The sequence below is a fragment of the Cannabis sativa genome, chromosome X (assembly GCF_029168945.1).
Source record: "Cannabis sativa cultivar Pink pepper isolate KNU-18-1 chromosome X, ASM2916894v1, whole genome shotgun sequence".
Lineage (NCBI taxonomy): Eukaryota > Viridiplantae > Streptophyta > Magnoliopsida > Rosales > Cannabaceae > Cannabis > Cannabis sativa.
The window spans coordinates 41682405-41749858 of NC_083610.1; the positions used below are offsets into that span (position 1 = coordinate 41682405).

The 67454-nt window shown below is 33.9% G+C and overlaps 1 protein-coding gene and 1 long non-coding RNA gene across 3 annotated transcripts; one reads left to right on the top strand and one right to left on the bottom strand.

Annotated features, from left to right (window-relative positions):
* Positions 1-44563: 44563 nt before the first annotated feature.
* LOC133032441 (uncharacterized) lies at positions 44564-47820 on the bottom strand. 2 transcript variants are annotated; one of them, XR_009685077.1, is made up of 6 exons: positions 47484-47820; positions 45636-45780; positions 45338-45511; positions 45080-45239; positions 44894-44992; positions 44564-44772 (listed from the first exon to the last, which is right to left on the bottom strand). It is a non-coding gene; the product is annotated as an uncharacterized LOC133032441 (long non-coding RNA). The 2 variants fall into 2 exon arrangements; XR_009685076.1 differs by having other exon boundaries at positions 44894-45239.
* A 4925-nt stretch (positions 47821-52745) lies between these two features.
* On the top strand, positions 52746-60546 carry LOC115709716 (PH, RCC1 and FYVE domains-containing protein 1). The gene is made up of 9 exons (XM_030637893.2): positions 52746-53540; positions 54760-54846; positions 55070-55159; positions 55283-55369; positions 55460-55579; positions 55973-58063; positions 58190-58336; positions 59143-59672; positions 60056-60546. Exons 1-9 carry the CDS (start codon positions 53493-53495, stop codon positions 60216-60218), a joined length of 3363 nt encoding a protein of 1120 aa, XP_030493753.2. The 5' UTR covers positions 52746-53492; the 3' UTR covers positions 60219-60546.
* Positions 60547-67454: the final 6908 nt, after the last annotated feature.

The window sequence follows — 67454 nt, forward strand, 5'->3', positions numbered from 1 at the left end:
CTCGGTGGATGCGCAAGGTAGGAGTGGTGGCTTAGCTATGATGTGGAAAGAGCAATCTGACGCTGAGGTTAGTGGTTACTCTCAAAACCATATTGATTTGATTGTTCATCACAATGAGTTGTTTGATTGGCGGCTTACGGGTATTTATGGGGAACCAAACCGGGCTCTTCGACGGAACACTTGGAATCTTATGCGAACTTTGAAAGCAGAATCGACTCTCCCTTGGTGTATTATTGGTGATCTGAATAACGTTCTGAGTCAAGTTGATAAGCGTGGTGGGAATCCATATCCTAACTCGCTTCTTGAAGGTTTTCAACAAGCAGTGGCCGATTGTAATTTAGTGGACTTGGAGTTAGTTGGTCATCCATTCACTTGGGAGAAGGGTAGGGATACTGATAATTTTATTGAGGTCCGGTTGGATAGAGCTCTTGCCAGTTTGGGGTGGATTGATTTATTTCCAAATTCTCGGTTGATTAATCTTTTGTTCACCACGTCTGATCACTGCCCTTTGCTTCTTGATCCTTCCTTTCGGTTTCCTTCTCCTTCTAGGAAAGCTTTCCGGTTTGAGAATGCTTGGCTTCGTGAAGAGAATTGTTTTTTTATCATACAGGAACAATGGGGTAGTTGCACTTCTAACGACATTGTGGATAAGATTGTGGCTGTTCAGGAACCTCTGGCAACTTGGGGTCAGGATCTGACGGGTAACTTTAAAGAGAGGATTCAAAGCTGCAAAAGAAGAATTGGTACCTTGAAGAATTGTTCTGATGATTCATCCCTGGTTGAGTACCGTGCTGCGAAGAAGCAACTTGCTGAGATTTACCATCAAAAAGAAATCTTTTGGCGTCAGCGATCTAAGCAACTTTGGTTGAAAGAAGGGGACAGAAACACAAAATATTTTCATGCTGCAGCTAGTTCTCGTCGCAAAAACAATTTCATTCATCAACTGCAGAATGAGGCGGGTGATTGGGTTAAGTGGGAGTCTGGCTTACCTCAGGTAATGGTTAATTATTTCACTGATATTTTCCATTCTTTGGGGTCTCATGGGAGTGATGTGTTAGATAAAATTCAACCTTCGATAAGTGATGACGATAATGCTATGTTGCTTCAACCGGTCTTGGAAGAGGAAGTTCGCTCAGCGGTTTTTCAAATGCACCCTGATAAGTCTCCGGGTCCTGATGGGATGACTCCTGCGTTTTATCAGAAGTGCTGGCATATTGTGGGTCATGATGTGGTTCGGTTTGTTCAGAATTTTTTCCGCAATAAGGTTATGCCTAAAGATCTTAATGCTACCAATCTTGTGCTTATTCCTAAGAAGAAAACGCCTGTTGTTATGGGAGATTTGAGACCTATTGCTCTGTGTAATGTGTTGTACAAAGTGATTTCTAAAGTTTTTGCTAACCGTCTCAAGGGTTTATTGTCTAAGGTGATTTCGGAGTTTCAGAGTGCTTTCATTCCGGGTCGTCTCATCTCGGACAATGTTTTGGTCTCTTTTGAGATCCTCCACTACTTGAGACGTAAACAGCAAGGAAAACACGGTTGTATGGCTCTTAAGTTGGATATGAGCAAGGCTTACGATAGAATGGAGTGGTCTTTTTTGCATTCTATCTTGCTTCGTATGGGTTTCTCCACTGGCTGGGTTTCGATGATAATGGAATGTCTGCATACTATTTCTTACAACATCGTCCATGGGGGAGAAGTTCTTGGGCCGATTGTTCCAACTAGAGGGATTCATCAGGGGGATCCTATTTCTCCATATCTTTTCATCATCTGCGCAGAGGGTCTCTCAGCACTAATTCGGCTTTATGAAGAAAAGAAGTGGATCCATGGTTGCCGTGTGGCTCGTCGAGTCCCTTATGTCACTCATATGTTGTTTGCAGATGATAGTTTTCTTTATTGCTCGGCCACTATGGATGAGGCTCATCGGGTCTTGGAGTTGTTGCATAAGTTTGAGGAGGCTTCGGGTCAGAAGGTAAATCTTAATAAGTCTTCTGTATTTTTTAGCTCCAACACACTTGATAGTGTTCGCTCTGGTATTTTGTCCACCCTTCATATGCATGCTGCTGATGAGAACAGTTTTTACTTAGGTCTGCCAAGTATGGTTGGTCGAAATAAGAATGCGGCCTTTGGTTTTTTGAAAGAAAAGGTTAGGAAGCGTATTCGACCGGGATAGTAAACACGGCGAGAGCGGGAAAAGAGGTTTTATTGAAGTCAGTGATCCAATCCTTACCTTCCTATACCATGAGTGTTTTCTTAGTCCCTCTTGAAATTTGTAAAGACATTGATCGCCTCATGGGAAGATTCTGGTGGCACTCTAAAGCTTCTCAAGGAGGTGGTATTCATTGGAAAAGCTGGGATAAGTTGTGTCTTCATAAGCATAAAGGTGGTTTGGACTTTCGGAATCTGAGGGATTTTAACTTATCCATGTTGGGTAAACAAGGTTGGCGGCTATTAACCAATCCGACTTCGCTGGTGGCACGTGTTTTTCAAGCTAGATACTATCCTCATGGTTCTTTCCTTGATGCTGATTTGGGAGCTAATCCGAGTTATGCGTGGCGAAGTTTATTTGAAGCTCAGGATGTGGTCAAAATGGGTGCTAGATGGCGAGTGGGTTCGGGTGCCTCAATTTCTGTGCTTCACCAGCCGTGGCTCCCTTCTGAGGATAATCCTTATGTGATCTCTTCTCATGAGGCTCTTCAGAGTTGTTCTGTCTCTAATCTTCTTCAGCCTGATCGGATGTGTTGGGATATGGAGCTCTTAGAGGACCTATTTTATTCCAGAGATGTGGAGCTCATTTGTAAAATTCCTCTGCCTGCATTGCCAGAAACTGATACTTGGTATTGGTCGTTTGAGAAATTTGGTGGCTATTTTGTAAGAAGTGCCTATCGTGCTTTGCAAGTGCGAAATGGAAGATGGAATGCACAGGATAATTCTGGCTTTTGGCGAAAGTTTTGGTATTTGAAACTTCCTCCTAAAGTTAAGAATTTGCTTTGGAGAGCTCTTACTGATTGTCTTCCAACTCTAGTCTCGCTTCAAACTAAGCGGGTTCATGTTTATAGTGTTTGTTCTTTGTGTAATTTTGAACCTGAAACCACTTTCCATCTCATGGTCGGCTGTTCTTTTACCAAAGCTTGTGTGGAGCGCGGGTTGGGGCTGGTTATTAATAATTGGGAGGAGGATTTTGGTGCCTGGTTTGAAGCTTTCTGTCATTCTCATTTGACTGAGAATATTGAGAAGTTGGCAATGATTCTTTGGAGTGTTTGGGGGGCCCATAATGATCTAGTCTGGAATGATAAGGCTATTTCTGTGGAAAGAGTTGTTTCATCTGCAATTACTTACCTTGATCTTTCGAAATCTGCTCAAAATAGTAATGGAGGAGCTTCGTCTTCTTCTAGTCAGCTTCGTGCTGGTATTGAGCACTGGATTAAACCATCTTTGGGAGAGTTGAAGGTTAATTGTGATGCTGCTCTGTTTTCTGGAGAAAGGAGTCATGGTTTGGGTTGGATTGCCAGGGATCATGCTGGTCTGTGTGTTGCTGCGGCTGCTGTCAAACACCGAGGAGATATTGATCCTGTTGTTGTTGAGGCGCTGTCCATGAAGGAGGCTTTGAGTTGGATTAAGTCCTGTTGGGAAGATAGCAGGACTGTTGAGGGCTTGTGTCCTACAGCGGTTTTATTGGAGTCAGATTGTCTTGTGTTGGTTAATGCTATTCATAGCAAGAGCCATATTCTGTCTCCTCTTGGTCTTATTGTTTCGGATTGTATTTCTCTTATACAATCCTTTTCTAGTTTTGATATTTCAGTTCAGTTTGTTAAACGATCTGGGAACCAAGCGGCTAACTGGTTAGCTCGTTCTTTTGGTTCATGTCCTGATCGTATTTCCAGTAGGGGGTCTGTCCCTTCTGGTTTGGAAGCTATTTTGTTAGCTGATTTGCTTTAATGAAAGTTGCAATCTTTGTTTCAAAAAAAAATAAATTGGTTGGAATATTCTCCAATCCAAAGATACAACCAGAATATAAATGAGAAGCTCTTCAGAAATTATGAGCTACATCATTTGAAAAAACATTGACATTGCCTAAATATATCTATAAATATTGACAACCAAAATATAAATGAGAAGCTCTTACGAAATATATATTAATTGTCCTACTAATAGGATCTTTTTTAAATTTTCCACATTAAAAGAATCCTATAAATATATCTATAGTAATTTAAAAAAAAAAATAACCTTAAAAGAAAAAATATTATCAAAAAGTTGAGTATATTAAATTAAAAAAAAAAACATTGTTTAAAATGGAAAAAATAAATACTTATTTGTTGTGTATAAGAAAATTGATATAGATGATTATTGTTATGTGCGCTATGCACATATTTTTAGTTGTTTGTTTAGTTTTTCTTTTAGGTCATGTGTGTTGATTTTTTTAATGTTATGATAAAAATCTCATATATAATTCAATTAAATAAACAATATTATTTTAATAAAATAAATATTTAATTTAAAACTCTATACAAAGAACATATAATAGTATTTTATAAGAAAATATACAAAGCAAAATGTTAACAATAATAAAAATGATATTTATAAATTAAAGAAAAAATTGTGTTGAGAAACTAAATATAATAATAAAAATGTTGTTTATTACTGATGATTGAAACAAATCATTTTTCTAATCTTCTCTTGTCTTTACAGAGAGAATAGTGAAATATTTGTATTTTATATTCTTTATTCTTTCTGAATTTGTATATAACTAAATTATCTTTTTTTTTATATAATTTCTCTATGATGTTTTGAATAAATTAACCTAACATTCAAAATTTATGCTGCAATATGTAACATATAAAAATCATGTTTCATATAAAGTGTTGAATGAAATGAGTATATAAAAATAAATTTAAAAGCTAATATTATCTAATATTTTAAACATAAAATACCTAATTATTATTTCAATCAGTAAAAAAAAAAATGTTTCTCATCACGTGTCACATGAAAATAAAATATAATATATTTACTAGAGTATAATTTTGTAATAACCACTTAGTTAAATCATGGAAATTAGCAAATAATTAAAGATTTAATTATTATTATTATATGATTATATGTCTCTTAATATAAATTAGGCTTATTGTCAGAAATAAGTCTTAAAAAATATTTTCTTAATTACGAAGATATATTTGAATTCTAGATGCATTATATATGTTGTATATGAAATTTTATAATTTTCATATTTTGTGCCCGGTAATAGTAGAATGCGATGATTTGACCAATAGAGTTAGATATGGTTGAGTATCTTAGAATTAGTGGGACTAGATAATTAGACATTTGGAATGTTGGAATTCATCGAGGTTATGAGTTTGGACCAAATTACCCCTAGTATTATAAGTTTACTTCATGAAGAAGAAAAAGGCAAAATTGTCATTTTACTATAAGTTAGTATGCTTGTCTTTAGTGTGATTCCTAGCTTATCCCTAGGATTTTAGTGCTGAATATTGTTTTTAATAAAAGATAATAGGGTATTATCTAAAAGATTAGAATTTAGAAAATAAATAATAATAATAAAAAAAAAAAACAAAGTCCATCTCCCTTTCTCTATCTTTGGGTTCGGCCTCAAGGAAGAACCAAACCCTAACCCCTCAAATTCAGATCAAAATCAAGGGATTTCAGCAGAATTTCAAGTAGTTAGATGTAATACCCTAGAATTAAGAAAGGGATTAGCAAAACCCTAATTAAATAATTAAGAATAATTGAGGAACTATATTATTATATAGTTCAATATATGTGAATTAATGTGATTAATTATATGTTAAGAGCTTGTTGGTGAGCCATGGGCATTTTAGTAATTATGACTAGAGAAGGGTAAATTGATGAGATTAATTTAATTACGTGCTTTTGGAACTATATTATTATATAGTATGCCTATGTTGTCTTTTTCAGGTGTATTTTGACAGGTTGACGCGGTATAGTCATAGCTGGGTAATTCGGGCCGAACCGAGTTCGGGCCCGAAATGCAATGTGGGATTAAATGTTGGCATTTTATTTATTAATGGGAAATCTGAAATTAATTGGAATTGAATTGAGTATGAAATGACTAAATTACCCTTGTGTGTATGTGAGCTTGATTTTTTAGCCTAGGGGCAAAATGGTCATTTTGACCTTTTTATTATTTTTTATAAAAGAAAAGGATTTTCAAGGGAAAAAGCAAAATAATTCTCGATTTTTCTTCTCCTTACCCGACCCCTCTTTCTCTCTAGCTCTCTTTGAATTTTCAAGATTTCAATTGGTGAATTGCTTAGGTTTAGCTTGAATTGAAGTAAAGTGTTGGTGAATTGTTGTGCTAGCCCTTGAAGTGATTCTTGAGGTAGTTGTTTTTAAACTCTAATTCCTACTATGTTGCTGAATTTTAATGTTAGAAATGCATGATTAGGTTGTTGATGAAGATGATAACTATGTGTTGCATGAGGTGGTGTTCCTTTGGGAATCTATGTGAGTTTTGCTTGAATTCTTGGTGTGGTGGTTGTTTAAGCTTTAGATGGAATTCTAGGGTTTCTTTCATATCTTGAATTCAAGTTAATTGATGATGTTTGTTGCTGGAAAATAGTTGGATATGTTGAAATTAAGTTCAAGTTCTAGAGCTTGGATTTTATGAGTTTGAGCATGATTTTTATGTTAATTGTGTAATATGATTTTCAGGGCAAATTGTGAATGTTAATGCATGTTGTATGTATTTTAATACACTAGCTTTAAACTTGTATATATATGAATTTGTTTGAGGGTTTAGACGTGATTTGGGATGTTTTGGAATGGTTTAGTGGCTGAATTTTCGTGTGTCAGGCTGTTGGTTTCTAGGTTTGGAACCCAGGTGTCGCGGCATGGTCTGAGCATACCGCGGCCCACCCCTGTTGGTGGAACCTGGGATTTTGTCCAAGGTGCCGCGGCATGGCTTGGGCATGCAGCGGCCCGCCCTTGAGTTTTTGGGCAGTTTTGAGTTCGAACTTTGAAAATGCATATCTTTTGATTCTGAACTCTGATTTGGGAGTTTTCTATATCGTTTGAAAGCTCGTTCCGAGCTCTATGTGATTATCTGAATTTTAAATGCCATGATTAAATTTTATGAGTATGAAATCAAGGGTTAACCCTAGTTGTGAAAATCCTGGATTGTGTGACTAGGATTACCGGCACCTGATCAGGAGCACCCGGGGATTCAGAATCTCTGCCGCAGCGGGACAACAGGTAAGACAGTGGTTATCACGTAGAGTATGCGCAGTGGTGCTTATGTTGAAAATGATATGTATGATTATTTAGTAATCGGGATTAGGGTTATTACCCTAATAGGAACGGTCTGGTAGCCTAGGGTTATTACCCTAGTGATATATGTGTGTAATGTTGGGTTTTATGCCCTAAATAAAACTCATTTCAATATAATCAGATTTACTTATTAATATAGATCAGAAATAACATTTAATGTTGCATGGTTCACATGATTTATTTCATGATTATATGTACATAATGTATGAATTCATCTGAAACCCTTTTCACATACTTGATCCTGTTTATTGTGATGTCAACACATTGGAACATAAACATGACTATGTGAATAAAGTTTCCTAGATTTATCAGACACAGGGTTTTACTGATATGATAATCTACAATAAGAGTTTACTTGCATTTGGAGAAATGCTATGTTCTTTACAGAGCATTGGTTAAAGTAAAGCTCAGGTTGGATGCATGGAGTATGCATCGGAAGGGACCGATATTGAACTTTGACTTAGATTTATTAAACTTACCGTAATATCTATTCAAGTTAATATCGCCTACTTGATCCTAGATCAAATGATCTTAATCCTGTTATGATTAGGCTCAATCTCAAGAGGAAATTCGTGTTCTTTGATTTGTTAGTTAAGCCTACTTTTAGGTCAGGGTGATACGTACATTTTGGGAACACGGTAGTGCAATTGAGTGGGAGCGCTAACATAAACATGGATTCTATAGCTTCTATCTGGCAAATAGTAAGTAAAGGATGATCACCTTCGAGCTTGACCAAACGAAAATAAATGGTGGAGATCTCATTTCACATAAGCTGAAATATCATTTATACGGGGTTAAGTGTTTTAAGGATTAAATACATTGTAGGGTGTAACGGTAATCTAATCCCTTTACAGTGTAGATCATTCATATAGAGGATCATTGATCAAATTAGGATTATCACAATGGATAACTAATGATGTGTCTATATGGTGGAACATATAGAGCATTCTATATACTGAGAGTGCAATTCTAAGTTCTATGCGTGGATTCAACGAAGAATTAATAAGTTAGTGAATTTAGGTTATAAATTCTTGATATGCTTATTGGAAGCTCGGTTATATAGACCCATGGTCCCCGCACTAGTTGAGATAATATTGGCTGTAAGACTCATATAATTGGTTTTGATTAATCAATTATAATTCTCAATTTAGACTATGTCTATTTGTGAATTTTTCACTAAGTAAGGACGAAATTGTAAAGAAAGAGTTTTAGGGGCATATTTGTTAATTATGATACTTTGTATGGTTCAATTAATAAATATGATAAATGACAATATTATTTAATAATTATTTATAGTTACTAAATAGTTAGAATTGGCATTAAAATGGTTGAATTTGAGAATTGGCGTTTTTAAGAAAATCAGATGCAGAAAAGATAAAACTGCAAAATTGCAAAAAGTGAGGCCCAAATCCACATTGCATGGCCGGCCACTTTTGTAGGGTTTTCCCTCTGATATTTTCATTATTTTAATGCCAAATAATTCAAACCTAACCCTAGTGGAATGCTATAAATAGATAGTGAAGGCTTCAGGAAAATTACACACTTTTCTTCTGACTTTTCATTCAGAAAAAACTGAGCCTCTCTCTCTCCCTATCTTTGGCCGACCACTCCCTCTCTCTCTTCTTCCTTAAGATTTCAAAATTCTTAGTGTTAGAGTAGTGCCCACACACAGCAAGTGATACCTCAATCATAGTGAGGAAGATCGTGAAGAAAGACTTTCAGCAAGAAGGAGTTTCAGGACTAAAGAATCAGAGAAAGAGATCCAGGTTCAGATATTGATAATGCTCTGCTACAGAAAGGAATCAAGGGCTAGATATCTGAACGGAAGGAGTCATATTATTCCGCTGCACCCAATGTAAGGTTTCCTAAACTTTATATGTGTTTATTTCATCGTTTTAGAAAGTTCATATTTAGGGTGTTAATCAACATACTTGTGAGTAGATCTAAGCTCCTGGTAAAATAATTTCCAACAACTGGCCTCAGAGCCATGGTAATTGATTTGCTTGCAAGAAATTTGGACTTTAAAACGATTTGTTTGATGTTTTGGGTGGTATCATGTTGTATTGAGTGTTATTTGATGATTGATTGATGTTTGTGAATTTTCGTGAAAAATAATTGAATATCTGTTTCTAGAATTATTTTTATTGGATAGTATGGAAAAAAATTAAGCAAGTTACTTTTTTACAGAACTCAATTTCGATTTAATTTGAATTAGTTATGATTTTTTGAAGATTCGAAAAAAAATCAGGGATGCTGCACTCACCCACGCGCGCGGACAACACGAATTCAGACAGCAACGACCGAGCTTGCTGTCTGAATCACGCCCTGCGCGCGCGGAAACCCTGTCTGAAGCCCCTTATGCGCGCGGAAATCATGCTGATTTCCTCCTACGCCGTGATTTCTCGGCCCAGCACCCCTCATGCGCGCGCGGACGAGTATGCACAGCATACCGTCCGTACAGCTCGCAATTTTTTCGTTTTTCTTCGATTTTTCATGCTTTTTCATGGATTTAACTTCCGATTTTTTGTGTAGTTCTGTATTTATACATTTACTATTCCTAATTCAATTCTAATTATCATAGTTAAATTAATTAATATTTTTTTAATTTAATTCATGATATTAGTGTAATTTGAATTTGAAAATAGTAAATATCTATCTTATTTTTAAATTTAATTATATCTTATCTTATTTTTAAATTTAAGGTCAGATATTAATTTTTTTTAAATTAAATATTTTTTAAAATAATTTGACCTTATTTAAATTTAAAATAAGATAACTATAATCATGTAATTTTAAATAGATGTAAGATATTTTGCTAACTTTTAAATTTTGTTATTTTATTTATTTAAATTACATTTAAAATCTGAAAAAGATATCATTTATCTTTTTTAATTTTTTATTTAATTTTTATTTATAAAATAACATTAAATTTTTTTAAAAGTAGTTAGCAAATTTTGAAATGATATTTAGGTTGGTTGAAACCTAATTTTTCAAAATTGTAGGTTTAATTTTAAATATATTTTTTTTAAATTTCGAATTTTTTTTTTTAAATTTTCGAAAATAATTTATTTATTTATTTATTTAATTAATTATTTTTTCAAAATTATTTATTTAAAATTAAATAAATCCTACATCCAACTATCCAGCTAACCTTGTTGCAGGAGTATATGTTTTAGCTTGTTTGTAAGTTTTTAAAACCGATTATTGCTTGATTGCAAATAGCCATGGTTAACTTGATGACAGATCCAATGATCTAATTTTAACTCATGGCTCTCTTGGTCAAGTAAATAATTTGTAACATGTATATTTACAATCTTCTTTCATCTGTGTATGACCTAGCAACATGATAGGATCCATCCAAATTGTGTGCCTGTGTGAACCTATGTGTTTAATTTCATTATAGATGCATGTAGGCTGTTGTTGCTAAATAAAATATCATAGTTTTTGATAGATTTTATTTAGGCCCATTTAGTATTTTTGGGCTTATTCAATTAATAACAGTTGTTCATTTTAAGGTTAAATTTCTCTCTTTTGGGCCTTGTGTGAGAGTTGGGAGCCATAGTAGTGGGTACGACATACTGAACCCAGCACCCCCTCACATGAACTACCCCAATTGTGAAGGCCCATTTGCCTGATTTGAATAACTGTACTAGGTTAATTATATTAGTTTGACTTAATAAAATTGAATTAGCAACATAATTAATTTCATTTATTTTGAAATTAATTTAACAAAACCATAGTTTAAATAGTTTTTTATTCTAAGCTAAACTATATGTATTTTCTTGTATTTAATTAAATATAGAATTATAACCATCTAGATTCTTTCTGAAGCTTAATTTAAATTTTTCATTAAATATTCCTATTTAAGTTGATATTTAGTTATCTATAACTAATCAACTTAAATCTGAATATCTTTTGGATTTAAAATTTCAAAATTAAGTTGAGGAATTTTAGGAATTGGTTATTAAGATTCTTTAGATATTTTTTTTTTAAGTTTTCGAATATTAACTTAAATGGAATATTTTCAAATTAAGTGGTTATAACTTAATTTTTGATATTTAATTAAATGTAAATTTAAAAATATTTAAGTTCTAGATTTTTTCTAATACAACTTAAATTAGATATTTTTTTCAAATTTTGTGGAAAAGATACTTAGTCAAATAAGATATTTTCTAGATAGTTATTTCTAGACTACTCATTATTTCTAATATTAAATGAAAAAATATTATACATTGTGAAATTAATTATTTAAATAATTAATTTTGGTACAATTTATTTTAAGTATATTTTTTCCTAGTATTAAACTAGAGATTAATAATTAAGCCTTCTCTACACTTAATTATTTATTTCTTGAATTTAATACATTTAATTAAATTGAAAATTAAATATCTAAGTTGATTCTCATCATGATACTTAAATGTTTCTTTTTCATGACATTTAATTAAATAGAAAATTATTTTAAGTTGAAATTTATTTTTTCAACTTAAATTTAAATAATTTTCAAAATATATTTTATTAATCAAATTTCGAAATTGCATTTCTTAAATGCTGGAATTTCAAATTTTATTTGAAAAATAGATTAAAGTTGTAAATTATTTATTTTAATTTTGGACCAACTTAAATTAATGATTTTTCATTTAATGATGAATTAAATAAATGAAGTGAAATATATTTAATTAAAAACTGAATTAATTAGTCCATGAAAATCTAGATAGATATTATCTGTTTTTGCTTGAAGTATTTTTTTAGTGTATTTAATTAAATAGAAAATTAATATTTATGTTGATTTTCATCATCATACTTAAAGATTTGAAATTTTTCTTATATATATATTTAATTAAATAGGAAAATTATATTTTTTGTTGTAAATTAATTTTATTAATTAATTTTGGGCCAACATTAAATTAGAATAATTTTTCTAGGATTTATTTTTTATTTTAACATGCATTTTCGAAAATTGTATCCTTAAATACTTTAATTTTTTGAAATGCAATATATATATATATTTATAGAAAATTAAATTTGAGTTGTAAATTAATTTAAATTAATTTTGTAACAACTTAAATTGAATATTTTTCTAAATATTTATTGGAAATTATTACTAAGATGGAAATAATTCATGTTATTTTCATATCCATCTAAGTAAAATTTATAAATATTAAATTAAAATTTATATTTAGAATTTTTCATTCTAAATTGAAAATTTTAATTAAATAAATATATATTTAAAATAAATAGATTAAATAAAGAGAATCAAAGACAATACAACTCTCTTTAAATAATGAGCTTTATTATTAAGATATTCGATCTCGATTGTTGGTTTTACATCGCGTTTGTTTTAGTGAGTAATCCTCCCTAATGGAGGAACGTTCATTAGCAATTTTGCACCGTTTAATCTCGAAAGATAAGTAGTTTGTAAGTGTTTTCTATGGTATGGATCACCCTAATGGTGGCGACCATATTTGACTTGCAAATTATGAAACAATGGTGGAAGCTCATAAGATAGAATTGCCTTGACTCTCGCCTAAACGGGACAACGCTGAATTCCAATCTTGATCGAATAAAAGGTTGCTAGAATGTTTAACATTTTAGATGAGCTGACAACTCTATTCAATGGATGGTAGCTTTGACTCTTGCCTAAATGGGACAACGATATCAGTTTGTTGAAAACCTTGGAAATTATTTAGGATTGTATGTTTTAGTATTTTCACTTGTCATTCCTACTTGCTATATGTTTAATAATTTCTGAATTGTGTATGAATTTATATTGAACCATGTTATTTTCTGTTAGTAAATTGTAGTTTAATTTCGAATCTTCATTGTTGGTCTAACTTGGTTTGTTTATCTAATGAGATAAATCCCTAGTGGATTTTCACCATTAGACATACATAATAGTGTTAGATCTCGAAAGATAAATATTGTATATGCAACATCTAGCTGTTCATCAATTGATGACACCTTAGACTAGTATTTTTACGATATGAAACAAGAAGATTGTATAAATAAGATTACTTTGACTTTCGCTAATCGAAGCATCATTGGATTCTTATTTATAAACGAAATTATCCTAATTCCTCTTAGCTTATTTATTTTGAATTAGCTCAATAACATATCATTGGATGAATGGTCTATATATCATTTAATGTCATTATATTTTCTCTTAAGAAACTAAATGACGCATATGATTATAATCCCGAAATTCTATTCCCAATTGATATAAATCCTCAATCTTAGAAATCTCCTACTTGTATGGGCAAATCAGACTTAGAGTTAAATTAGTAGTGGTGGTCCAAGATAGAATTACTCATTATATTTGGTATAAATTTAAGTCTTTGACTTTAATTTTAGATTCCAAACAGAAATTTTCTTATATTTCTAATTCCAGAATACAATACAGTTACACTTTTACAAGTGTTTAATAACTTTTTTCTATCATTGGTTTCAAACTGTATGGAATATGAGTTTAGTACCAGGATCCACTTGCACTATTCTAAGAACTCTTTGATGTAACTAAACCTAAGTCATCAAAAAAACACAACCATATTTTTATTCATCTATGGCATTTGTATCTTGTTCATAGTATTTTTGACAAGATCAATCTCTGCAAAGAGTTAATATGCTTATATCCACTGAAAGTAGTTCATCTCATTCGCAGATGGATGTACATTCAGGGGTGGATATGAGTTTTTTCGTTGTATTCTTAAAAACGATAACTCTAGATTATACCTTATGCAAAGAAATTTGAAATGTTTTTTCTAGCAATGGTTAATACCATTAAGGTAAGTGGTTAAAGATCTTGCGAACTGATAGGGGTGGAGAAATAGTTAGTAGATATGCAGTTCAAAGATCATTAAATTGATTTTTGAATTATATCCAAACTTACCTCCCCAGAAATTTCGAGTTGCATATTGATGATTAGTTACTAGTCGTTGCCTAATTCCTTCTATGGTAATACAATTTCAGAATGATGTAATGGTTGTATACTTAATGTAAATCATTACTAGATTCATGGATGACCTAATCAAAATCTTAAGAAAAGCTAGAACTGTTAACCATGGTTTGTTAACTATTCTAAGTGATTAGGGGTGGACCTTCCCATAGTCATTAGATAAGAAAGTGTTTGTTTAAACAAATACTACTTTTCTAAGAAAATGACTAAGTCTGAAAATAAAGTAGCATATAAAGGAGATATTTATTTCTTGATTCTAAAAGTGTTCTATCATCTTATTTGACATATGATGATCCCACTGTCTCTGTTGTCTTGTCACAACCGAAGAGGTTAATACCATTTAGTTTTCTTAGACATAATTCACGGTACCTTGTCGTAGTGAGAGAGTTTCTAGGAACTCACCTTCTTATGACTTGGAAGACACTAGTGATTAAAATCCATTGTGAGTTTAAACAAGTAATGGATTGTCAAGATAAGAAACTAAGAAGAAAAGCCAATAGAATTATGGTTTAATCCATTCACATGGAGTAACCTAAAGTTTTCTATTACAAGGACATAAAAGGAAATTTTCGTTAATAAGTCTATTCAATGGACTTAACAAAACTTCCTGTTCCTAGTATTATAGGTTTGAGTTTATCTAAACCTATGGCTTGTGGTATACCTGGTAATTACTTACTCTAATGCAAGCAACTTACTTTAGTAAGATGCTGAAGCATTTTCTTTCTAATGGCAATCTATAGAAGCTTCACAACTTCTTAGGCATAAATTTTATTTATCTAAGGAAAAGTCTCAACTATTCCAGAAAAGATAAAGCCATGAAAGAATTTCTTAAATCAACAGTGAGAGGTCTTAGATATGCTTTTGTATGCCTTAGACCAGACACCTGTTGTTGAGTGGGAGTAATGAGTAGGTATCAGATTAGTCCAGGAGAAGAACATTGGAAGACAATCAAGTAACTCTTAATATTAAGAAGAGGAACTATATGTTAGTCTATAAGGGTGTGTTTAAAACTCTTAGACTACACCACATCAGATTTCGAAATTTGCCTTTGTGCTAGAAAATCTTTCTGATAAGATGGTGATTACTCTGGGAGTGGAATAGTGATTTTGGAGAAGTGTAAAAACCTATCTTAAGTCTCTAGGTCTACCAGAAACGGACTGAACGTTAAAGTTGCAGGAAAGGTACTTATTCAGTCTAAGGAAAGTTCTATACATTTTTGGCACCATTCCAAATTGCCTTAACTACTAGTGTTAATTTCCTGATTAACCAAAAGTAGTTGCCAAAGGTATAGAATCCAGTATCCCAAGAGAGTAGACATATAAAGAGGAATTTCACATTATTAATGATTTTGTGATTAAGAAAGAGAAATGGTGGAGAAAAGGTTGTGTTTAATTCAACCTTTCAGATCTTATTACGAGGAGTTTACTACTACTACACTTTATTAGTATATCAAGGTGTTAATGATTATTTGAAGTGCACATTTTGTTTTATATTAGTGCAAGTGGGAGTTTGTTGGGTTTTATGCCCTAAATAAAACTCATTTCAATATAATCAGATTTACTTATTAATATAGATCAGAAATAACATTTAATGTTGCATGGTTCACATGATTTATTTCATGATTATATGTACATTGTAAAGCCCGCTTAATTAATTTGGAAATTAGCAGTTAATCATGATTATTTATGAAAATTATTTATAGCTATTTAAATAATTTATTATACTGTTATTTATGGAATTCAGAAATGCATGGTTATGTTATTCAGTAGTTTTCATATTTTGCATTTCCGGTGTCCGGTATTTTGGAACTCGGCGTTTGGCTCAGTAGAAATCACAACTTAGTATGTTAGTAGTTTGGGACGGGTTTTTAGACATTGGGAATGTCGGGAATGGCCGGGAATTTAGAATTTCCCAAAAATAGCCCTTTAGTATGATTTATGTGGTTTCAAGGTGGAGGGGCAAAATGGTCTTTTTGCCCCATTAGTGTTTTGTCTTTTATGAATTTATTATTGAAAAATAAATGTTTATTTGTTTAATTAGTGGCTGAAATAAAATGGTATAGGTGGATTTTATTCATTTTCTTCTCATTTTCAACACTTAGCAAAAAAAAAAAAAAAAATAGAAAAATTTGAAAAAGAAAACTCTCTCAAGCTCTCTCTCTTTTCGACTGGGTTTGGGTGTGCTTGAAGCTGGATTTTGCTTTGATTTTCAGCTAGTTTCAACCTAAGTTTAAGTAATCCTTTGTTGTGGTATGTCTCTCTAGCTTTATTTCTTTGTTTTTTGGAAAAATGATGAGTATAGTTGATGCATGCATAATTGTTAATGTGTTCTTGCTGCTGTGATTTGAGGTTAATTTCTGTGGTTTAATCTTGCTATTTTAAGTAGTTTAGAGCTTGTTTATGCATGAAAATTACTTTGTTTCAAGTTTGGAAGTTCTAGCTCAAAGATGTGATTTTTGGAAGAAAATGTTGTGAATCTGTTGCTGTGTTGTTGTTATTGTTTTTAATTGTTTTCAGAGGCTTAGTTAAGCTTGATTAAGTAGAATTAAGCTAGTTTGATTGCATGTTAGGTGGTTTTGCTCAAGTTTGAGTTTAGAACTCAAAGCTTGAGCTCCAATGGCATTTTTTGTATCTGTGGTTTCTGGGTTGTTTTAATGCCTTGGAAATGTTATTTGGGATGTATGGAGTAGGTCTGGAAGGTTTGAATCAATTTGGGGTTGAATTGGTTGAGATATGAATTTTTGAAATTAAATACGAGGAACCGGAATTCCGGTTGTGCATCCGGAATTCCGTATGGGCTTCGAAAATTCCCAGAACCGGAATTCCGGTTGGGCAACCGGTCTGCCGGTTGGGGAAATTTCAGAAACCCTAGATTTTCTCGATTTTATGTTTTAAGGGGTATTGCCATGCTTTTTATCGATAGGGAAACTTTTAGTTCCTAGTTTAAGTCCCCGGGAAGTGATTTAGCGTGTCACTTATAGTGTTGTGATTTTTATGGTTTAGGAGCCTGTAATCCGCCGCTCAGCTAAAGTTCCAGTCAGGTTGACCGGCACACCTGAATTCAGAATCCAAGTAAGATTAGTAGAACAGTATGCATATGTAGATTACATGTTTAGCATGCATGTAGGAAGCCTGTTAGATTACATTAGTTATGTATGTTGGCTTCGAACCATCCAACCCTGTCACGTCGGTACGAGTGGAGTATGACCAATGACGGAGTATGACCGGTTCGACCGATCAGTGACATTTGGTTGGTGGTTACGTACTATTGACCTATCCCGTCGGTACAGCTGGAGTATGACCGACGGCGGAGTATGACCGGTTCGGCCGATCGGGAGGATACTTGTCAATAGTACCGTCCCCGTGAACGTTCAAAACTCGGTACCATGTTGGACATGGCGGTAGTGGCTCGATGCGTGTTGGACACGGCAGTAGCGGGACTCAGTATCGTGTTGGACACGGCAGTTAGGGTTATGATCAGGGGTATGGGCGTCTGATCATAGCCGGGATTATGTATGAGTATTATTATGCTTTTCTTACTGAGTCTGTCGACTCACAGTTTTACGTTTATGTGTAGGTAAAGGCAAGGCTAAAGCTGATGGGCCGTGAGCGAGCTTGTGAAGATTGTACATGTCGGGGCGGTTAGGCCTGGAGCGTACGATCATCGGGACAGCGAGGCTGATTTTGTAACTGGTCGCTAGGCGACATTTATTTTATGTATCAGTTAAACAGTTAAATCTTTTGTAAATGATTTTATAATCGGGATCCCGAGTCTTTTGTAATATTATTTTATAAGTTTAATTAAAAAGCAAAAATTTTAATTAATCACGTTTTTCCATAAACCTCGTTGATTAGCAACGAGCTGCACAGCATGTTTAAAAATCACGTAATGCGCTTATGTTAGTTAGGGTGTTACAATTTGGTATCAGAGCCGCCAGGTTGTCTTCCGAAGATCGTCACGACATGTACAATCATCATCATCAGTTAGCTCGTTTCACGGTTCAGTAAGCCTTTATTGCTTTAGTAGTTTATTTTATTCAGTTATGAAAAAGAAAAGCCTGTTAGGAAGCATGTTAGTAGCCTGATAGTAGAATAGGCGCATGTTTCGTTTTTAATTTCCAAATTAAGCGGCATTAGTATGCTCTCCTTGAATACGACCTGATATGCCAACTCTTGGTTTCGCAGGCGGTTCTAATCAGATGGACGCCAGGCGGACTACCAGGAGTCAGGGCAACTCCGTAGGGTCAAACCAAGGACAGGGAGCTCAGTTTCCCCCACCTGTTAGGGGCCGAGGTAGAGGTCCCCGAGGTAGGGCTCGTGGTCGGGGTGATGAGAACCCACCACAGGCTGCCCAGGCTCCCCCAGCCGATCAGGGAGCCCAGAATTGGGAGTTGCGGTTTGCGGAAATGCAAGCTCGGATCGAAGAGCAAGACCTCGAGATTCAGAGGTTGAGACATCAGGGTGCTCCTGCAGTTCCAGTGCCCATAGTTCCAGTGGCACCTGCCCCTGCTGCCCAGGCTGAGATAGTGGTGGCGGCCAATAGATTGGAACCCCTGTACGAACGGTTCCGGAAGCAAGCACCTCCGATTTTCCTGGGAGGTCCGGACGTGATGAAAGCCGAGCAGTGGCTGACGGTGATTACCAGGATCTTGAACTTTATGGGTGTCACCGGTAACGACAGAGTGGTGTGTGCCACTTTCCAGTTCCAGGAGGACGCTCTGGTCTGGTGGGACATGGTGTCCCAGATCCATGACGTCACCACCATGACCTGGGAAAGGTTCCAGGAACTCTTCAACGCAAAGTACTACAACGAGGCGGTCAGAAGCGCCAAGAGGAAAGAGTTCGCTCACCTGACCCAGCGTGAGAATATGAGCGTCACTGAGTATACTACTCAGTTTGATCGGTTGGCGAGGTTAGCCTCGGGAATTGTGCCGATCGACTTCAGCAAGAAGGAGAAGTATCTGGACGGGTTGAATGCCAGGATCAGGCATGATTTGATGATCACCACAGACGACAACACCACCTATGCTCAGATGGTGGAGAAGGCACTGCGAGCTGAGGGCGCAGTTGGGTGTATGTCGGAGTCAGCCAGTACTCCAGCGAGTGGCGGGGCTCCTACCCCTCCTGCATCAGGCTTTAGCAGGGGGAGTAGTGGTTCGGCCATTGATCAGAGGAAGAGAGCACCCACTGCTTCCGGTGGCTCGAGTCAGAACAAGAGGTTCCGGGGGAACCAGAACGAGAGGAGTCGTCTGGTGGTGCGAGACCCGATTCTCCTATCCCGAGTGCCCTAGCTGCAAGAGGCACCATCGGGGTGAGTGCAAAGGTCAGGGATGCTTTCATTGTGGCATGCCCGGACACTTCAAGAGGGACTGTCCCCAGCTCCGATCAGAGGAACCGAGAGCTCCAGCGATACCCACTCCAGCCAGGGTGTTCGCTATCACTCAGGCTGATGCAGATGCCAGCCCATCAGTTGTCACAGGTCAGCTTCCTATTAATAACTCGCTATATTCAATGCTGTTTGATTCTGGGGCTACACATTCTTATGTGGCGGCATGAGTCTTTAGTAAATTGGGTAGACCGTATGATAGATATGAATCAGGGTTTGGAACCCTATTACCTGGCGGAGAATTGGTTATCTCCAATAGGTGGATTAGGTCTATGCCGATCAGGATAGATGGTAGAAAGTTAAGTGCTGATCTGATAGAGATGAGTTTAGTTGAATTCGATATTATTTTAGGAATGGATTTCCTATCTAAATATTCGGCGAGCATTGATTGTAAAAGGAAGATGGTGATCTTCCAACCGGAAAGTGAGGAACCATTTGTATTTGTTGGTTCAGTTCAGGGATCTTGGATCCCGGTGATCTCGGCTATGTCAGCTAGAGAATTGTTGCACGGCGGTTGTTTAGGGTTTCTGGCCGTGGTGGTGGACACCACTCGGCCAGATACCATTCGGCCAGAGGACATCAGGGTGGTTTGGGAATTTTTGGATGTTTTTCCCGAAGAACTTCCAGGGTTACCACCTCAGCGGGAGATTGACTTCGTGATAGACTTGGCACCAGGGGTGGAACAGGTTTCCAAAGCCCCGTATAGAATGGCTCCAGCTGAACTTAAGGAATTAAAGATTCAGCTCCAGGGGTTGCTTGACATAGGGTTCATTCGGCCCAGTGTGTCACCCTGGGGAGCCCCGGTTTTATTCGTCAAGAAGAAGGATGGATCTATGAGGATGTGCATCGACTACAGAGAACTGAACAAGCTGACGGTGAAGAATAAATATCCCTTACCTAGGATCGATGACTAGTTCGATCAGCTTCAGGGGAAGACGGTCTTTTCTAAGATTGATCTCCGTTCGGGTTATCATCAGTTGAGAATCCAAGAGGAGGACATTCCGAAGACGGCTTTCCGCACTAGGTATGGACATTACAAATTTCTGGTTATGTCATTCGGACTAACCAATGCTCCTGCAGCATTCATGGACTTCATGAATAGAGTATTCAAGGATTTCCTCGATATCTGTGTGATTGTGTTTATCGACGACATCCTCGTGTACTCTCAATCAGAAGAGGAGCATGAGTTACATCTTCAGATGGTACTGCAACGGCTTCGAGAACATAAGCTTTATGCCAAGTTCAAGAAATGTGAGTTCTGGCTATCTCAGGTGTCCTTCCTAGGGCACATTGTGAGCAAAGATGGGATCAAGGTGGATCCCAGGAAGATCGAATCCGTCAGGGATTGGCCGAGACCGAAGACAGTGACTGAGATTAGAAGCTTCTTGGGTTTAGCTGGGTACTACCGTAGGTTCGTCGAAGGGTTCTCTAAAATTTCAATGCCCCTAACCGAGCTTACAAAGAAGAATCAGCGATTTATTTGGTCAGACAAATGCGAAGCTAGTTTTCAGGAGCTGAAACAGAGGTTAATTACCGCTCCAGTGCTAGCTTTGCCTTCAGACAGCGAGAAGTTCGTAGTTTATTGTGACGCATCCAAACAGGGTTTGGGATGTGTATTGATGCAAGCCGATCGGGTCATCGCTTATGCCTCCCGTCAGTTAAAGGATTATGAACAGCGATACCCGACTCATGATCTAGAGTTGGTCGCAGTGGTTTTTGCATTGAAGATTTCGCGGCATTACCTTTACGGGGAGAAGTGTGAGATCTATACCGACCATAAAAGTCTCAAGTATTTTTTTACTCAGAAGGATTTGAACATGAGACAGAGACGTTGGTTGGAATTAGTGAAAGATTACGATTGTGAGATCCTCTATCACCCCGGAAAAGCCAATGTAGTGGTCGATGCCCTGAGCAGAAAGGGTCCCGGGCAAGTAGCTAGTATGGTTCAGATCTCACCTCAGCTAGCAGAGGATATGGTTAGATCCAGCATTGAGTTTGTGGTAGGTCAGCTTCACAACTTAACGCTGCAATCTGATCTGTTGGAAAGAATAAAAGTTGCTCAGATGACAGATCCTGAGTTAGTGAAGATCCGAGATGAGGTGTTGGCTGGTCAAGCCAAGGACTTTTCAGTGTCAGACAGTGGAATGCTTTTGTATAAAGCCAGGGTTTGTGTTCCGAATAGTGTGGAACTTAGGAGTGAGATCTTTGAGGAGGCTCATTCTACCCCGTATTCTCTGCATCCCGGCACCACTAAGATGTACCAAGATTTAAAACCGTACTTCTGGTGGAGCGGTATGAAGAAGAATTTGGTAGAATTCGTATCGAGATGCCTCACCTGTCAGCAGATTAAGGCTGAACATCAGAGACCAGCAGGGTTGTTGCAGCCTTTAACCCTACCAGAATGGAAATGGGAAGATATTACGATGGATTTTGTGGTCGGGTTACCTAGGACCACGGGTTTATTTGATTCCATCTGGGTAGTGGTGGATCGATTTACGAAATCTGCTCATTTTCTGCCGGTTAGAACAACATTTACAGTGGATCAGTTGGCAGAATTGTATGTTAGGGAGATCGTAAGACTTCACGGGGTACCGAAGTCTATAGTTTCGGACAGGGATCCGAAGTTCACCTCCAAATTTTGGCAAAGTTTGCAACGAGCAATGGGTACCAAGCTGAAATTTAGTACAACATTCCATCCTCAGACAGATGGTCAGTCTGAAAGGACAATTCAGATATTGGAGGACATGTTGAGAGCCTGTGTTATGGACTTTGAAGGCTCATGGAATAAATATCTACCGTTGATAGAATTTTCTTACAACAACAGTTACCAGAGTACGATAGGGATGGCTCCCTATGAACTGTTATACGGTAGGAAGTGTAGGTCTCCCATCCACGGGGATGAGACAGGGGAGAGGAAATACCTAGGTCCAGAGTCAGTGCAGCGGACCAATGAGGCAATAGAGAAAATAAAAGCTAGAATGCTTGCCTCACAGAGCAGACAGAAAAGTTACGCAGATCCGAAACGCAGAGATGTTGAATCCAAGTAGGGGACCATGTGTTTTTACGGGTATCTCCGATGAAGGGGATCAAACGTTTCGGGAAAAGAGGCAAGTTATGCCCTAGATTTACAGGACCTTTCGAGATTCTCGAGAAGATAGGTCAAGTGGCATATCGGTTAGCATTGCCTCCAGCCTTATCAGCAGTTCACAACGTATTCCATGTCTCGATGTTGAGAAAATACGTTTCAGATCCCTCTCATATACTCAGTTATGAGAGCCTTGAGCTACAGCCAGACATGACTTATGAGGAACAGCCAGTGCAGATCCTGAATAGAAAGGATAAAGTCCTTCGGAATAAGACCATAGCATTGGTCAAGGTTCTCTGGAGAAACAGCAAGGTGGAGGAGGCCACCTGGGAGCTAGAGTCAGATATGAGAGCTCAATATCCAGAGTTATTCAGGTTAGATTTCGGGGACGAAATCCTTTTAAGGGGGGGATAGTTGTAAAGCCCGCTTAGTTAATTTGGAAATTAGCAGTTAATCATGATTATTTATGAAAATTATTTATAGCTATTTAAATAATTTATTATACTGTTATTTATGGAATTCAGAAATGCATGGTTATGTTATTCAGTAGTTTTCATATTTTGCATTTCCGGTGCCCGGTATTTTGGAACTCGGCGTTTGGCTCAGTAGAAATCACAACTTAGTATGTTAGTAGTTTGGGACGGGTTTTTAGACATTGGGAATGTCGGGAATGGCCGGGAATTTAGAATTTCCCAAAAATACCCCTTTAGTATGATTTATGTGGTTTCAAGGTGGAGGGGCAAAATGGTCTTTTTGCCCCATTAGTGTTTTGTCTTTTGTGAATTTATTATTGAAAAATAAATGTTTATTTGTTTAATTAGTGGCTGAAATAAAATGGTATAGGTGGCTTTTATTCATTTTCTTCTCATTTTCAACACTTAGCAAAAACAAAAAATAGAAAAATTTGAAAAAGAAAACTCTGTCAAGCTCTCTCTCTTTTCGGCTGGGTTTGGGTGTGCTTGAAGCTGGATTTTGCTTTGATTTTCAGCTAGTTTCAACCTAAGTTTAAGTAATCCTTTGTTGTGGTATGTCTCTCTAGCTTTATTTCTTTGTTTTTTGGAAAAATGATGAGTATAGTTGATGCATGCATAATTGTTAATGTGTTCTTGCTGTTGTGATTTGAGGTTAATTTCTGTAGTTTAATCTTGCTATTTTAAGTAGTTTAGAGCTTGTTTATGCATGAAAATTACTTTGTTTCAAGTTTGGAAGTTCTAGCTCAAAGATGTGATTTTTGGAAGAAAATGTTGTGAATCTGTTGCTGTGTTGTTGTTATTGTTTTTAATTGTTTTCAGAGGCTTAGTTAAGCTTGATTAAGTAGAATTAAGCTAGTTTGATTGCATGTTAGGTGGTTTTGCTCAAGTTTGAGTTTAGAACTCAAAGCTTGAGCTCCAATGGCATTTTTTGTATCTGTGGTTTCTGGGTTGTTTTAATGCCTTGGAAATGTTATTTGGGATGTAGGGAGTAGGTCTAGAAGGTTTGAATCAATTTGGGGTTGAATTGGTTGAGATATGAATTTTTGAAATTCTGTCTGCGAGGAACCGGAATTCCGGTTGTGCATCCGGAATTCCGGATGGGCTTCGAAAATTCCCAGAACCGGAATTCCGGTTGGGCAACCGGTCTGCCGGTTGGGGAAATTTCAGAAACCCTAGATTTTCTCGATTTTATGTTTTAAGGGGTATTGCCATGCTTTTTATCGATAGGGAAACTTTTAGTTCCTAGTTTAAGTCCCCGGGAAGTGATTTAGCGTGTCACTTATAATGTTGTGATTTTTATGGTTTAGGAGCACATGTCCGTAATGCTCAGCTAAAGTTCCAGTCAGGTTGACCGGCACACCTGAATTCGGAATCCAGGTAAGATTAGTATAACAGTATGCATATGTAGATTACATGTTTAGCATGCATGTAGGAAGCCTGTTAGATTACATTAGTTATGTATGTTGGCTTCGAACCATCCAACCCTGTCACGTCGGTACAGGCTGGAGTATGACCAGCAGCCGGAGTATGACCGGTTCGACCGATCAGGCTGACATTTGGTTGGTGGTTCTGTACTATTGACCTATCCCGTCGGTACAGGCTGGAGTATGACCGACGGCGGAGTATGACCGGTTCGACCGATCAGGAGGATACTTGTCAATAGTACCGTCCCTGTGAACGTTCAAAACTCAGTACCATGTTGGACATGGCAGTAGTGGCTCAGTACCGTGTTGGACACGGCAGTAGCGGGACTCAGTATCGTGTTGGACACGGCAGTTAGGGTTATGATCAGGGGTATGGGCATCTGATCATAACCGGAATTATGTATGAGTTTTATTATGCTTTTCTTACTGAGTCTGTCGACTCACTGTTTTACGTTTATGTGTAGGTAAAGGCAAGGCTAAAGCTGATGGGTCGTGAGCGAGCTTGTGAAGATTGTACATGTCGGGGCGGTTAGGCCTGGAGCGTACGATCATCGGGACAGCGAGGCTGATTTTGTAACTGGTCGCTAGGCGACATTTATTTTATGTATCAGTTAAACAGTTAAATCTTTTGTAAATGATTTTATAATCGGGATCCCGAGTCTTTTGTAATATTATTTTATAAGTTTAATTAAAAAGCAAAAATTTTAATTAATCACGTTTTTCCATAAACCTCGTTGATTAGCAACGAGCTGCACAGCATGTTTAAAAATCACGTAATGCGCCTATGTTAGTTAGGGTGTTACATACATAATGTATGAATTCATCTGAAACCCTTCTCACATACTTGATCCTGTTTATTGTGTTGTCAACACATTGGAAAGTAAACATGACTATGTGAATAAAGTTTCCTAAATTTATCAGACACAGGGTTTTACTGATATGATAATCTACAACAAGAGTTTACTTACATTTGGAGAAATGCTATGTTCTTTCGAGAGCATTGGTTAAAGTAAAGCTCAGGTTGGATGCATGGAGTATGCATCGGAAGGGACCGATATTGAACTTTGACTTAGATTTATTAAACTTACCGTAATATCTATTCAAGTCAATATCGCCTAGTTGATCCTAGATCAAATGATCTTAATCCTGTTATGATTAGGCTCAATCTCGAGAGGCTATTCGTGTTCTTTGATTTGTTAGTTAAGCTTACTTTTAGGTCAGGGTGATACGTACATTTTGGGAACACGGGAGTGCAATTGAGTGGGAGCGCTAACATAAACATAGAATCTATAGCTTCTATCTGACGAATAGTAAGTAAAGGATGATCACCTTCGAGCTTGACCAAACGAAAATAAATGGTGGAGATCTCATTTCACATAAGCTGAAATATCATTTATACGGGGTTAAGTGTTTTAAGGATTAAATACATTGTAGGGTGTAACGGTAATCTAATCCCTTTACAGTGTAGATCATTCATATAGAGGATCATTGATCAAATTAGGATTATAACAATGGATAACTAATGATGTGTCTATATGGTGGAACATATAGAGCATTCTATATACTGAGAGTACAATTCTAAGTTCTATGCGTGGATTCAACGAAGAATTAATAAGTTAGTGAATTCAGGTTATAAATTCTTGATCTGCTTATTGGAAGCTCGGTTATATAGACCCATGGTCCCCGCACTAGTTGAGATAATATTGCTTGTAAGACTCATATAATTGGTTTTGATTAATCAATTATAATTCTCAATTTAGACTATGTCTATTTGTGAATTTTTCACTAAGTAAGGACGAAATTGTAAAGAAAGAGTTTTAGGGGCATATTTGTTAATTATGATACTTTGTATGGTTCAATTAATAAATATGATAAATGACAATATTATTTAATAATTATTTATAGTTATTAAATAGTTAGAATTGACATTTAAATGGTTGAATTTGAGAATTGGCGTTTTTAAGAAAATCAGATGCAGAAAAGATAAAACTGCAAAATTGCAAAAAGTGAGGCCCAAATCCACATTGCATGGCCGGCCACTTTTGTAGGGTTTTCCCTCTGATATTTTCATTATTTTAATGCCAAATAATTCAAACCTAATCCTAGTGGAATGCTATAAATAGATAGTGAAGGCTTCAGGAAAATTACACACTTTTCTTCTGACTTTTCATTCAGAAAAAACTGAGCCTCTCTCTCTCTCCCTATCTTTGGCCGACCACTCCCTCTCTCTCTTCTTCCTTAAGATTTCGAAATTCTTAGTGTTAGACTAGTGCCCACACACAGCAAGTGATACCTCAATCATAGTGAGGAAGATCGTGAAGAAAGACTTTCAGCAAGAAGGAGTTTCAGCACTAAAGAATCAGAGAAAGAGATCCAGGTTCAGATATTGATAATGCTCTGCTACAGAAAGGAATCAAGGGCTAGATATCTGAACGGAAGGAGTCATATTATTCCGCTGCACCCAATGTAAGGTTTCCTAAACTTTATATGTGTTTATTTCATCGTTTTAGAAAGTTCATATTTAGGGTGTTAATCAACATACTTGTGAGTAGATCTAAGATCCTGCTAAAATAATTTCCAACATGTAAATGCAATGCCATGTTAAATGTAATGAGATTTAGGGATTATAAGCTCAAGGCATAATCAGGTTGGACTCGGTAACCATAACCGAGATGAACCATTCTAAGGCCTTATTGTAAATAGACATGTGAGAGCAACATGTAGGTCTACGCAACGTAGACATAAATAGGCATGTGAGAGCAACATGCAGGTCTGTATCACACATACATATATGTGAATGGCATTACTATTTTAATAGCATGATGAGCATATTATTGTTATGATTTATACTGTCTTGCTGGGCTTGGCTCACGGGTGCTCTACTATGCAGGAAAGGGTAAAACTTTAGCTGATCAGCCATGAGTTTAGGAGTTGGGCGAAGAATGTACATGTCCGGGCCACACCATACCAAGCGGGTTAAGGGTCTACTAGTGATGTATTTTGAAACTCTATTTTGCCGCTTAGGTCGGCTGAAAGAAAAAGACTTGTAATAAAGTTTGTAAATATTTTTGGGATCCCAACTGTTGTAAAGTTTAATTATTACAAGTTTTATTTTCATTCTGTTTATTATAAAAGTTTAAATTCCGTGCCATTTTGGTTAGTAATTCCAGTTAGGGGATTAGGGTTTCAAAAGTATTTTGGGTAGTGTTCCTAATTATTTAGGGCGTTACGTTAAAGCTAGGTTCAACTCAAGGTAAGATCCTTTTTGCTTCTCTTTGATTTTCGTTGAGTTTAAAGTTAGGTTTAATTTGTGATTTTGGGGTTGTAGCTTCTGTTCGAACTTGGGTTGCCTAGAGTTTATTTCTAGTGTAATATCTAATTTGCTTATGTTGATTAATGGGTTATTGGTGGTTGCTGTTAGGCTTGGGCAAGGTTTGAGCTTTCAAGCTCCAACTTGGTTTTTTTATGGAAAATTTTGATTCAGAGTTTTGTGGATGCTTTTATTTGTTGAAATATGATTATTGGACCTAAGTTAGGTGTTTTTGAAAGTTTGGGAAGGTTTGGATTCGAATTGAGGTAACTTTGGAATTTTTGGGAAAACATGCTGTAAAAAGGGAGGTCGTTTCTAGTATAACAACCTACCATTTTTCTAGGCAAAAAACCCAGAAAAATGGTCGGCCGTTTGCTTAGAAACAACCTACCATTTTTTGGGGTACTTTTTCTGAAATTCTATTTTCAGCGATTTTCTCAATATGTAGGATGTAGTCATGTTATTTATCAATAGGAAAACTTTTAGTTTCCAAGTTTAAGTCCTCGAAAGTGATTTACCGGATCACTTACCAGTTTTACGTAAATTGTGACTTAGGACCTTAAATCATAGAGCAGCAGTTTTCACTTGAGTTACCGACACACTTGCATTCAAAATTAAGGTAAGATTAGTAGAATGATTTGCATATATGTATACATGTTTAATGTGCATGTTAGTTACCGTCAGAATAACATATCATGGTATCAGTGAGGTGCATATAGAGTTGCACCGAGGTACCAATAAATATATGTTAGGCAAATTAGTGGCCAATTGATTGTAAATCAATTACTTGGGGAAGACCAAGAAAAGGGGATTAGGATGGCCAAATATTTGGAAAAAGTTCAAAAAAACTTGGAAAGATTTGATTACTTCAAAATTGAACAAATTCCTGTTGGAAATTATTTTACCAGGATCTTAGATCTACTCACAAGTATGTTTATTAACACCCTAAATATGAACTTTCTAAAACGATGAAATAAACACGTATAAAGTTTAAGAAACCTTACATTGGGTCCAGCGGAATTAAATGACTCCTTCCGTTCAGATCTCTAACCCTTGTATCCTTTCTGTAGCAGAGTATTATCAAGATCTGAACCTGGATTTCTTTCTCTGAATCCTTAATGCTGAAACTCCTTTGCTGATGATCTTTCTTCACGATCTTCCTCACTATGATTAAGGTATTGCTTGCTGTGTGTGGGCACTACTCTAATCACTAAGGTAATTTCGAAATTCTAAGGAAGAAGAGAGAGAGAGGGTGGCGCCCAAGGTAGAGAGACAAAGGCTCAGGTTTTCTGATTCAGAAGTGTAATTTTCCTCAAGCCTTCACTATCTATTTATAACATTCCACTAGGGTTAGGTTTGAATTATTTGGCATTAAAATAATGAAAATATCAGTTTAAAATGCCTACAAAAGTGGTCGGCCATGGCTTGATGGATTTGGGCCTTGCTTTTTGCAATTTTGTAATTTTAACACTTTTGTATCTGATTTTCTCAAAAAATGTCAATTTTCTAATTCAACCATTTAAATGCCAATTCCAACTATTTAATAACTATAAATAATTATTAAATAATATTGTCATTTATCATTTTTATTAATTGAACCATACAAAGTATCATAATTAACAAATATGCCCCTAATAACTCTTTCTTTACAATTTCGCCCTTACTTAGTGAAAATTTCACAAATAGACATAGTCTAATTTGTGGATTATAATTGATTAATCAAAACCAATTACATGAGTCTTACAAACAATATTATCTCAACTAGTGCGGGGACCATGGGTCTATATAACCGAGCTTCCAATAAGTAGATCAAGAATTTAGCACTAAAATTCACTAACTTATTAATTCTTCGTTGAATCCACGCATAGAACTTAGAATTGCACTCTCAGTATATAGAGTGCTCTATATGTTCCACCATATAGACGCATCATTAGTTATCCATTGTTATAATCCTAATGTGATCAATGATCCTCTATATGAATGATCTACACTGTAAAGGGATTAGATTACCGTAACACCCTACTATGTATTTTATCCTTAAAACACTTGACCCCGTATAAATGATATTTCAGCTTATGTGAAATGAGTACTCCACCATTTATGTTAGTTTGGTCAAGCTCGAAGGAGATCATCCTTTGCTTACTATTCGCCAGATAGAAGCTATAGATTCCATGTTTATGCTAGCGCTCCCACTCAATTGCACAACCGTGTTCCCAAAATGTACGTATCACCTGTTGGGTTTTATGCCCTAAATAAAACTCATTTCATATAATCAGATTTCCTTATTAATAAAGATCGGAAATAACATTTTATGTTGCATGGTTCACATGATTTATTTCATGATTATATGTATATAATGTATGAATTCTTTTTAAGTCCAGAACATATGAGTTTGTTAAAGATTATAGTGTTGTCAGCACAGTGGAATATAATCTTTATTATATGTTCAAAAGTTTATTTCCTGATTTGTCAGAACACTAGATTTAGACTGACATGGTATAATCAGCGATAGGTATTCTTACACCTTTGAAAAGTGTTATGTCCTTTCCAGGACATTGGCAAAGTTTACCAGTATCGGATGTATGGAGTATACATCGGAAGGGACCGATATTGAACTTTGATTAGATATATTAAAATTTACCGTAATATCTATTCAATTCAATATCACCTGTTCATCCTAGATCAAATGATCTTAATCCTGATATGGTTAGGTTCAATCTCAAGAGTGTTACTCGTTTTTTTTGATTTGTTAAGTTAAGCCTACTTTTGGGTCAGGGTGATACTTACATTTTGGGAACACGGTAGTGCAATTGAGTGGGAGCGCTAACATAAATATGGAATCTATAGCTTCTATTTGGAAAATAGAAAGTAAAGGATGATTTCCTTCGAGCTTAACCAAACGAAGATAAATGGTGGAGATCTCATTTCACTTAGCTGAAATATCATTTATACAGGGTTAAGTGTTTTAAGGATAAAATACATTGAAGGTGTAGCGGTAACAGTAGTGCCTTTTCAATGTAGATCATCTATATAGAGGATCATTGATCACATTAGGGTTATAACAATGGATAACTAATGACGTGTCTATATCATGGAACATATAGAGCGTTCTATATGACTGAGAGTGCAATTCCAAGTTCTAAGTGTGGATTCAATGAGGAATTAATAAGTTAGGGAATTTACTTGGTAAATTCGGTTCGACTTATTGGAAGCTCGGTTATATAGACCCATGGTCCCCATACTAGTTGAGACCATACTGCTTGTAAGACTCAGTTAATTGATTTTAATTAATCATTTATAATTTTAAAAATTAGACTATGTCTACTTTATGAATTCTCACAGTTTAAGGATGAAATCGTAAAGAAAAGGGTTTCTAGGTTTAATTATTAATTGAGAGACTTTGCATGTCTAATTAATAATTATTTTAAATGATAATATTATTTAATAATCTATTTTAGTTATTAAATAATTAGTTTTGGCATTTAAATGATTAGAATTAGAAAACTGGCATTTTTGGAGAAATAGAAATAAAATTGAGGAAACTGCAAAATCCAAGTGAGGCCCATTTCCCTCTATGGCCTGCCACTCCCTTTGTGTGTTTCCCTATTATTATTTTCAATTTTAATTGTCATGTAATTGCTAATCAAAGCCTAGCAAAAATAGGAAAGTGGTGGATCACACTAAATAAGGCAGTTAATTGATTACACATTAATTAAGGAAACTGTTTTATTTGGAAAGTTGTGCTCTCCCTTTTCCCTATATAAAGCAACCCTTGTTCTCTTCTCTTGCATGCTTATGGAAGCTTAAAGCCACGAAATTAAGAGAGAAAAGAGAGAGAAAATTTCGAAATCCTTGTGAGATGAGTAGTGCCCACACACATCAAGTGGTACCTCAATCATAGTATGTAAGACTATGGAATTTCTGCATCAAAGAAGGAGAAAAGAAGATCCAGGTTCAGATCTTGGTGATGCTCTGCTACAGAAAGGAATCAAGGGCTAGAGATCTGAACGGAAGGATTCATAATATTCCGCTGCACCCACTGTAAGGTTTTCTAACTTTATATGTGTTTATTTTCATTGTTTTAGAATTCATATTAGGTTGTTAATCCAACATACATGATAGTAAATAGATCCTGATAAAATAATTTCCAACATCACCCTAACCTAAAAGTAGGCTTAACTAACAAATCAAAGAACACGAATAACCTTTCAAGATTGAGCCTAATCATAACAGGATTAAGAACATTTGATCTAGGATCAATTTGGCGATATTGACTTGAATAGATTTTACGGTAAGTTTAATTAAATCAAAGTTCAATATCGGTCCCTTCCGATGCATACTCCATGCATCCAACTTGAGCTTTACTTTAACCAATGTTCTGAAAAGAACATAGCATTTCTCCAAATGCAAGTAAACTCTTGTTGTAGATTATCATATCAGTAAAACCCTGTGTCTGATAAATCTAGGAAACTTTATTCACATAGTCATGTTTACTTTCCAATGTGATGACAGCACAATAAACATGATCAAGTATGTGAAAAGGGTTTAAGATGAATTTATAAATCAAATAGACAAGCAATTGATAAAGTGAACCAAAACATACACAAATGAATGAAAAATACTTCTGTTTCTTTATTGATGTTGAATAAAATAAATTGTATTGAAATGGAGTTTTATTTAGGGCATAAAACCTAACAAACTCCCACTTGCACTAACATAAAACTAATTAGTACATATCAATTAATCCTAAATTCTGACGGTGCTTTTCAAAGGCTGTCAAGGCCAGGACTTTGGTAAATGGATCGGCTAAATTGTCCTCTGTGTCAACTTTCTCAACTAGTACATCCCCTCTTGCCACGTATTCTCTGATAATGTGATACTTCCTTTCAATGTGTTTGCTTCTCTTGTGGCTTCGAGGTTCTTTACTGTTTGCTATTGCTCCATTGTTATCACAAAGTAAGACCAAAGGCTTTTCCATTCCAGGAACGACACCTATACTGGTGAAGAACTTTCTTAGCCAGGCAAGTTCTTTAGCAGCTTCGGCTGCAGCTATGTATTCAGCTTCCATAGTCGAGTCCGATATCGCGGTTTGTTTTGCACTTCTCCAAACACTTGCTCCACCCCCAAGAGTAAACACCATGCCAGATGTAGATTTCCTGTCTTCAAGACTTGCTTGGAAATCTGAATCAGTGTAGCCTATGGGATTTAAAGCACCACCCTTGTAGACTAACACAAGATTCCTTGTACTCTTTAAGTATTTCAGAATATACTTAACTGCATTCCAATGTTCATGTCCTGGATTAGACTGATACCTGCTCACGATTCCAACTGCATAACAGATGTCAGGTCTAGTGCATAACATTGCATACATTAGACTTCCAACTGCAGAGGCATAGTGAATTTTCGCCATGTCCTCTATCTCTTGAGGATCAGGCGGAGACTGTTCCTTAGATAGACGAATACTATATCTAGAAGGCATGTTTGCCCCATTGGTGTTGTTCATGGAGAATCTCTCTAAGACTTTGTCTATGTAGGTTGTTTGAGAGAGAGCAAGAGATCTGTTCTTCCGGTTTCTAATAATCTGAATACCAAGAACATAGGCTGCTTCACCCAAATCTTTCATATCGAATTGAGTGTTAAGCCATTCCTTGATGTGAGTCATTTTCTTGACATTATTTCCAATAATCAAAATGTCATCAACATAAAGGACAAGGAATACTACTATTTGGTCTTCCTTGAGTTGGTAAACACAAGGTTCATCTTCATTCTGAAGAAAGCCGTAGGTCTTGATGATTTCATCAAACCTTTTGTTCCATGAGCGAGAAGCTTGCTTAAGTCCATAGATAGACCTGTTTAATTTGCAAACTTTATTTTCCTGCCCAGGAAGAACATAACCTTCTGGTTGCTCCATATAGATGGTTTCTTCAAGTACCCCATTAAGGAAGGCAGTCTTGACATCCATTTGCCAGATTTCATAATCGAAAGCAGCAGCTATGGAGAGAAGAATTCGGATGGATTTGAGCATGGCAACAGGACTAAAAGTTTCCTCATAGTCCACGCCTTCTCTTTGGGTATAACCCTTGGCTACAAGTCTAGCTTTAAAAGTTTCGACTTCGCCTCCAGCTCCTCTTTTCTTCTTGTAAACCCACTTGCATCCTATCGGATGATAGTCGTCAGGTGCGTCTACATATTCCCAGACTTTGTTCTTTTTCATGGAATCCATTTCTGAATCCGTGCCGGCCGACCATTGTTTCCGTTGCGGACTAGCCATTGCCTGTTTATAGGTTAATGGATCGTCTTCAATACCGTCACCTACAACCATATTGATTTCACCATCCAAGCCATAACGAGCTGGTTTTGTTGAAACCCTCCCACTACGACGAGGTGTGGTGATCTTCTGAACAGAAACTTTAGTAGTAGATTTCTCAGTTGGTTCAACTGAGGGAGTGGGATTGTCTTCTTCACGAGTGGAAGAGGACAGAACATTGGAAGGACTTATATCTGATAGCAATTCCTCTAGAACAACTTTACTTTTTGGTTTGTAGTCTTTAATATAGTTCTCTTCAAGGAAAGTAGCATTCGTAGAAACAAACACTTTGTTATCCTTGTGCCTATAAAATAGTCCACCCCTAGTCTCTTTAGAATTTCCGACAAACATGCATACTTCGGTACGTGATTCAAGTTTTCCTTCTTTCTTTCTTAAGACATGAGCAGGGCACCCCCAAATTCTGTAATGGCGTAAACTAGGTGTACGACCATTCCAAAGTTCGACGGGTGTCTTAGGGACTGCTTTAGATGGAACAACATTTAAAATGTCATTAGCCATCTGTATAGCATATCCCCAGAAGGACGTAGACAGAGTTGAATAACTCAACATAGACCTAACCATTTCTAAAAGAGTGCGATTTCTTCTTTCTGCAACTCCATTTTGTTGTGGAGTGCTTGGGGCAGTGTATTGGGATTCAATTCCAAGTTCAATTAAATGATCTTTGAACTGCATATCCATATATTCTCCACCCCTATCAGTTCGCAAGATATTTAATGATTTACCTAATTGGTTTTGGGCCAAAGCATGAAACTCCTGAAACTTTTCAAACGTTTCAGATTTCTTTTGCATTAGGTAAAGAAAACTATATCTAGAGAAATCGTCAATGAAAGTGACAAAATACTCATAACCACCTCGGGCTTTGACATTCAAAGGTCCGCAGACATCGGAATGCACTAACCCTAGAGGGATTTTGGCACGCTCTCCCTTTGCAGAGAAAGAACGTTTAGTCATTTTTCCTTCTAGGCAGGACTCGCATATTGACAATTCACCTAAGACGACATTTTTCAATGGACCGTCTTTGGTGAGCCTATTGAGTCTATCAAAGCCTATATGACCTAAACATAAATGCCATAGATAAGTTTGATCATCATTATCAATCTCTTTTCTTTTGAGGTTTCTAGGTCTAGCTACACTGAAAAGTTCACTATTTAGTGAGATTTGAGTACTCGGTCTTAAAACATAAAGCCCTTGTTCCATTATAGCAACACATATTTGAAATCCATAACGAGAAATTGTACAATTCGTACTCGAAAAATTCAATATATAAGATTGTGTTTGCAAACATGAGACACTAATCAAGTTTCTACTAAAGTTTGGAATAAATAAAACATTTTCTAAAATTAAAAATCTTTGTTGAAACTTGATGCGGGCTTTTCCTCTAGCTTTGATCGACACTAATTCGCCATTGCCAACTTTAAGCTTTAACTCTCCTGGAAGCAGATTTTCCCAAGTTTCAAGCAACTGCAGTGAAGAACATACATGGTTAGTAGACCTAGAATCAACAATCCAGATGGATTTGTCGTTCTCTAAAACACATGATTCAAAGACAAAAGCATTACCTTCGTTTGAATTGTTTAGAAGCCTGGGACATCGTTCTTCATGATGTCCCTTTTCATTACAATTCAAACATAGAAGATTATGTCTGATAATTGTACTTGAAGAAGCAGCTTTGCTAGATCCTTCATACCTAGTCCTTTTCCTTCGATTATGGATTGCAAACCCAGGGAGACCCATTGCAATCAAATTCCATTCATGGGCTCGTAATTCTGCTTCGAGCTTGTCCATGTCGGAGGAGTTAGAATTGTTGATCATGTAAGAGATAACAAATTCATTATACTCCGGAGTAAGACTATTTAGGATGAGTTAGACCCATTGTTCTCTTGATAAATCAATTCCTAGTAGATTTGCCTTTTGGAACTTCAGATTCATCATCAACAGGTGCGAGTTAATGCAACTACCAGGATGCATTTTCACACTATAGAGTTCTTTTGCTAAGATATTAACTAGGAGAGGATCGGGGTGAGGGTTATTCATAATGACACTACAACACATCAATAAAACAGAAGTAAGGTTTTGGCTCATAAATTCATACACAGTTCAGAAAATAACAAGTAATGACATATGTTATAGAAATACTATATCTAACATATTTTATTTTCCAAGGTATTTCAACAAACTGATACAGTGTCCCGTTTAGGCGAGAGTCAAAGCATCATCCATTGAATAGAGTTGTCAGCTCATCTAAAATGATAACCATTCTAGCAACCTTTTATTCGATCAAGATTGGAATTCAGCGTTGTCCCGTTTAGGCGAGAGTCAAGGCAATTCTATCTTATGAGCTTCCACCATTGTTTCATAATTTGCAAGTCAAGTATGGTCGCCACCATTAGGGTGATCCATACCATACAAAACACTTACAAACTACTTATCATTCGAGATTAAACGGTGCGAAATTGTTAATGAACGTTCCTCCATTAGGGAGGATTACTCACTAAAACAAACGCGGTGTAAAACCCACAATGGAGATCGAATGTCTCTTGATTAAAAGCTCATTATTCGAAAATATTATATGTATTTTGTATAATCATTTTAATTCGATATTATAATAATGAAAAATTACAAACTAAAGTTGGTTTAAATAAAAAATCAACTTTAATTAATTTTCAATTATTATTTAATTTGAAAAATAAATTCAAATAAATATCGAACAAGTTCCATAATATAATAATGAAAAATTACAAATCAAAGTTGGTTTAAATAAAAAATCAACTTTAATTAATTTTCAATTATTAATTAAATTCGAAAAATAAATTCGAATAATAAATGGAACAAATTTAAAAAAATATTGTTTAAGTTGTTTTAGAAGAATCTAAAAAATCAACTTAAATATCTTTCAAATCAGATTTAATTAAATTAAAATTAAGTTGTAACCACTTAATTTGAAGATATTCCATTTTAAGTTAATATTCGAAAAGATATTAACCTAAAAAATATCTAAAATATTCCATTTTAAGTTAATATTCGAAAAAATATTAACTTAAAATAATATCTAAAGAATCTTAATAACCAATGCCTAAAATTCCTCAACTTAATTTTGAAATTTTAAATCCAAAAGATATTCAGATTTAAGTTGGTTAGTTGTAGATAACTAAATATCAACTTAAATAGGAATATTTAATGAAAAATTTAAATTAAGCTTCAGAAAGAATCTAGATGGTTATAATTCTATATTTAATTAAATACAAGAAAATACATATAGTTTAGCTTAGAATATAAAATTCTTTAAGCTATGGTTTTCTTAAATTAATTTCAAAATAAATGAAATTAATTATGTTGCTAATCAATTTTATTAGGTTAAACTAGTGTAATTAACCTAGTACAGTTATTCAAATCAGGCAAATGGGCCTTCACAATTGGGGTGGTTCATGTGAGGGGGAGTTGGGTTCAGTATGTCGTACCCACTACTATGGCTCCCAACTCTCACACAAGGCCCAAAAGAGAGGAATTTAACCTTAAAATGAACAACTGTTATTAATTGAATAGGCCCAAAAACTAAATGGGCCTAAATAAAATCTATCAAGAACTATGATAATTTATTTAGCAACAACAACCTATATGCATCTATAATGAAATTGAACACATAGGATCACACAGGCATACTTTGGATAGGTCCTATCATGTTGCTAGGTCATACACAGATGAAAGAAGATTGTAAATATACCTGTTACAAATTATTTACTTGACCGAGGGAGCCATCAGATCATTAGATCTGGCAAAAAGTACCCATGGCTATTTGCAATCAAGTAATAATAGGTTTTGAAAACTTACACACAAGCTAAAACACATACTCCTGCAACAAGGTTAGCTGGATAGTTGGATGTAGGATTTATTTAATTTTAAATTAAATAATTAATTAAATAAATAAAATATTTATTTTCAAAAATTTAAAATAAAATAAAAGAAATTTCGAAAATTAAAAAAAAATTAAATTTAAAATTAAACCTACAATTTTGAAAAATTAGGTTTCAACCAACCTAGATATCATTTCAAAATTTGCTAACTACTTTTAAAAATTAAATGTTATTTTATAAATAAAAATTAAATAAAAAATGAAAAAAGATAAATGAATATCTTTTTCAGATTTTAAATGTAATTTAAATAAATAAAATAACAAAATTTAAAAGTTAGCAATATATCTTACTTCATTTAAAAATTACATGATTATGGTTATCTTATTTTAAATTTAAATAAGGTCAAATTATTTAAAAAAAAATAATTAAAAAAATTTTAAAATCTGACCTTAAATTTAAAAATATGATAAGATATAATCAAATTTTAAAAATAAGATAGATTATTAAGCAAATAAGATAGATACTAACTATTTTTAAATTCAAATTAAACTAATATCTTGAATTAAATTTAAAAAATATTAAATTAATTCATAATGATAATTAGAATTGAATTAGGAATAGTAATAGTATAAATTCAGAACTACACAAAAAATCGGAAGTTAATTCCTTGAAAAAGCATGAAAAAACGAAGAAAAACAAAAAAATTGCGAGCTGTACGGATGGGATGCTGTGCATACCCGTCCGCGCGCGCAGGAGGGTGACTAGGGCGAGGTTTCTCGGCGGTTTGGGAAATCAGCATGATTTCCGCGCGCGCAGCCCTTGATGCTCAACCCCGATTTTTTCAAAACTTCAAAAAATCATTACTAATTCAAATTAAATCGAAATTGAGTTCTGTAAAAAAATAAATTGCTTAATTTTTTCCATACTATCCAATAAAAATAATTCCAGAAACAAATATTCAATTATTTTTCACAAAAATTCACAAACACCAATCAATCATCAAATAACACTCAATACAACATGATACCATCCAAAAACAAAACAAACAATCGTTTTAAAGTCCAAATTTCTTGCAAGTAAATCAATTACCATGGCTCTGAGGCCAGTTGTTGGAAATTATTTTACCAGGATCTTAGATCTACTCACAAGTATGTTTATTAACACCCTAAATATGAACTTTCTAAAACGATGAAATAAACACGTATAAAGTTTAAGAAACCTTACATTGGGTGCAGCGGAATTAAATGACTCCTTTCGTTCAAATCTCTAATTCTTGTATCCTTTCTGTAGCAGAGTATTATCAAGATCTGAACCTGGATTTCTTTCTCTGAATCCTTGATGCTGAAACTCCTTTGCTGATGATCTTTCTTCACGATCTTCCTCACTATGATTGAGGTATTGCTTGCTGTGTGTGGGCACTACTCTAATCACTAAGGTAATTTCAAAATTCTAAGGAATAAGAGAGAGAGAGGGTGGCGGCCAAGGTAGAGAGAGAAAGGCTCAGGTTTTCTAATTCAGAAGTGTAATTTTCCTGAAGCCTTCACTATCTATTTATAGCATTCCACTAGGGTTAGGTTTGAATTATTTGGCATTAAAATAATGAAAAATATCAGTTTAAAATGCCTACAAAAGTGGCCGACCATGGCTTGATGGATTTCGGCCTTGCTTTTTGTAATTTTACAATTTTAACACTTTTGTATCTAATTTTCTCAAAAATACCAATTTTCTAATTCAACCATTTAAATGCCAATTCTAACTATTTAATAACTATAAATAATTATTAAATAATATTGTCATTTATCATTTTTATTAATTGAACCATACAAAGTATCATAATTAACAAATATGCCCCTAATAACTCTTTCTTTACAATTTCGCCCTTACTTAGTGAAAATTTCACAAATAGACAGAGTCTAATTTGTGAATTATAATTGATTAATCAAAACCAATTACATGAGTCTTACAAACAATATTATCTCAGCTAGTGCGGGGACCATGGGTCTATATAACCGAGCTTCCAATAAGTAGATCAAGAATTTAGCACTAAAATTCACTAACTTATTAATTCTTCGTTGAATCCACGCATAGAACTTAGAATTGCACTCTCAGTATATAGAGTGCTCTATATGTTCCACCATATAGACGCATCATTAGTTATCCATTGTTATAATCCTAATGTGATTAATGATCCTCTATATGAATGATCTACACTGTAAAAGGATTAGATTACCGTAACACCCTACTATGTATTTTATCCTTAAAACACTTGACCCCGTATAAATGATATTTCAGCTTATGTGAAATGAGTACTCCACCATTTATGTTCGTTTGGTCAAGCTCGAAGGAGATCATCCTTTGCTTACTATTCGCCAGATAGAAGCTATAGATTCCATGTTTATGCTAGCGCTCCCACTCAATTGCACTACCGTGTTCCCAAAATGTACGTATCACCACGACCTAAAAGTAGGCTTAACTAACAAATCAAAGAACACGAATAGCCTTTCAAGATTGAGCCTAATCATAACAGGATTAAGAACATTTGATCTAGGATCAACTTGGCGATATTGACTTGAATAGATTTTACGGTAAGTTTAATTAAATCAAAGTTCAATATCTGTCCCTTCCGATGCATACTCCATGCATCCAACCTGAGCTTTACTTTAACCAATGTTCTGGAAAGAACATAGCATTTCTCCCAATACAAGTAAACTCTTGTTGTAGATTATCATATCAGTAAAACCCTGTGTTTGATAAATCTAGGAAACTCTATTCACATAGTCATGTTTACTTTCCAATGTGATGACAGCACAATAAACATGATTAAGTATGTGAAAAGGGTTTAAGATGAATTTATAAATCACATAGACAAGCAATTGATAAAGTGAACCAAAACATACACAAATGAATGAAAAATACTTCTGTTTCTTTATTGATGTTGAATAAAATAGATTACATTGAAATGGAGTTTTATTTAGGGCATAAAACCTAACAATTCCAACGCTGATTCATTGGCCAAACTGACGTCACAGTTCAAATTCAATGACCTCAACTTAGTTCCCATTGAAAATTTACAAGAACCAAGTATTTGTGAGATAGAAGAAGCACACATAGAAATGTTTAATGCGAATTCAAATTGGATGACACAAATCATGAATTATCTATTGAACGACGAACTTCCATCAAACAAAAATGAGACAAGGAAACTCATGTACAAGATACCTAGATACACAATTGTCGAGGGAAAGTTGTATCGTAGAGGATACTCTATGCCATTACTTCAATGTGCATTACCAGCAGAAGCTGAGAGTATCATAAAGGAAATCCACGAAGGCTTTTGTAGGGACCACGCAGGTTGGGAATGACTTATTCACTGACTTTTGCAAGTGGAACAAAATCATTAAGAGTTCCTCATCAGTCTCATAGCCTTAAGCTAATAGACAAGTCAAAGCAGTCAACAAGACCCTTAAGGATACTATAAAGAAGAAACTCGACACACTAAAAGGAATATGGGTAGATAAATTACCATAGGTACTTTGGACTCATCGAACCACTAAAAAAATAGCAACAGGTCATACTCCTTTCTTACTAGCTTTTGGCTCAGAAGCAATGCTTCTAGTCGAAGTTAACATCTCATCACATAGGCAATAGTTTTATATCAAGATAAGAACAAACATTTACTCGAAGAATCTTTTGACTTGCTAGATGAAATGAGAGATGGATCTCAAGTGAGAAATGTTGCATATCAACAAAGGATCACAAGACACTTCAATAAAAGAGTAACGTCAAGGCTCTTAAACGTTGGAGATTTGGTGTTAAGATGAGTATTAGCAAATACAAGAGATCCTACAGTGAGATTAATTAACCCGAATTGGGAAGGTCCATACGCAATTGAAGTTGTTATAGCATCAAGGGTTTATAAACTAGCATGGCTGAATGGGTTACTAGTAAAAAATACTTGGAACAACAAATATTTGAGACCATATTACCAATGATTGTATGTTTAAAACTGCCGATTTATTCAGAGTATGTAAATCTTAAATTTATAAATTAATGGAATTTTAGTATTTTATTTGTCTCAAGTAATCAAAATTTTTTTAAAAAATTACTTGGTGCTATATAATTATATAATAATTAGATGTTTTGATAACTATAGTAATATAGGTGTCTAGGAAAATAAGACTTGAAAATACTAAAAAATAAAATGTTTGCAAAAGACAATATATTCGGTTAAAGTTGGTCTGGAACAACGAAAATCGAACATTGAAGTCTTATTGTAAGCAAGAATGAAAATAACCTATGTTGAAAAAACTAGATTATTTAAATTCTTGCAAACAACATCAAGCTAATGCGACCTGAGTGAATAACGACTTGCATACCTAGTAGTTATTATAAACAAAACTCTACAAAGTTTTAATAAATAATATATCAGCTAAAAGTACGAATAGACGACTAAATACTCGCACGTAATTGATCAAAAATATTAAAAAATAATCGAGAAATTGTTTGTTTAAAATATTTAAGTTTACTCTTTACTTGATGGATTAACGAGTAATGAATCTCGAGATAGAATTTAAACAAAATGTTATGTAATCATTAGATTAAGTATACCTATAGACAATGGTTCTTAATTAATTTGTGATAATTCAAACTTGGATAAATTTTCTCACAAAAAGTGAAGGAAATATATGTAATAAAGTAACATAAATTATAAATGTGATTAAAAGTCAACTTGGTCGTCCAACAAAGCAAGATAAACTTAATTACATAAATAAGAATGCCACAAAAGATAAGATATTGTCTCAGCCAAAAGGCCATTGTTCAAAAATTAAAATAATTAAACTAAATCTACATGGTGGGAGACCTAGAGGGGACTTCATCTTCTTCTCCCTCGGTTGCTTCAAGGTGTGCCAGCAGGTCAAAAGTTCTGCACTTCTTGCCAGAAGGTCAGAAGGTGTGCCAGCCTTAATTAAGTTGCAGTCGACTGGCTAAAACTCTAAAAAGTGGCGACACGCCTGGGCTATGTGCGGAGAACAGGATTAGGATCCTTCGATACTAGCTTTCACAGGCTAGGGGCATATTGGGTCTATCAAAACCACTACAAGGTTTGCCGCATAGAAAATGACCAGATGAACTGACCCCAAGATTTGATTTTCTTTGTTTGTAACCTCGGGGGCCGAGTGGGAAACTTTAGGGGCCGAACTATTATTTTTCTCCAAAACAATGCTTGAGACAGGAGGATTATTTTTCTAAGTAGTTTCTTTTTTCTTTCTCAGAGCCTACAGCTGCTTCTCGATGGTCTCAACTTGAGAAGAACCTTGCTTTTTACCTCGTTTAACAGGGATAGCGGGGTTGCTAAGGAGATTCTCCAAGTCGAAGTCTATGTCTGTGGAATAAAAGAAGGTGTTGGTTAAAAAAAGGGAAAGAATACATAAACATTCTTTATTTATGAGAGTGAAATTAAACTTAAACTACAGTCATAAATAGTAGAAGTTGATCAAAGCAGAGAAAAATCAGTGCGAGGAGACCTGATAATAGGAGGGTCACTAGGTTCCATAGACTTAGTGATATCATAAAGGTCAAAAATATATACGGGAGATAACTCCCAGTCATTAGCTCGCTAGTCATTTGACCCGTATTGATAAGCAATCCCATAGAATAAACTATTACACAAGGTTTAGACATGAAACTTAGGGTACCAAGTTACTAACTATCAAACCTATGGGCTATTAAGTCAATGCAGTTCCAAATATAATAGTAATATTGATTATCCCTAAAACTTTACTAAACTCATTGGCTCTGTCCTAAGGACGGTAGGAGACCATCCATAAAAGTAAGAAGTTTTACCTCAGGGAGCCCCTTCTGTAGTCTTGGCGGCCTCCCGAGTAGTTAGATTGTTTTCATAATGGTTTTGAGCAACATAGTCACATCTTCTTCTTCCTCAGGCACTGCACTACTAGAAAATTGGGTTTTAGTGACACTCCACACGTGTCACTGAAACCTTTTAGTGACACTTCAACGCGTGTCAAGGCTGACTGGAAAGGCAGTTTTTAGTGACACTCCACACGTGTCACTGAAATCTATTGCACTCGTTTTTTGCGCGTCACTATAGGGATATAGTGTCAGGTTTTGCCAGACTAAAAAGGTAATAGCCACACACAAGGAGTGTCACTATATCCTATTTTTTTTTTCTTTTTTATTAATATTTTTAGAGTTATAGTGACACACCAAAAGTGCCACTATATTAAATATTTTTTTTAAAAAAATAAAATAATTAATTATTTTAATTCCAATTTTATATATTATAAATAATAATTTATATGAATTATATACAAATACAATTAAATATAGCAATAATAATTTTAATTGACTAAATGTAAAATTTATAAATTAGACCATTATAATAATTCACATTAACAAAATAAATAAATATTACATATTAGTTCATTATACTAATAAATCTATAACTATAAAATTATATAATAACTATTGGCCTATTAAAACAAAAAACAACTAACATCGGTAAGTTTGAATAACCGATAACATCTCACTTGCCCTATTAAAACAAAAAACAACTAACGTCGATAAGTTTGAATAACCGATAACATCTCACTTGCCTAATGCTCTTTCACTTCATCAATTTCTTCTTTTGTATACTTTGCATCACTTAACTACAAAATTTAAAGATAAATAATATATTAATTAAAGTTATCATCATAATAATAATAATAATAATAATAATAATAATAATAATAATGTATGACATATTTATATAGTTTGTATGTTATGTACCTCGGCCAAAAAGTGTTTCCGATTGGAAGCTTGAATTAAATCTTTCATCATCTTCATTACATAATATCCACATTTGGTGTCTTCCGATTGATGTGGACACTAAAGATTTTTCTTTAAATTAATAAAGATCTTAATAAAATATAACTGAAATTTAAAATAAAGAATACGTATAGTTGGGCGTCGAACTTTTAGCTTCGGTGGAATTTCTTTCCTTATCGCCCTGTAGTAAGTTTGAAATGCCAATGTGATTGTTTCTCATATCAGGTCGATTACTCAAGTGTGAGTTTTTAGGATGAAACATAACCAATGAGAGTCGGGCACCAATAATATCAACATCCAATGCTCACTATGTATTCCAAAAACAAAAACAAAAAAAAAAGTTAATTAGATTGAGTATTAGATCACAATTTTATTTATCATACATAAAACTAAATTTAAATTTACCCATCAATCCAATGAGTGACCATGTACGGCTGATTATCTGACATTTTTTTGATACGTCTATACAAAGAAGAAACATGTGCATCAAGCGATGTAAAACGAGTGGCTACTTCATTCGGATTAACAAATTGAAACAATTGTTGGCAATTATGTTGTACGAGCCATTGATATAGTATCCTAATAGAAAATTTAGACAAAGCTACCTTAGATAAATTTTTGAATAGATAACAAGAATAAAATTAAAAATAATAAATTTATTATATATATCAAGTAATATATCTCATGTAGCACGTGATGATACCTTGCCCAATCTTTTTGTTGAAAATAAAGTCCAAGATGTCTTCCTTCGATACATACAAGCTTGACATATCTAAATCAAATATGTGTCTTTCAATGGATACTTTCACATTCGCATTGTTAGGCCACGTCGATATAATTTTATAAACCTAATTCAAGTAATGACCTCTTATTATAGATTGTTGCAATATAAATAAAATTAAAAAGATGTCTTTGTTAAAAAGTAGTAAGAGCTCTGCAATATATGAATTTAGATGGTAAGAAGAGCTAAGTTGGTTTTGATATAACCAATGCTATATACCTATGGTTGGAAAAATTGAAGAACAATATTTCATTATGTGGTCTATGTTTCTTTAGCTAATAAATAATGAAAACAAACAATAAAATTCAAGTCTTTAATGTATTTGAAAGTTACACTTATATTTACAAACATATCATAATAAATTAATTACAAAAATGAATAGAAAAACTTCATTGTAAACATAAAAGATACACATACTTTCTCTATACAACCTTACAGCTATAGAAATCATCAAATCAAAATTTTGGGCCTGAGATTAGCAACAAAACAATGACTTGCTTGCTTTTAAATTTTTATTAGGAAATAGGACAACTGGCTTTATGATAGAATTAAATAGGAATTTCTAGCTATTTGAGGGATATAAGTAGAGGAAGAGAGGTTAGTATGGTTGTGGAATTACTTTGTACGTAATTGTAGGAATTCTTTAGAATTCATTGGGAGGCTTAAGGGATCCTCAAATTTCTCCTCTATCTTTTATTTTCTGTGTTTGAGTATCAATAGAGAAAGCTTTATAGCTAATTTTAGATCTGAGTTCCTATCAATTTCATGTTCAATTGAGAAAAAAGCACCAAACAATGAGCCATAATACAACAAGTAGAACATCTATTTTTAAATTATGAAAGATTTATATTAGCTGTGAAAGTTTCACATGCCCTCTCAAAAGTGAAATTAGATGTATCATCTCAAATCACAATTGTAGTATAGAAACCAGTGAGCATTAAATAAGCTTGGAATAAATGTCAGAATTAGACAAGCACAAACCTTTATTGGTGGAATATGAAGTGATAAGGACTTATATAATACAAAACATAGCACAATACAACAAATGAAGCCATTGATAAAATTTTATTTGTGTGTGTGTGTGTTTATATTTATGTTGTTCAGTTGTTGCATCCCCAAAAGATTCCCATTTTGTCAATTCAACAAACACCCAAGCTACATTGTTTTACAAAAAGTTGACTATATTATATACTGAATATACTAAGATTAACCCATTAAGGAGTTTCCCTTGACAATGTTAAAATTATCATGTGTATAGATTTTAATAGAGTCACCACTCATACATCTTTTTTTATTTTTTACATGCTATAAAATCAGTAATAAGGCTAAAAGAATCCAAAATTTGAAAATGCACTGCTACTACTGCCATGACTAGAGGCAAAGCAAGAACCCCAAGTAACTTTTTTCCTGAATGAGGGTAATGATAACAAAAATAATAACACTAAGCTTCCTCCTGACTCGAATGTGTACAAAATACATATCATCATATATAATACTGAACCTATACAAATAGTAAGTGATTAATTAAAATTTTATCAAAATCCCCCAGTAAAATACTATCCTTACCTTACTATCTTACAAACAAAACAGTCCACAAGCCATTTCACTGGACAACAAAGAGTTGTTATCTCAGAAAATATTTTACACTTATCATATAGAAACACACAAAAGAAGAAAAAATTGAATTAGATAAAAACACACATAAAGAAAAATTGAATCACTAGATTATAGGAACATACACACATAGAAAGACGAAGATATTGAATTCACCTGTGGGAGCTTGAAGCTTGCCACCTGTAGCTATCGTTGGCGAGATTAAGTCTTGGGTGGGAGTCATTAGTGGGCTGCTGAAGGAAAGGGAGACATGGAGACAGAGACACAGAGAGAGAAATTGAGAGAGGGTGGGAACAAGGACGAAGACGTCCGCGGGCTGGAACTAAGTGAGAGGAAATGACAGCTGAGGTCTCGAGTTTTTTATAAGCTAGATATTTGATCTGGTTAAGGGACGGGGGTGACGATGAAGGTAAAGGACAGGGGCCGGTTGGAGTTTTTAGGTTATGCTCGCTGTGTGGGAGAGGGGGACGATGAAGTAGGGCATATATCTGATAATTTATTATTATTTTTAATTAAATGATATAAGGTGACGCTCGACGCGTGTGAGCAAAGGTTTTTACCAACACGTTATGCGCGTCGCTAAAGCCACGTGCTTTACACGTTGTTTTAGTGACGCGCATAACGTGTTGGTAAAAACCTTTGCTCACACGCATGGAGCGTCTCTATAGGCTTTTTTTTTAATTTTTACAAAATTATAAATTTTAGGTTTTAGTATTTAGTGACACTTCATATTTTTCGTGACATACATTTCGGGTGATAAACACTAAATATTTAGAGTCTTATTATGTGTGTCACTAAAAACCACTCCTAACTTTTTAGTGACCCACACTTTTATGCGTGTCACTATATAGTGTCACTAAAAGCCTAATTTGTAGTAGTGCTGGGATTTATTGCCATGTTGGATACTTGGGATCCTTAAAATCCATAGTGCATTGGTTTGTTCCAAGAAGACCGAATGTTTTTAAGTTTTAGTCGTGAAGAAGAAAATTTGTTGCTCGTAAACCATAAGATAAGTTCACCAAGGTCTCGTGTCGTCTTTGGAGGACAGTAGTTGGAATTAGTCTTTTTGAAAGAGCTCAAAGAAAAACAAAAAAAAAAATTAGTAAAATTCAAACATAAAATTCTAACTTAGAATTAAAGTTTGAAATAATGAATACTTACATATAATTCTGTAGTGGTGTTGATTGGATGAAGCCCGATCGTCCAAAAAAATCATGCTTGAACTCTTTTTTATTTGGGAGTCTAACAGTACTCTTATTATCATTAGAGTAAGTAACCAGATAGTAGAAGCCGCTTGAGCAATTCTTCCTTGTAGGGCATGCCTTAAGGGCATAAAAACACATCATCTCAAAGGGGTTGGATACTCCTACCCTAAGATGTGGTAAATTGACTTCAAGCAGGCTAGGATCCTATATGTATTTGGGATGAGTTGAAAGGGCCTAACCCCGACATAATTACAAAAGTCCTTAAAGTGCTGTTTGAGAGGAAGGACAACCCCAACTTTAACATGCTCAACACTCCAAGCACCTATCTTTGAAGAACCACTAGTGCTGCAACCCTCTTCATTCGACGAGCGAGTTGGAGGAAAGCAACTGAATTTGTCTTGTGTGACCAGGAAAATTCGGCATCCTTCCTCGTTCTTGATACCACAAGACCTTAGAAATGGACCCGCATATGGGGCAATTAACCTAACCTTAGACTCAATCAGTTGAGCCTCGAATCGGACTAAAGGGTTTTGGGGTAATTTAGACTTGCGCTCCTTTGGAGACATGATGTCAAAGTTTAAATTACATGGGAAAAAAGCAACGGTAACCTCATGTAAAAATAATGGTCTCTCTAAAGGATACTTTGTTAAACTAGGGAATTTTGGCCAAGCTGCAACTCGCGAGAAGTGACGCTTCCCATCGATAACCTCGTCAATAAAATGTTTAGAGTGAGCTGAGGCATCTTCTCGGTCGAGTTTTTCATTGAATAACCTAATTCTCTCATCGTTTATTTCTAAAATTATTTTTGGGTGTTGAAGTTATGGTTTGAAGGGTAAGGCAAGAAATTTTGGGTTTTCCCACTCTAAAAACTTTGGAAACCAAAGTTAATTTAGAGAAGGAGATTTCTAAAATCTAACTACCTTATTACTTGAGGGGAAAAATCGTACAAGAACATACAAAAGGTAATAAAAATAACATAGAGACAAAAAAGGTAAAAAAATCAAAGACTTACCAAATTCTGAGTTTCTCTGAGGGCGTTGATGATTTCTTACTGGAAATCTCCGATACTAAGGGTCTGAGATGTAATGAGAGCGAGGTTTGGAAATATTGTTAAGGCATGCAAGATTTTCAAAAATCTCTGAAGCTGAAATGGATTTTTTCTCTGGTTTGGTACTTCAAAAGAGGTAATTAGGAAGACGATGGTAAAAAAAATCCTTTTATATCAAAAAGGTAAGGAATCATTGATCTAGTTCAAAATTGGATTAAACGGTTAGGGATCCGTCTAGGGAATACGAAAAGATAGGTAAAAAGCCCGTTAGATGAAATGATATTTAATTAATGATCAAATAATCTTTCTCGAGAAAAATAAAACTGCCAAAGAAAAATACTCATTACCAATCGAGAAAAGACCAAAGTGACCCACTAAGAATTACTTAAAAGACCTTTCAGTTTCACAAAGAACTTTTTAAGGGGCAATTGTTATGTCCATATTTTGAGCTATAAATATGGGTATGACACGTGAATATTGCTCTCGAAAATTAAGGAAACATAAATACAAAAGTTATCTTATCTCGGGATGTGCTACTATCAATGATGTGTTGTCTCACATTATATTATATTATGGCTATCAATTAAAAACGATAAAATTATATATACAGTGACTAGCGAGGATAACAATATCTTGAGTTAATCTCGAAACTTAACTGAGATGTATGAGGCTTGCATAAAACATTAAAGGATGAGTTACGTGGAAATGGTAGATAATGAGTTGTTTAAGAGCTTGCAATTCATTGACCCACATACTCGTGAGTATGTTGAAAGACTAAGGGCCATGGTCTAGAGAGAAACTGTCTCGCCATTTCCATCAAATGTGAGAAAAACAATCAAGAGAAACCCGCTTTAGATCGCTTCCTAATGATACGACGGGGGAAAGCATAAAGTTGTCTCGCAATGTTCATCTCTATTACAAAAGGATGCGAGACAACTCTAAACATACCACTTCAGCGAAAACCCGTTACTTTTAGATAAGATTAAAAAGCGGTTATTAGCAGTTATTTTATTTATCACACATGTTGTAAATATGAAATGTGGAGATTGTCTACGTTTCATAGACAGTTACCTAGATAAGATCAAGAGGGAATACTTGTCATTTCAAAGAATCCTATAAATAGGGACAAAGTCCTACGAAGAAAGGTTTCCAACTTTTTTAAGAAAAAAACTATGAGAGATTAAGGAAATATCCAGAGATGTTCTCTTGTATTTAGAAACATTATAAAAATATAATCAGAAATAATATTAACTCGTGAAGTATGTAGATTTAATTATAAAATCACGTAAATTTTTTATATATTTTATTTATATTCAATCATAATTAATATTTTAGTTTTATTTAAAAGGCTTTATTGTTGTAACAAATTTTTTGTGTTAATAGTTAGAATGATATATTTGAACTTATTTATTTATTTGTTATTTATGTGGGTAAAATATGTATTAATAGATAAAAAATATTAATATGTCAAGTAAGATTAATATGATATAAATATGACATATTTAAATGTTGTATCAGTTGTGTTCTATCATGTGCTTACCTGTTTATAACCATATCGTATTCTTATAAAGTATGCCACTCTCTCTGGGTTCACTATGATTAGCACCTATAGGTGTGAGGGTTAACCCAATTGCCCAGTTCAACTACTTTAGTAATCCAGTTGATGTGGATCGGTGTGTGAATGACACCCGCAAGATTGGTGATGTATTGAGGAGTTGTTCTATGGAGATTTTCAAATTCAGGGAATGTCTTGGGGGTCGAGATTTCAAATACGTGGGCCTGCATAGTCCGTTGATCAATCAAATGATCGGTTGATGGGAGAGTTTTTGCACAGAGTACTATATGGCACTACCATGGCGGATGCCTTGTGGGTAAAGTAGTTGATGGTTCGATATTTACTGTATCAACATGTTGTATGACACGTTAGTTGTGTTCATGTTTATCACATAATCGTATTAGCCCCAAACACAATATAAATACATGAGTTGTCAACCCTAATTAGAGAACAGGTCATTTTGAAGGAAGCAATAATATAATGTGATTGCATAAATGGATTTGATAATTGTAAGGTGTTGAATTCATAGTAATGTGGAATATCATAGAAAGTGAGACAATACTCCATAATCATATTACCTAAATAAGAGACACAATAACACAAATTCCCACCCTCTTATAAATTAATGTAGGAATTCTATGTTCAAATCAAACTCATCAATCCTATCTCGATAGAAACATGCGTAACTCACCCTACCATGCCATATCATATATTTTCAATTAATAATTAAAAATTCATTAAATCTGTAAAACTAATAACACCAATTATTATTTATGTCATATTAAAACTCCTTTAAACCACCAGGAAGAAGAGAAGCTATAATTATATTTATGCATTTGTTAATTTAAAGCATTTAAAGAAATTAATTAGCCCCTTGACTTGTCGCTTTTTTTAAACTACCACCTCTTTTTAAAATTTATATGTTATCGGGTACTAGTGATACCTGTCCAACACCTTCTATAGATGACGCTTTATGATTAGTTTTTTTTTTTTTTGAGGAGAGCTCTATCATTAATTAATAATATATGAGATCTGATATTTAATTACAGTAATATCTATATCACATTGAAAAGAATCTTAACTTTTAATATTTTTCTTATTTATTAGGTACTTCTATTATGTATTTATAATTTACAATAAAAAAATAGAATCAAATAATTAATTTTACATCTGTATAAAATAAATGTTCAAACTTTAATTTTGATACAAAATATCTTCAAAGTAAATAGTGATATTCACTTTCATTTTTATGGGTGAGTCGTATAATTATTCTATTTTTTTATTGTATTCTTTGTAGTAATATTATTATTAGTATATTTATTAGGTATTTTAGTTAAGAGTTTTTTTTTTGAGGAAATATTTTAGTTAAGAGTTAAGACATTGGTATAAGAGTTAAGTAAGCATTCACGAACTCCTACATTCTCCTCGTTTGGGTTGAAAATCAAGTTCCTTTGCGTTATGACCGGCACCATATCTTCACTTTTTACCCTTTTTCATTTTCCCAACACAACCCATTGACACCTCACTTCACCCAAGGTCATTTTAGTCATTTCATTCATCACACTCCTCCCCCTTTTCAATTTACCAAAACACCCAAAACAGTCCACATAAAATTATATAATTAAATTTTATTTATTTTTATCAACTTTACGGTGTACTTAATTGACAACGTCGTTCCATTTTACTTAATTTTTTTTTAATAAATAAAAATAATATTTCTTTTTTCTTAAATATAAAATTTATTATTTAATTTTCTTTTTTTTTCTTTTTTTCAAGTCTTTGACTAGTTGTACTTTTACAGACTCTCTCTCTTCTCTCTCAGCTCCCTAAATTCTTTCTCTTTCAGAGATTTTTCTCTCTCCTCTGTCTCCTCCGCCAGGTTCTCCGACAAATCACCTTTTTATTCTCGCCGGATTTTAACTCCGGAGACTTCTCTTCTTCCTCCGACTTTGCATCTCTGTTACTTCATCGGAAAATCGCTTTCGCCAGCTCCGGAGCCTGCTCTCGGGAACGGTCCGCGTTAGTCCACGGCTCCGACCGTGCTTTATTCCGGTAGGAGCTTCCAGAACGGTGGCCTTCTAGTTAGGGTTTTCAAGGTGAGAGGTAGATCTGAAGTGGTTGCGGTGTAGGCACGTAAGAAAGAGAGAGAGAGGGAGAGAGTTGGTTTGTGTATTAGGAAAGAGATTGAGAGAAATAGAGAGAGAGTGTTTTAGCAAGAGGAGGTTTTTGTGGGGGGGATTCTGATGTGACCGTTGATGGTAATTTTCCGGAAGCCTGTGGTGGTCGTAGATGATGACCGGAGCTCCGGCGCGGGATCGGAGAGGGTGGTGGAGTTTCGGTAAATTCTCTCACATGGAATGGCAGATCTTGTTAGCTACGGGAATGCCGACCGTGACATCGAGCAGGTTTCTCTCTCTCAAAATCTGGAAAGAAAAAGTTTTAATTATGTGTTTGTATGTATTTATTGAATAAATGTTTGCATGTTCTTGAAATTGGATTAGGTGATTTAAGCAAATATTGAAATTTGTAAACAATGTTCCCTGGAACTGTTTGTTTTGGAGTCTTTGGAAATTAGCTGAGTGCTGTAGAGAAACTGTTGTGGTAGATCATCCACAGTCACTTGATTTACTTTTATTTTTTAATTTTTTTTAGGTCTTGTTGGGGGTTATAAAAGAAAAAGAAGGGGGGTTTCTCCAAGTGTATTGTACTGTATGCTTGCTTGGTTGTTATGAAAATAAAAAGTGTTTCATTTTGTAAGATTTGTATGAAGGATTTGGAATTTGGAGAAATATGAGATGGGTTGTTGACTAGACTGGTACTTTGATGATTCGTACGGTTTCTACAAATAGAAAATTTAAAGCTACATTTGTTTTTTGAAAGTTAGAGAAATTTCAAGAACATGCGGTTTTCAGTAAATATCTTATATTTCATGAAGTGTATTCATAAAATTAAATTAAGTGTATCATTGCCGTAATATAAGAAAAACAGTCTTGATGAAATTTTAACACTACCCTTCAATTTGTTTCTTTTTCTCCTTTCTGATTGTTAATGGTGATCTTAAAGGAGTAAAACTATTGGTTGAGTATGAAAAGAGTTCAAGAATTCATAATTCTGAAACTTCCATGCCTTAGTTTCATGGAGCTAGTAAATACTAAAAGATGACTTATATGTAACTGTGTATGGATTTAGAACTATTTCTATTATCTATGATGTTGGGGCTGCACCATATGTGTCTTCTTCATCGGTAGTATCCTCGTTAGTTGGAATTTTTAGACGACTTTTGTCATAATTTATTGTGTTTTTCTAATGTTAATAGGAAACTGTTTATCCTCGTTAGTTGGAATTTTTAGATGACTTTTGTCATAATTTATTGTGATTTTCTAATGTTAATAGGAAACTGTTTTGCATTTGATTGCATTCCATTTGTTTTATGCTCTTTGTTAGAGCTTCGAGCTTTTTACTTGTTTTCTTCATATTATGGCAGTTTTGGTAACCGCTAGAAACTTTTATAGTATTCTTAAAAGCATGTTGTATCACGTTGGTTTGTATACTACATACATCATATATGGTATGCTAATGGTGGACATTTTTGGCGTTTAAATGATCATTTTAACACTTGTGCAGGCATTGATTGCTTTGAAGAAGGGTTCTCAATTACTCAAATATGGTCGCAAAGGAAAACCCAAATTTTGCCCATTTAGACTGTCTAATGTGAGTTTTCTTTTGGAGTTTCTTTGAAGTGTATTTTTTAGGTGTTGTAGCTTATGTGGCTTGGTATAAAACAGCAGTAAAGGGATCATAGTGTTCTTTCCTGTTTGACATTTGTAGTTATCAACTTATTAATGAGACTGCTTTGGTCGAATTTCAAATTTGAAAAGAGATTCTTGTAGAAAATTGTTATTTATTTTTGCACTATTTGCATTTTTATAAATAGGATGAAACTTCTTTGATCTGGCATTCAAGTAACGGTGAACGAATTTTGAAGTTAGGAACAGTGTCGAGAATTATACCTGGACAAAGAACTGTGAGTTTTCTACAATTTTGTTTTATTCATCATCCAAATAGTACTTGCTTTATGATGCCATCTATAATACTGTGTTTGGATGAGCTGAGTTTCTCAACTCTGTATCTCTTAATATGCAATCAGGCTGTTTTCCAACGATATCTCCGCCCTGAAAAAGATTATTTGTCTTTTTCACTCATATACAATAACGGGAAGCGGTCTCTAGATTTGGTAAGTAATGAAAATTTTATATTCTGTATATGTTTTTCTTTTATTATTTTTACTATGCCAGTTACTTAAATTATAATTTTCTGTATCCAGATTTGCAAGGACAAAGTTGAAGCAGAGGTCTGGATTGCAGGCCTGAAAGCACTAATATCTTCTGGAAGAGGTGGACGTTCTAAAATTGACGGATGGAGTGATGGAGGACTCTACCTCGATGTAAATATGTCTAAATTAGATAATTCTTGTTTGTTATATGTACCTTGTCTTGTGTTGAATGGTTTGTGAAAAATTATGATCATTTACTTCAGCATCATTGTGTTATATGACGTCGTATAACTTGCTCTAAAATCAATCCGGTAGATTGTCTGGTTAAAGTGAATTGTTCATTTACCACTAATCATACTTAAGATAATGCCAAAACTTATCATGAGTTCCAAATTTAACCCATTTAAACCTTTTGTATCATTTTTTCTATTTTGTAAATTTGTGTTTGATAAATAGGAACATGCTTTAGTACCCTTTTTTTGCATATTGGTAGGCACTTGAGATTTGTTTTGTGTGTGTTTCACATTTGTACTATTTTAATGATTTACGGTCAACTGATTTCAGGATAGCCGAGAGCTGACCTCAAATAGTCCAAGTGACAGTTCAGTAAGTGGTGTAAGAGATATTAGTTCTCCTGATATAGTCAATTTCAATCCTAATTCTTCTCCAAAGAGTCTTCACCCTGACAATCCCGTGCCTTCTGTGAGGTCACATGTAGCGTCAGACCAGACAAATATGCAAGTAAAAGGATCTGGTTCAGATGCTTTCCGAGTTAGTGTCTCTAGTGCTCCCAGCACCTCCAGTCATGGATCTGCACCAGATGATTGTGAAGCCCTAGGGGACATTTATCTATGGGGAGAGGCTATTTGCGATTATGTTGTTAAGATCGGGGCTGACAAAACTGCTCCGTATTTAAGCCCAAGAGCAGATGTGCTTCTCCCAAGGCCTTTAGAGTCTAATGTAGTTTTGGATGTACATCAGATTGCATGTGGGGTTAAGCATGCTGCCTTAGTAACAAGACAAGGCGAAGTTTTCACATGGGGTGAAGAATCTGGAGGACGACTCGGCCATGGTGTTGGGAAGGATGTCAGTCAACCTCGTTTAGTTGAATCGTTGGCAACTACTATAGTTGATTTTGTGGCATGTGGAGAGTTTCATTCATGTGCTGTTACAATGACCGGAGAACTTTATACGTGGGGGGATGGTACTCACAATGCCGGGCTCCTTGGTCATGGCACTGACGTTAGTCATTGGATACCCAAGAGAATATCAGGACCACTAGAGGGACTGCAAATTGCATCAGTAACGTGTGGTCCATGGCATACAGCCTTGATAACGTCAATGGGACAACTCTTCACATTTGGTGATGGTACATTTGGTGTGTTGGGACATGGAGACAGGGAAAATGTAGCATATCCAAGGGAAGTAGAGTCTCTATTAGGTTTGAGGACAATAGCTGTTGCATGTGGTGTGTGGCATACTGCTGCTGTGGTAGAGGTTATTGCAACACAATCTAGTGCTTCCTCGGGCAAGCTGTTTACTTGGGGTGATGGAGACAAAAATCGTCTCGGACATGGAGACAAGGAACCCCGCCTTAAACCAACCTGTGTTCCAGCACTTATAGATTACAACTTTCACAAAATTGCTTGTGGACACAGTTTAACTGTTGGCTTGACCACATCAGGACAAGTGTTTACCATGGGAAGTACTGTTTATGGTCAACTTGGGAATGTCCGTTCTGATGGGAAACTACCTTGTTTGGTAGAAGACAGGCTTATTGGGGAGTCGGTTGACGAAATTGCTTGTGGTTCATATCACATAGCCATATTAACTTCCCGGAATGAAGTTTATACATGGGGTAAGGGTGCTAATGGGAGATTGGGTCATGGAGATGTTGAAGATAGGAAAACACCAACTCTGGTTGAATCCTTAAAAGATAGACATGTAAAATATATTGCTTGTGGTTCAAACTATACTGCAGCTATTTGTCTTCACAAATGGGTGTCTGGTGCCGAACAATCACAGTGCTCTGCTTGCAGACAGGCTTTCGGTTTTACGCGCAAGAGACACAACTGCTATAATTGTGGGCTTGTTCATTGTCATTCATGCAGTTCCCGAAAAGCAACAAGAGCCGCACTAGCACCTAGTCCTGGCAAGCCATACAGAGTATGTGATGCTTGTTATGTGAAATTGAACAAGGTGTCAGAAACTAATTCTAATAATAAAAGGAATTCTGGACCTAGACTATCAGGTGAGAACAAGGACAGATTAGACAAGGCTGAGATAAGGTTTTCGAAGTCTGTCCCTTCTAACATGGATCTGATAAAACAGTTAGATAGCAAAGCAGCCAAACAAGGAAAGAAAGCAGAGACATTTTCGTTAGTTCGATCATCTCAAGCGCCTTCTTTATTGCAATTAAAAGATGTTGTTTTGTCCACTGCTGTTGATATGCGGCGAACTGCTCCGAAACCAGTTCTTACATCATCTGGAGTGAGTTCTAGGTCTGTGTCACCTTTCTCGAGGAGGCCAAGCCCCCCGCGTTCTGCTACACCTGTTCCTACAACGTCAGGACTTTCCTTTTCAAAAAGTATATCTGATGGTTTGAAGAAAACGAATGAACTTTTGAATCAGGAAATGCTGAAGCTACGAGCGCAGGTAAATTGAAAAATTACTCTAGCTTTTATTATCAATTAGTTATCTTCAAATAGAGGATCTTTCGTTGATTGATAAATGTATAATCAAATCTGTAGCATACTGATCATGATTAAAATATGGAGATAGGTTGAGAGCTTGAGACAGAGATGTGAACTTCAAGAATTGGAACTACAGAAATCAACAAAGAAAGCACAGGAAGCTATAGCAGTTGCTGCAGAAGAATCGGCTAAATCTGAAGCTGCAAAAGAAGTTATAAAATCACTCACTGCACAGGTAATTTCCTCTATGTATGATTCTTGTGTTGCATTTAATGTTTTCTTAAGTCTATATTATTGCAGCATTGGACAAAATATATGCCGTTTAGTCACTTCACATAATCTTGAAAAGCTTTCCCCGTAGAAAATATGACAAATATTTGATGAACCTAGTGAATTGTTTATTTGTTCCCGATCCTAATTCATAGAAGGGATTGAAGCAATTTGAATATTACAGTGTTTATGACTTCCTGTTTTAGCTTTTTTCCGTTTCCTTGCTTGAAAGTTTGAAATATTTTCAGTCTTTTACATTTTTCTTGGATAATAAATGTATCATACAACCAAAGAAGAATAGATTAGGCAACATGCCTAAAGCTAGAAGTACACGATATTAACTTTCCCCAGATGTAATTTATTTCATTCTCCAGCCTAATTGCCCCATAATAGACACACACCACTATACCATATTAACTCTCTCCCCCCATCAAATCCTTCTATAAACTCTTGGACCATGATTAGAAAATCATCATATCATAATCCACTGTAATCTAAATTCTGCCAGATACTTGGTCCACAACTCCCTGTTAACTGGCAATATAGAAATGATTTGACCTATTGATTTTCATCATGTCTTACAAAAAAAAAGCACCATGATGGGAAAATTATTTGGTAAGGACTTTGTTCCTGTTTTTATCCATCATGTTTATTTCATTCAGAAACCCTTTTTTTTTATATTAGATAACACTCGTGTCACATTTTTGCTGTTGTATATGTGCGGATTTTGTTTATCTTATGTGTACTTATCACTTTTTGAAATAATTTCAGCTTAAAGATTTGGCTAAAAGGTTGCCGCCTGGTGTTTATGATACCGAGAGTTTGAAGCTTGCTTACCTACCAAATGGTTTGGATCAAAATGGACTGCATTACCAAGATCTAAATGGGGAGCGTCATTCAAGATCTGATTCTATCACTTCCACAGGGACTGATTCTACTTTTCTAAATGGGACTCATGGCTTTAATTATTCACCGAGAGATTCAACTGGAATTAATGAAATTAATATTCCACAAAACCGTGAGCATCTGAGTTCCAATGGGACAGTTGACCATTCAGACATAAGACTTTCAAACGGTGGAGGCAATCAGACAGATACTAGTAGTGTCTCTGAAGCTCTTGAGGGCAGGGATTCTGGGCCTCTCCAAGATGGGGAGAATGGTATGCGATCTAAAAATTCTGCATTGGCTGGCAACAATAACCAAGTTGAGGCAGAATGGATTGAACAATACGAGGCAGGTGTTTATATAACTCTTGTGGCTTTGCGGGATGGAGCTAGAGATCTTAAACGAGTGCGCTTCAGGTACAATTTATTTTCTGAAATGTATTTATTAAAAGTTGAGTTGCTCATAAGGGTAACTCTATTGGGGCCGATTGTCTTGAGTTCGATCTGATATTTGTGCACTCGTGATTTCCGAGTCAGGTGTTGGAGTAGCTAATGCATTTATACTTTAGATGAAAAATTCACACCAAAATTTACTATAAAGAAAAAAACATAGAAGAGTTCAGAATGAATCTCACAACTAAACTATTCAAGTGCATTGCTAGTCCAACAACCATTCCCATCACAGATTCACATATTGTTTGATGGGGGATCCCCCCAGCAAATATTTTCCTTCTTATTTTGTTATTTGTTAACCCGATAAATCCCTTTTGAGTGCAATCTGACACCGAACAAATGTGCAGCCGAAGAAGATTTGGAGAACACCAAGCAGAGACTTGGTGGTCAGAGAACCGTGAAAAAGTGTATGAGAAGTACAACGTCCGCAGCTCTGATAAAGCATCAATTTCTGGCCAGACTGCACGTAGATCCGAAGGAGCACTCTCACCTTCTTCCCAACACGCCTAGCTGTAGCTTCAGTGGAGTAAACCCCTCCATTAACATATTTTGTACCATTAATCACTAAGGCGGTATTGAGGCAAATCAAGATTTCGGTATTCAGGGAAAGCAAGTACCATGTTTTTTTTTCTTTTTCTTTTTTTGGGTCACTTGTTTAGTCCTGTTCTTCTCTCTTAATTTTTTTTCTCTCTTCCCATTTCTAAATTTATTATCCATTTAATTTCTGGGTCGCCACCCTTTATACACCTGTTGTATTGTAGTGTATATAAAATCATCAATTATCAGTTAGTCTCTGAGCAAAAGAAATTTTTTCTTCTTGCTTTCACCTTCCTTACCACCTTATGCTCTAATAGATCTACTGTCTGGCCTCACTGTTAGTTTTGATTATATCTATAAATATATATATGTAAGTAGATGCAACTTTTTAGCCTTAATATGGAAAATGCTTGTTAATGGCATTAGAATGCAACTAATGTGAAAAAAAAATTATGTCATTTTGGTCATGTGTATCAAATCAAATCTTTCTTACCTTAATGATTTCAATGCTATTCATGTTTGTCTCAGTGCTCATCATGAAAATCACCTTATACATATGTATTTTCTTATCTCTCGTGTGTGGATAGAAATTTAAGAGCATTGTAATTAACGATTTTATTTAATTTTTAATAGGGCCAAGATGCAAAATGGCCTTAAATCTAACAATTAAGTTAATAAATGTCCATCTTTCTAAAAAATTAACAAAATGTTCATTATGTTAAAAATTTGATGATAAAATTACAATTATAACCTTGAATAATTAAGTGTTTAGTATAGTTATTTTGCAAAATAGTATATCGTTTTTATCTGCAATAGTATTTTAAAAAAAACTGAAAGATAGTATATTAGTTTAAAATTGTGGTATATTATTTTAATGTGCTATGGTATATAATGAACGAATGACGAAAATTAAAAAATGTGGAATATTAGTTTAAGTTTGAGGTATAGTTTTATTTCACTAGAAAATATTGTCTTTATGTTCATTAGTATATCATGAAGGAAAGAAAAAAAAACATGTGGAATATTAAATTAAGTTTTTGGTATATATATATATATATTTTTTTCACTATACTGGTGGTATATTAATTTTTCACTATAGTATTTATGCTTATAATGTAGAATATAATTTTTATATGCTATTGTATATCGTGAAAAAAAAAATCATTTAATAGTATATTAGTTTAATTTTGTGGTATATTTATATTGGTCTAAGGTATATCGTTTCTATGTGATATGGTATATCGTGAAGGATAGAAAAAAAACTATTAAATATTAATTTAAGTTTTTAGTATTTTTTTTATTTTGTACGATATATCTTTATTATGATGTGCTATGATATATCAATAAATAAAAAGAGTGGTATATTATTTTTATTTGCAATGGTATATCATGAAAGAGAAAAAAAAACTTGTGGAAGTTCATTTAAGTTTTTTTTTATATATATTTATTTGACTATAGAATTGTTGTGGTATATTCATATTACTCTAAGGTATAATATTTGTATGTTATATTATATATCATGAAGGAAAGAAATAAAAATAAAATTAAATGAATACCTATCAGTAAAAGTAAAAAAGGCATAATACTCATAATATTAAGGTATAGTATTTGTATGTTATATTCATATTACTTTAAGATATTTTTATAATACCTTTTATATAATAGAGGATATTTTAGGTATTGAAAAGTAAGAAAGGACATTTTCTTTATTATTTAAAAAAAAAAAACATTAACTATCACTAAAGTTAGAAATATGACTATTTATTTACATTTCTTTTTTTAATAAAGTAAAATAATAAGGATGTACAAATAAAAATACTAATATTACACTTGACAAGATGTTTTTAGCATTTCTCAAAAGATAGTAAATATTTTTAATTTTTTAGTATGAAACCTGTTAAATGCTTTCTAAGCTAATTGAAGAAAGAAAAAAAAATGTATATTTTCACTAAAAGGGACGCAATCCTTAAATTCCATACCCCTAGTTAAATGGCCAAACTAGTTATTAAAGCATTCATAACAATTTTTTTTTTAAAAAAATAAGCTTTAAAAAATTTAAAGCATTGTACTAAAAAAGCATTACAGTAAATGTTCTAAACTTTTTCATTTTAAAGTTTTTTTAAAATACACTATTCATGCTCTATATTTATAGAATACTATTCATTGATTTAAACATATTTATTAATATTATTTTTGTATAAGGATATATGTATATATTAATATTATATATTTAAAATAAATACAATTTTGGCAATGTATTTAAAGAAGTTGATGTATGATATAATGTAAAAGTAGAGAAAATAAGTACATGTTTGACATCATAACTAAAAAACTGTTTTTTATTTTTATAAACAGAAAATTATTTTTTGAAAACAATTTGGTTTGTTTGCCCACGTTTTTTTAAAACAGTTTTCAAAAAATAAAATTACCAAAAAATAAGAATTTTAAAAACAACAAAATGTTGTTTTCTGTTTTAAAAAATAATTCACTTTTGGTCAATATTGTTTTTAAAAAACACTAACCAAACATGACTTGTTTTTAAAAATTTCAAAAACTATTTTTTATTCTCATTTTTAAAAATAATTTTTTGAAAACAAAAAACAAAAAACAAAAAACAACACCAAATATGCTCTAAAGTTTTGATAATGTATTTTAAAGGATAAAACAGAGAAAGTATTGAGATTACTCTAAAGAGGTAATTTGATCCTTGAATGCATGTTAAAGGTAAATGATAAATATTTATGAGGTAATAAATTCTCTTTATGTGTTTACTAAAACAAGGAATAAGAAAATTTTGTGTGATAACATGAATCGTATTACTTCTGTCTCTTTAATTAATATAATTAAGGCTAATTAGTAATTTTTCTCCCGAACTTTGACATATACTAAATTGTGCTCTATGAACTTTTTTAGCCGTTAAAAATTCCCACTGAACTATTGAGATTGTTAAATTTAAGGATTTTTGTCTAATTTTAGTAAAAAAATTCTAACATGGATGAAAGTTGAAGGGGCATGATTTAGTACATATCAAAGTTTGAGGGGCATGATTTGGTAGATATCAAAGTCTGGGGAGCATGGTTTAGTACATAAACAATCACTGAAACAGTAAAATTGAATGAAATTAGACAAAAGTCCTTAAATTTAACAATCTCAATAGTTCGGGAGGAATTTTTAACGGCAAAAAAAGTTTAAGAGGCACGATTTACTACATGTCAAAGTTCAGGGAAAAAATTACTAATTAGCCTATAATTAAATGATAATTTATATCCTTAATAAAAAAAATTTGATGTATATATGAAAGAAATTGTGTGAAACAAAAAGTAATTATGCGACACTTTTTGTTGTACGTTGAAAATTTACTAGCATATGATTATATCTATACCATGTATATAAAAGTGAATATGTATTTTAAATTTTGGTTCATATAATTTGTTATTTTGTATAGTTTTCTTGTTTTGTAATTTTTGTCTACAATTTTATTTATCTTAATTTTAAAATCAAAATATAGAAGAGATACGTTTCTTTTTCCAACCAACCATTCTTCTTTTCTCTTCTTTGTTCTTTAGAGTTGTCTTTACTCTATTCTTTGTTATTTACTATTCTCTCTATTGACTTGAGCTTCGGCTTATTGCTCATTTTTGAACACTATTTTCCTTTCAATCTTCTTCTTGGCTACCATTTTGTTTTATTATTTTTTTTTTCTTTTGATATCATTTTTTATTGTATTTAATTTATGTATTTATATTTTAACTTTCTGTTTTTTATAGTCATGATGTTTGACTTGTTTTTTGTTTGAATTTAAGGCTTCAATCTCAAAGGAAATTGAGCAGCTCAATACTAAATTATGTTCTTTCTTTGTTGTCTCTTCATCTTATTCGACTCTTTTATTTTGTATTTGACATGAAAATTTTTATCGAATTAATTTTTCTTATACATTTTTTTTCATACCAAACATAGAATTTATTTATTTTTTTATATTCCATTTTTTTCTTCCAATATTTTCATATATTTTTCTTTCTCTATATACCAAAATTTAAACATACCCTTAAATATATGGCTGAGTTGATGAATAAAGTTGATCATTTATCTCTTTTATATATATACATATATGTGTGTTAAGTGTATATGGAAGGTTCTTATGAAAGGTGTAAATTCAACTTTAATGGTTTTTGTTATTTATGGTTCTAGAATTACCAAATCTTGTTTGAATTTGTGTCCCCAAAACAGAAATTATATATATGTGCTACATAGTACTAACAACCATTGACCTTATAGTATTCTTGACTTGGAGCTGAAAAATAATAAAATTAATAATTTTGGGTCTCACATGGCTCCCATTCCATAAAGGTCATGGATTTGAAATTAATGCATGATATGATCCAAAATAGTTAAACCAATGACTAACGAACTTCATTCAAGATCACCTTCCCCATCTCTGTTTATTATTAATTTTTTGAATTGTTTCCATATGTTTTTAGAGACAATTATTGTCTTTTTTTTACTTTCCCATTTATTATCATTAAAAATTATAGGCTAAATACTATTTTGGACCTGTATTTTACAAAAATTATAAATTGGACCCCCTGATTTGCTAAATGACAAATAGGTCATGTATTTTTTAAAATTGTACAAATAAGACCATAAACTGATTTTTTTTTTTATCAAAATAAAACTTACTTAATGATAATCTGATCTAGAGATGTTATGATTAAACTGGTTACATTTTTTTTTTGTATCTGTTCATATTAGAAATTATCTTAAAGTTGGTTATTTTAAAAAATAAAATTGTTGAAAATTGAGCTCAGGGTTCTATTTTTACCATTTTCAAAAATATAGGGTCCATATTATCATTTAACAAAACAGAGAGTCCAATTAATAACTTTTGCAAAACACAGAGTCCAAAAAAGTATTTATCCAAAATTATAAAATTAAACAACATCTTTCTTCAATCACGGATGAATGTGTTTAAAAAAAATGTGTGAACTAAAAAAATATTCTTTTAGCTATTTATGATTTTTATCCTTCATATTATAATATGTATATTATTGTATCCCTGAAATTGGTAAATTGGTATTTTTATTAAACTATTCATAAACTATTCACAGTATTGTAAATTAGTATTTTTATTAAGTTTTGTGTGACAAACAAAAGCTTACGTCTTGATTTTTAGTTTAATAATTTTTTAAAAATACATAATTTTTATTTTTTAATTTTAAATTATACACGTTGATGTAGCAATTAACTAAGCGATCATGTCATAATTTTGTTTTTTACATGTGACAAAATTTGACAAAAAGACTAATTTACAATAATGTGAATAGTTCAGGGCCTATTTGTAACGGCTGAAAAGTTCAATGGGTACAATAATACATAAGTCATGGTTCGGAGATAAAAATCCTAAATAGCCTATTCTTTTTAGTTGTATTGTTTTGTACCATAGCAAATGAAATTAAACATAATGTTTTTTTTTTTGAAATGAAATTAAACATAATGTTTTTTTTTTTTTGAAATGAAATTAAACATAATGTTAGTCACATGTATTAGAGTTAGTCCCACATTGCTAATGTGCAGAAATAAATTGTCATATATAAGATGAATGAGCTACTCCTTAGAGTCGCTTCCGTTGTGAGCCCAAAGTGCCGATCCAAAAAGACGATTTAAACAAAAAACTTCTGCTATCTTTTCTTTAACCTCTAAATGTGGGACATTTGGGACAATATTGTGTGTCAGTTTTTAGTGTTGGCGTCTTTGACCTGTTTCAAAATTCATAAATTTCTCGACATGTACACTCACAAATTTTGCAATTTAGCTCTGTGGTCTCTTAAAGGTCGTTCGTTATACTCTCACTTTCCAGACCCAAACGTGAGGAGGGTGTATTAGAGTTAGTTCTATATTATTGATGTGTAGAAATAAATTGTTATATATAAGATAAATGTGCTACTCCTCTTATTGCCAATTAATTTTTTGATAAAACCTTATATACCGTTTCCCAAATACTAACAACGAGGAATTTATCTCTATATTATGTAATGTTTAAACAATACAAGTTTGAATAAATATATATTATGTTTTTTTTTTGCCTAGGTAACAAAATTAGTCATGATAGTATGATTTTTTGTTAGTATATGTGTGACAAACTCTTTTGAAAATTGGCCACAAAAATTTACATTTGATTGTGTAAGATTCTCTTTATTATTGCTATGAAAGATATTTGGTAAGGATTAATTATTAAAAGACTTCTACAAATTTGGCTATGTATATTTATCAGATGACTGATGACTCAATTAATTCTGTTATATAGTTTAATATTGTGAATTTATTAAATTTTTTTTTTATTTCAAAATGTCCTCATTTTGGTAATACTACATGTTCTCACACTTTACATATAATAAAGCTATTTCACACTTTAACTAAATTTGATACAGATTACTCTTTTCTTCTTTGGGTTTTGTAAAAAGAAGAATTCTTCTTTGTTCATTTGTCTTGTCTCTTCTGTGAGATTGTACGTACTAAGTCTTAATTTTATGATAAAATTTTGATAATTAAGTAAATAGTATGTTTGGTACTATAATTAAATTATCACAAAAAAAAGGTATTAATATTAATTTATTGACAAGCTTAGAAGAGAAAAAATACAGTGGCGTTTGGTAACACTTTTTTAATCAGTTTTCTATTTTTAAAAGTAGAAAAGTGAATTTTTTTTTCAAAAACATGTTCTAGAAAACTGTTTTTACTTTTCAATTTTATAATTAGAAATCAAAATTTTAAAAACAAAAAAAATTACTTTCAATATTTTTTTAAACAGTTTTTTTTTCTTAATCAATCTTTTGGATTACGACCAGACCCGGACCCAAATCCCCTCCCTACAGCCCGACTTTTAACTTGAACCCGAATCCGACCCCAGATCTAGACCCGAATTAAATAAAATCAAAAAATAAAAATAAAAATAAATTTTACAGAACACACTTTTGTTTTCTGTTTTTAAAATTAAAAAACAAAAGTGATTACAGAACGTATTTTTGTTTTTCAAAAATAAATTTTTAAAAAACAAAAATTTTACTTTCATTTTGTGATTAAAAAATTAAAAAATAAAAGTGTTACCAAACGACACCTATATTAAGAGACTTTTGGCTAATTACTTTTAAATTATTCACTGCTCTTGCGGAATTCATTAATAAAAAAATCTCTTCAATATAATTTAGAAAAATA

What these genes read in the sequence shown, in the direction of transcription:
- LOC115709716 (XM_030637893.2), top strand. Translation starts at nt 53,493, where the DNA reads ATGGCAGATCTTGTTAGCTACGGGAATGCCGACCGTGACATCGAGCAG. An exon ending in CCGACCGTGACATCGAGCAG is followed by an intron (nt 53,541 to 54,759) that starts GTTTCTCTCTCT and finishes ACACTTGTGCAG; the next exon opens with GCATTGATTGCTTTGAAGAA. An exon ending in TAAAATCACTCACTGCACAG is followed by an intron (nt 58,337 to 59,142) that starts GTAATTTCCTCT and finishes AAATAATTTCAG; the next exon opens with CTTAAAGATTTGGCTAAAAG.